This window comes from Melanostigma gelatinosum (assembly GCF_949748355.1).
Source record: "Melanostigma gelatinosum genome assembly, chromosome: 14".
Classification (NCBI taxonomy): Eukaryota; Metazoa; Chordata; class Actinopteri; order Perciformes; family Zoarcidae; genus Melanostigma; species Melanostigma gelatinosum.
The window spans coordinates 4,562,917-4,633,598 of record NC_136647.1 but is presented as its reverse complement, the minus strand read 5'-3'; the positions used below and the strand labels follow the sequence as shown (position 1 = coordinate 4,633,598).

The window sequence follows — 70,682 nt, the reverse complement described above, 5'->3', positions numbered from 1 at the left end:
TAAACGTTTCATAGCCATGATTTATGACACGAGATCATGGTGTGTGCAAGATGTAGCTTATGCTCTTGTTTTGGTTGATTCAAGTGCACAAGATATTAGGGGTGTAACGATACGCGTATTCGTATTGAACCGTTCGGTACGAGGCTCACGGTTCGGTACGCATGACGAACCGAATACGTTTGAATAAAAAAAAAAGATATATATATATATATATACGTCCCGTGTTTTGCGGCACATACTTTCATTTTTGTCAACAATTTTTACCAGACATGAATGTGCATGCATTGTTGTATTCAAACGTTGCATTGCGCACACAAGAGTAGAGGAAGAGAGGTGAAAAAGACTGAGAGGAATGCATGTGAGCGGAAGACGCAAAAGGGTGGAATAGAGGAGAGAAGGGAAGTTAGAAAAAGGATAAACTGAGAGGAAGAGAAAATGTATGAAACTAAAAAGGGAGATCGGGCCTGTGAGAAACATCTGCTGAGCTGCGGAGCAGAACATTTCATTTTGATCTTTAGATTCCTGCTGACTCCGTCGTGAGGGTTACATCTTGTCGTACTGTTTGCACGTGCGTCATGTTCCATTTTTAGCTCTGATGCTGTTTTTGATGAATTCAACTCTTTCCTTTTTACAGCTAGAGAATGAAAGGATAATGAAATGCTTCGGGGCTGTGTTTTCAGGCAGTGTGGGGTTATTCTTTTCTGATGGATGTCGGATGTTGTTCCACATGCAATCTGTCAATTATATGTGTGCAGTTAAGCGGCAGCAAGTTTAACGGGTTTGATACCAGTTGTATCAACCGTTGTTGTTGTTTTTCTGCCTGCTGAGCTAATTATGCGTCCACTGCCCGCAAATCAACTTTAAAACTGATGAAGGCCTGAATCTGGCCAACAAGTCTTTCAAACTAAATGATACACACACACACACACACACACACAGGAAGCCACCGGCATTTGGAGGTTAACAAGGGAAGTTCGCTCAAAGAAATGCAAAGTTTGATGCAGCCATTAATCCGTCAAGGACTATATAATTATACACCTATTCTTACCATAATTACCTACATAGCAGCAAAACACCATCAAGTTTGCTTTTACCTCCATTTATTTTGTGAAACATTCAAGATGTGCTATAGTTATGCAGGATGGGTGAGGAGTACAGCAATAACAAGGACATGTATTATGAAGTAGGGTGTTTTATAACATTGAGACCTTGATTGCTGAATTCCTCGGGGTAGACACTAGCGGGAGGTTTGAGTCTCTCTTGTCACCACAGGGAAAAGGAAAGTTTGTTGATTATTTTTGAGTCCGTGGGGGTCTGATAAACAACCCTTTAATCTCTTCAACAATTCTATCTGAACAGCGTCAGCAGCTGGGCCTCAGCTGGTTTACCTGCCTTGCTTTGTAATTTTATTCATGAAATTGTTCTCATCATGTGGAAACATTCAGCTGCAAACAGCAGGACTGTTAGCACTGCAGATTTTTAAACAGTGTTCTTTTTGATAATTATCACAGAAACCGAACAAATTGAATTGAAGCTTCCCTAAATAATCAGTTCCTTTCATGGGAATTAATGTGAATTGAATTATGTTGAGACCGCCATGCTTAGAGTGGCACTGAGGACCATCAATCTCACCGTAGTTATTTCCCTGCATGTTTAAGCAGATTTCTGTACATTATTGCCAACCATTTCAATGCATTTTACAATTTTTGTATATATATTTGTCTGTCAGAAAGAGTTTTAGTTTGTTCTTTGAAATTCAACTTGCAAGACTTGGAACTTGCTGAACTCTCCTTGACAGTGCATTCAAGTACACTGCAACATCCAATAATAAGCTTCTGAAAAGCATCGCCCTTCTGTCGTATACTGTCAGACATTTGGACCTTGAAGACAAGCAAGTAAACATGGACATTGTCAAAACAAAAAGAATAATGTGTTTATAATGTGAATTTCTTAAAAAAAGTTGTTGTAGCTGCTCAAATCCCATGAGTGTGCTTCAAAAATCAAAACTTTTATATGCTCTTTTAAATATTCACAACACATTTCAAGCTTTCGAGCACTTGGAATTGATTGACAAGTGAAGTGAAGCTCCATTCCTGAAAAAGTATGAAATTGCAGTTTTCCAGTATTTTTCTCTTCTTTAAAGAAGTTTTGAGTTTTCTTGACTTGAGCTAAATCAAGTTCCATGAAAAGAACAAGATCTAGTGCATGATGAAACCCGGAGACGACCCGAGACTCTCTGGGGTTTAAGTCTGCCACAGTGATGCTAATTGGACCCCGTCTCTCTCCCTCCCTCCATTAGTGTGTGTGTGGGATGATGAAGTGCACCATCACAACAGATTTGGGGGAGAACAGACCTTCTAATGAAGCTTCTTTCAGGGAGACAGACGGACGGACAGACAGTTCATGAGGGGGAGGAAGAGTGAAAAGAGCAGAAGTGAAAATTGGCAGAGATGTGAGCTGTGATTGTAGTGGCGTGCAGGTGCTAGAAAAGGGACTTTTTATGGGATTTATGAAGGTGAGAAGAGTTCTTTTTTCTAATGCAGCAGAGGCACATTGTAGGTCACACTTTGAAAGTTAAATTGAGGCTGCCTAGTTAAATGACTCTTTACTCTGTGAGATTCTCTTGAGGGGTAACGTTCCTGCATATGAGGTGATAAAGTGAATTACAGTGCAGGTAATGATTTACTACATTTCCTTTTGATCTAGCATGAAGCGGCTATCGCCATTTCAATAAAGCTAGCCTGCCACTGTGTTAGCCGTACCCTTACTGATCAGACTTGTGAGTTAAATGTCCGCTACGACCGCACTTTGGTGTGGAGGAACGTGACTTGCCTGAACAGAGCCCTGACTTCAACCCCATCCAACACCTTTACCTGGAACATCAACTGCCATCCGGGCCATATTGGCCATCATCAATGGAAATGCTCTTGCGGTTCAGTGGGAGCAAGTCCTTGCAGTTAGGTTCTGAAACCAGAAGAGTGAAGGCTATTATAGCTGCAGATTACTTGCAAAATCATTGGATGGATTACACAATCAGAATTTGGCCTCCCTTCTTACAGAGCATACAGAGTCGAAGGGCCCGTTTTGCCTGGTGACAGTAAAATACTGAGAATATTGGCTCGCTTTTAAGGTTCCATGATGTTTCTCTTTGTTGTGATGTGTTTGATATGAATCTGAAGGCACTTCCTTCAGTTTTTCAGAGGTCATTGTGACTGAACCTTGTGAAGTTTGGCTTCAGGCCATCCTGTCCTCTAAGGCCCTGAACAATATGGGAATACATTCATGGCCAAATCCAGGCAGGAATTTTTTGTTTTCTGTATACTTTTTAATTTCCAGTAAAGCCAAACTTTACGTCATGTGAGGACTTCCATTTCCCAGCAGCGTCCATCTGGACACACTGATTACATTAGTGTATTTCTGGAAAACAGTGCTGTAGTTTGACTGTAGCCTGGTTTCAGTCAGTGCAAGTTCACTAGATTAAAGCATATCTGCGTGTTTGTGACTGATTGATGTTAGAAAGCGCGGTGCGTCCCCAGGCGCCTGGCAGCTTTGTTTCAACGACACGTTGCATTGCAAATTCAATCAATTTCCAAGCCACCGTGAATAAGAGGCATCGTGGAAACAGCTGCCTTCACACATCACATGACCACATGTTGATATAACTTTCTTTCATCTCGTACAGATTACAGCCAAAGAGGTTCTGTGGAGCCTAATGAAACGCAGATGGCAAACTCGGTTGGTAATATAGATGAAAAAGCAGCAAAATTAGCTTCTGTCTCACAAGTTATTGATTCGGTATAATTCAAAACGGGGACCATTTGTCACTGGAAAGGGCTTTATTCTCAGCAGATTCTGCACATGTGAGAGAAGATTGTGTTGATTCAGGCTGCATATTTGCTGTGAGTTATTACGTTAGCCAAGCATAAGCACATTGTGTAAATAGTTTCCTCAGTCGTGCAGACTTGGAAGGTCCATTTGTTTTCTAGCTGCGGCTCTAAAGCAAACCTTCGTCTTCGCCATAATGACATTTCCAATGTGTCCTCTTCTTCCTCCCTCACTACCTCTTCCCTCCTTTGCAGTTCTCTCACTCGTCATGTGTTTACTTCGGCTGCTTGTTATTGTTCTGGATGACGCAGACTCCAGTCTGTGCTCTTCAAGAATCAGATTTACGGCTTCCTCTTGTCTCCTTTCAGAGCAACTAAAGGCCACGTAACACTGCTGTCTCATAAAAACTACATTCAAATTATTTTTCATTCTGTCGGTGATTCCCAATGTGTCTGTAAACATTTTTTAGAGTCAAAACAATGAAATATGTAATCGTCCGTATACTTCAGACCCTTTTAAGGGGATGCAAGGACATGCATTGTTGAATTTTCAATTTCGACATGCAACACGTTCAATATCAAAATTTCAAGATAACTGCAATGAGCACTTCTGGGCGCCAAACATTTGTCCAGCTCCTCATGAGCACGCCCTGAAAGGCCCCGAATGGGAACCGTACTATTCAAACCAAATCATTAAAAAGGGTATATAGCTTATTAGCAACCGCCTTGCTTTTTAGTAGGCTATGCCACACATTTCCAACTAAATTATATCCAGCACAAGTGTAACATCCTAATCTACAAAGGTATAGAAAATCTTTCAGTCGAAGTTCCAATAAGACCAACGAGGCCTTCAGAGGACATTTTAGGTCGTTTGTTATGAGGAGTCAAAGTTAATGTGTCGTCCTCCCTGCAACTTTTTATACCTCGCCTCTTTAATAACTTATTCAAATTGTAGTTTAATGACATCTCTTGTGACTTTTAAACCTGTTGTGAGAAACAGACGCTCATCAGTGTTGATAATACATTCTAATGTCAACCACTCAATGTGCTGATATAGTCCCCAAATGCCCTGGGATAATAGATTGAGCCCTTGTGTGTTCTTGTCAAAGATCGCTTGAAAAGTCTCATTAATTACCAGCAGTAAATTTTGTTCATAACTTTAATGATGACCTTGCTGACTGTCTTTGTCTTTCAAGGATCGGTGATCCTACTGATTACATATATTAAAAAGTAATATCGTACCAGCTCAGGTATTACAGGATCAGCTGAATGCTAATCGCTGCATTAATTCCAGAGCAACATGATACTATTTACTTTCAACACCTGATTTAATATTTCAAAAATATGATGAGGCTCTCATAACAAATAAAAAAATGTATTCAAAAAACCATCTGCTCTGCTTTTTATCCATCTGCCTGTGCTGGAGATGGGAAAAAACATTATTTTGTCATTTCCCCTTGAAGGAATGTTTTGATATGAACAATAACGGTGACAGTCCATGCAACACAATACATGTACCATGAAGGTTTGGCTACAAATTGCACAACTGTGCACTGTGACGGAGGCAACAGAGGATGTATGTACTCGTACCCTGAAGGGTTTGTTGTTCATCCTGCTTAACACTTTTATCAAAATAAATGAAAGAAGCATGCAGCCATTTGACCAGCAAATATCCACAAATAAAGATTTTTTAGATATTTAATGTGACTGCCAGCCATGACATACATGACAGCAGTATGCTGCAAGTGAAAGACAAAGTAAGTAGGAGGCATAGCCCAACAACAAGGCCAGATGGATGCCCACAGCAGAACTATTGATCCAGAGACGATATTTTAAACATCACAGTACTATTTCCGCTTTGAAATCACATTCCTTGGGACATTCGGTTTGTCTTGTCCCTCGATGGAAAGACCACTAGAATACAGGTGTTGTGTTTATGTTGTTTACAAAATTAGATGCTAGCCAAGTGCCTCCACAAGAGAACATTAAATCACAGCGGCATTCATCACTAATGCGTAGCTGAGCTGGTTGAGATGCCCAGAATCAATCACCTAAATGGGACCATGAAAGCATTGAATGTGCTATTAGATGAGTTGTATCGGCAGGGCTCACTGCTCCCCTCAAAGTGTAGTCAGCATCACTGACGGAAAGGAGGAAAACGATTTAGCATACAACATTGGTTCAGGTGCTGATCTTTAAACTAGTTTTCAAACTACAAGTTGAAGTGATTTATCTTGTTTGTTTCTTTTTTACAGTGGTTATAATGGCTGCTAATAAATAATACGTGTTAAGCCTTTTATTCCATTAATAATCAACAGCAGCCCGATTAAAACAAGTCTTTTTTATTACTTTTTATTACTTTTTTATAAACTTCCTGTGAAGATGGAAGTTTATGTTGAATGGACGCATGTAACAAGCTTATGTTGACACTCCGTCCCTGAAAATTCCCTGAAGTTCAGTTGCATGTGCCACTAACGGCCGGCTACGGCTAAAGATTATGATTTGTATGAACTGGATAAAACACTCAGTTCATGCTCATCCTCCTTAACAACGGCAGATAGACTCACAGGTGTTGTACTGTTTTGGTCACTGACACCAAACTGGTGAAAAGATACAATTTGTCAGACGAAGAAGATGAAATAATTAAAAACCAATGAGCAGAACATACATCGATTGATAAACGATCCAGGAAACTCCAGGTGGTTCTGTGTTGAGGACCAATGAGGATTCCATTAAATGAAAACTTTCAAATGGGAAGTTATATTTTACTTCACAACTCTACAGTTTTATGTCCTCTGGTCATAAAAAGTTTTATACAACACGCTTCACTGCAGCCTGTAATTTACTCTCACTCCTTTCCTCTGTTCTATAGTGGCAGACGCTGGTGGTGGGAGGTGTCTCTGAGTCTCTTACTGTCGTCATAAGTGAGTGAAGGGTATTGGGAACGTGTGTGTGTGTGTGTGTGTGTGGTGGGAGATCAATCACATGCAGTCAAGTAAAACAAAGTGTCCCCCTGTTGCGGTGAGGCTGAGGTGATTGAATCTGACATGTTTTATTATCAAGACACAGCACTTTGCTCTGCACTTCACTGCCAATTAGGGGCGCTCACCTTTACAGTCTTGACCTCCACAGGACAAAGTGTCTCTCTCCGTGTACACTGATGAGATCTGAATCCGACCTGAACTGACCCGAATCCCCATACTGGAGCCTCAGGTCTGACACATCAGATTCCTGATGAGTTGTTAGCCCACATTGACCTTAACCTGAACACCAGCCAGGATCCCAGTTCAGTGTCCTTGTTGTCCCAGTGGAAGAAATTAGGTTTGCAAGACAAGCAATATTCAACCCATAAGAAGCACATGACAGCAAGGTAAATAGGAAGAATATACATACTCATTTTTCAGAAACATAGAAACACCTGAACATTTTAATGTCTGTTTAAACGATCAAAAAGTTTTTCATTCTCCTTTACGGAAATGTCTGAGACCTTTGGCAGTGCATTGAATTAAACTGCTTGGGGGAACTTTTTTCTGTAAACCTACCTCTATGGCCTCAAATAACAGATCGTTACCTTGAATAAATAATTAGTGCGCTAAATATGATTTTATTTCCTCAAAGTTATTTGTATCCTTGAATACAAATCTTGTCTCTAGGTGGAGGGAGGCCTTAGAACTCAGAGTAATTGGTGAATTGACACAATAATAATAATGATAATAGTAATGATTACACTGGTGATGTTATTAATAAAACAGGACACATTGAATTATAATAAAGCCTGTGAAGCCCTGAAGTAACAAACACTGTTTTTCAGAGTCAAGGTCTGGTCTGATTGGGAAACAGGTGCTGCTGTAATAAACACAATAAAGTAAAATAAAATAAAAAAATGCCTTCTTTAACTGGGTGATGGTGCAGAAACAGCCAATCCTCCCAGGTCCACAATCATCTATGTCTATCGAATAATAGTAATACTTATGATGCCTTTACTGTGTTCATTAAGTACACAATAAGGTGCATGTTGTCAGCCCTTAAGAGCTAAGAGATTTGTTTGTATGCATGCTCACTTAATGTGCTGAGGAACCTCTCTCTTCCCTGACACCCTGCTATTCCCCATTTGTCCTCCAGTCACCCATCTTGATTATTTCCATTCCTTCTAATCACCTGGCACTCTTACTCACTGCACACCTGACACTCGTTCCTTCACTAAGCCCCAGCTTATAATTACCAGCCACTATCTCACTCCCAGTTGCCTGATTGTGCGTGTTGCTCATCTACCATTGTGGTTAACTGTGTTTATCTGCTGCCTGTCCTTTCTGCGCTTGCAGAGTTGTTTCGATTTTTTCACTGAGTTTGAAAATGGTTTGAAAGTAAAGCGGCTTTTTATTTGTCTGCATTCGGTTCCTTTCCCCTATTTCTAGTTGTATCTTTGACACAACAGTGTACAACATACTGTGCTGTCAGTCAATCCTCTTCCACCACACCCACTTTTAACTGATTTGTGTGATATGCTTTTCTTTGGGCATTTTATCAGAAAATGATGAAGAAAAATCGATCTAAATAGTGTTTAGATGTAGCCCTACTTAAAAGTTTCTAACTTGACTTATTATAGCTGTTAGATTTGTGCAGTTATACCTGTATCACCAACTCCAGTATTAATCAACAGCCAGCCTTCACAGTGTTATACAGCTGCAGGTAGGTCCAGGTTAAATCCATCCGGCTCCTCCGATGAAGATCAGTTCCAGAAATAATTGTCTTTAGTCGCTAGAAGTCATGTCTGTGGTTATTTTTACCCACCGACAGTGTCTCTACTCCATCGGGGGCTGAATTCATCTGCTGCCTACACCTCATTAAGAGAACTTCATAAAGGGATCTAGTTGCCAAGGAATATCTCTTTATTTCTATCCAATCAGTAATCCTCATATTGTATATGAGTAAAGATATGATGAATTATTCTATGAAACCAAATATGCTATCAAAAACATAAAAACTATTTCCATTTCTCACCTATGACCAAACACATCCTGCTTATACGTGGAGTTATTAGTGAAGGTGAAGGGATAGCAAACCAGCGCGTAGCCCTTCTCAATACAAGTCATTTCATACCAATCTGGATTCAGCACACATCGAATCACAATGGCCTTCACATTGAAATCAGACACAGGTCTGTTCTCTTACCACCAATAATGTCTACATCTGGGGGAAAAACATCCTGTTCATGAATTGTAATGTAGCGTTCCACAGCAAATATTCTTAAAGGTTTTCAAGGTTTAGCAAAGCCAGACTTATACCTTTCACAGTCCCTCTGGGCAAATCTCCCTTCTATTCTGCTCCGTCTTCATTCTGCTTTTATTCAAGGACGCAACACATCTTTCATAGGCATTAATGTATGTTGTCATTTTTGTTTCGGACACTGCTGTTCTGATTCATTGCAAATCTGGAAAGCACTTTGTGCTTAAACTTGAAAAAGTGCTCTATAAATAAAATAACAGTTATTAAGTACGATGCTCCATCCTGTGTCTCTGTATCCGGGACGTCCTCTGATTTTTCTTGGAATGCTTTTACAGCTGCGCATGGTTCACTTCCTTCCCTCTGTGATATTATGGCTCTGTGGCACATCGCAAAGAATGGCATATCTGTCATAAGAAACTTTGAAAACTTCCTGTCTGTCTGACGTTGGGGAGCTGAGGTGCTTAATGTTTAATTAATGATGAAAGGTCTCTCTGTAAAAGGCAGGGGTTGTCTGCCATGCGGCTCCTGGAGAGAAACAAAGAGCGAGGGGGAAAAACCTGCAGCCTGGTTGTCATCTTGATCTCTGGAGTCTCTTTGCCTTTTATCTCGTGCCCCACTCTCTGACATCCATCACTGCTCTTAGCACCATGTGTGCATCTGGCTTTGTTTTCCCCTCCTGTTGATTTGGGTTTGGATGAAAACATAGCTCTCCTCCTTTTGCCTTTTCAAATGTCATAAAACGAGTGAGCTGATGCATATGATTGTGTTTAATTATTGGTGCAAATGTGACTGTGGGCATCCACACATGCGTGTAAATATCAATGCTTAGAGCTGAATGCATTTCCCGGCACATATGGCGTTGAAGTAAACAAAAGCTAGCAGGCCATATGTCTTCCTGCAGGTGCTGCAGTGCCCGAAATCCTCCAGAGGCCATTGCTACGAAGCACGTTCAACATACCCAGGATATTGTTTTGTTATATTTCAAACCATAATATCAGAAAAATATGTAGACGTTAAACACAAAATCCAGGCTTAAAGCGTCCGAGGTGCAGCTGCCAAATGCAGGAAGGACATCTGGCAACATATCAGGGACAGTATGAATGTGTAAATGATTTAGTTTTGAATATCACTGCCCCAATTATGGCATGATTAGATCTGACTATAATTACATTTCTGTGTTTCAATAAATTATTGTTAATATACTATATATTTAAGTTTAACTCACAAAAACACACACTGTACTTTCAAAGAGTTTGTGAGCAATTTCTGCCTTAATGCTGCCCTCTGTTTTTCATCAGTCTAGACACATGGCTTTGCCTCTCCTCCAGCACAATCACACCCAGAACTCAGATTCACCAAGCTGTCCGGTAATCAGTTCTCATCTTGCTGTACTGGTTGGCCTCCTTTGACACGGTGAAGCATCAAATTCTGTCCACCCTGTCCTAACTGGGTGTCTCTGGTTCAGCACTCCATTGCTTTGAGTCCAACCCCACAGGGCGATTGCTTACGTGGCAAAGGAATGACGGCTGTCTAAGCGGCATTACCTCTCCACGGGTGGAACCTCAAAGATCGGTGCTTAGACCCCTTCCATCTTAACACAAACCACCTACATTGCTATGCTGATGATACCCAGCTCTATCTGTGCTTACTGGCAGACGATACTACTGCCTTGCCACACATTTCATCCTGCCTCACTGACGGATCAAAGTGGATGAAACGCAACCATCAACTCAATCTGACCGAGCTCCTGGTGGTCCCAGTCAGTCCTTCTAATCAGCACATCATTGGTATCCAGCTGTGCTCCACCTTTTCCTCTCCGACAAAGTCTGCAAAAAATCTGGGCATCATGTTTGATGACGACTAACTTACATTTAGCATGTTGCACCTTATTTTGCTTTTCACTCATAGTCTCCACTGGCTCCCGGCCGCTGCTCGCATCATGTCGTTATTGCTTCCCTATACAGCCGCCACTGGCTCAGAACCCTATACCTGAACTCCAATATCTCATTCGCTATGATCAACCAACAACAACGACTAGTCCTATCTCATCGCAAGGCAAGGAATCTCAATCAAAACTCTTCTGAGCGAATCCCTCTCTGTCTTCAAAAATCACCTGAATACCCACCTGTACGGTCTTTTTCTAGGCTCGAACAAAGTTTTACAAACACTAAATCTGCATGGCTTCTTTCCATGACTGCAGGTCCCTTTTGGAATCCATTGTAATGCTCACCATAGCTGCCATCCTCCAAAAAGGAGCAAACTACTAATCCATTTGTTCAGGGCTTCAGGCAGGAAGTAGTTTATCAATTAGAATTTTGATAATGAATCAATAATTTCTCATTCATCAAAAGTGCCACACACATCTGGCCAGTTGGGTGATTGGAAGGTTACACACAAATGTTCAATGTGAGGCTAGTGGTGCATTGTAGCTATTTTCCAATCAAATATTTACAGGAGGAAAATGGCTACTTCAAGAAGACTCGTCCTGCCTTTTAAAGACGAGACAGACTTTTCAGAGGGCCGTCAAAGGGAGTTTTGCACAAACAAATGTTTGCCATGTCAATGTGCAAAAAGTTTTTATAACATCAAACGATTCTGTCCAATTGTTTAGAGTGTCGCTCTGTTCATTACTGTCCGAATGCTGTTAAAATGACCACATCTGGTATGGATCTAAAAAGAAAAACCACATGCTCTGATCAAAGGAGAACTCACTTCCTTTGATTACATCAGAATCAAACAATAAGCCAGAACTGCAGTCCGTTCACCAGTGGGTTAGTGACAATCTTTTGATGCACAGGCTTTAGTGGGGGCTTTATCATTTATGTATGGAGAGCTTCTGTTTACATATTTTGCAATTGAGTAAATGTAGGGCACACAACTTCATGAAGGACATTTGTATTAATGACAGTCATTGGATTCACTTTCATGAAGAGGCATGTCTCCAAAGAACAAAGAAAATTGCTCTCTACAGTCCTGTCATTAATGGATTCCATTCAGATTCATATGTTATGTACTTACCTTAAAATAAGTACTATTATGTACTATAAATACTATAAGGACACATCCTGCCTTCAGTGTTGTTCAAAAGGTTATATTTTTGACATGGCAACACTTAATTATTGCTTAATTGCAGCCAGTTAGTTGCTGCAACCATCTTGCCAGCGCTAATGCACCTTTCTGGACTCAGGATCTGAACATGTTGTCATGTGATTGCTGAGAGGGTCCAAAGTGCTTTAATATGAGTGCAGTTTTTAAGGGCTTAATCAAAGAGCTTTTATAAGAGATGTAGAAAAAATACGACTGTTTTTAGAATAAAATACATTGCCGTCTAGCTGTTGCCGTGTATGAAGTCCTATGTTATGATTGTCTGATACCGCATTTTCCAATTAAGAGGTGTGGGATAAGCCTATAATATTCTGGTTTTAGGAGCTTTCTTTGGACATATACAGTATATGTCTACAGCGCATTCGGAATATGCATCTCAAAGGTTGTTTTTTTTACCACAGTTTGTGGCCTCTTGCCTGTTTACGGTCATCTCTGTGCGTTGTACAGTAGTTACACACAAACCAACTACCAACAGTTTGTGGAGATTCATGCCCAAAAGAAAAGCCCACATTTTCTGGTCGGAGAGAGAAACGCACTACTTTCCAACATAACGAAAGACGGGATATCAACAGGATTTTGGGTGTGCACACGTAAAGCAACACCGACTTTTTCAAGAAGGCGGTTGCAGGAATGATGGAGAGAGGCTGCGGTTCACACGTTCAAACATCCTGCCACCTGGTATGTTCATCGGAATATCCACGGCTGCATGTAAACGGGAATATTAGTGGAATATTCATTTTCATTCACAATGTCAACGGCTTCGTAGGTATATTGTCTTTTTTTCGGAATAAGGGCAGAAACACTCAATATTTGGTGCATGTAAACATAGCCAATGGTTAACAGAAGCTATTTTGCTGAGATAGATTGCACAAGATCAGGTGTACCATTACCGACAGCTGCACTCAAGCAAGCAGCAAAGAGCAATAAAATACAATACAGCTCAGGACTGCTCAGATCCATGGCACCAAAAAACTTGACCCCTCAACCCGACATACAGGGCCTTGCCGATGGGCTGTTTCTCTACCTGATAGGACTCTTGTCAGGTTTGGCAACTTCTTCGGGAAACTTGTGGAAAAAGTGCATAAGTGATAAAGACGTCACACCTGAACATCACATCAGCATTCAGAGCACACGCCTCCCTCAGGCCGCATGTATAAATATGTTATGGGCACGGCGTGCCGTTACTGTACAGTCTGGCAGTAATGGGTATTCAGGGTGAAGGGGCTCTTGTGGGAGCAGCATGTAAAGGATGACTGGGCGGGAGTTAGTAACGCACCATTAACTGACTTCTCAGGATGCTCACAGACAGGGAAGAGAAGGAAACCCGGCCAGTCAAGAAATCAATACAAAGCACATCAGTATGTGAGTCTGTGAGAGAGGGGGAGGATGATGTTTGCCATATCAGGATCACTTTAAACACAGGGTGCAATAAACACGCGGGGATGCTCTCGTAGATGCTTGTACTTAACAAGTTTGACGGTGCATGCTGACACGAGGCGCAGAGACCACAGAATCTTCCATTCTGCGGGTAAACAGACCCCGAGAAGCTGCATACTTGATACCTGCATTTCTGTCAGTGCAACAGATACCTTTTTTTTGTTGCTTTTCTATTTCGAGGCTCTGCACTTGAATTTCAAATCTTGCAACAGAAAATTCAGATTTATAACAAATATAATTGCAGAGTCAAAAAGGATAATGGCAACATAATTACAAAGTTGAATTTATATATTGTGTTTGAAAAGGGTGTTTCTGAAAATTGCTTTTATAATTGCAAAGTAATGACATGTACAATCCATCAGTGAAAAGCTTAGATTGCCTTGGACAAAAGCAGACTAATGCACATGACGACAGGTCCGGACCACTCGTAAATTCAAAATACGAGAAAATCTGTGAAAGTTACACAAGCTGTTGCCCCCATGTGGTGTTTCTCCTTGTGTAAAAGCTTTCTGAAGAACTCAACGTGTTAAAAGTGCTGCCAAATGAGCAATCACACACTGACGGCGTTTGTCTGCGGCGGCGTTCAGCTGCAGGACTCAAAGCGATAAAACAAAGCCCTTAACGGCGGACGACTCCTCATCCTCACCTTGATCCAATTGAGTTTTGAGGGTGTGATTTTTCTCATTCATGGGGGTCACTGGAGCTCTGAGGCAGATGAAAACCTTGAGTAAAAATAATGTCCTAACGGCTAGAGATCCAACGTCTAATCTGGGAGAAAAATGAACTGATTCGCTTCTGCACAAGCGACTGGTTTTAGTCTTTTTGTGGTCAGGGTATTGCCACGTAAATGAATTGACACTAACAAAGAGAGGCCTCCCAGGTTTTCAGTACGGTTTGACATGAAATAAGACGTCAGATAGATTGTCAATGTCATACAAGAGCAGCCACTTGGAGGAGCTTAACGAGAACATCAGAGAAATGAACCCAAGGCTGTAGACGGTGGAGAAATGAAGCATTAAAATGGTAGGACGTCTCACGGGTGCGGAGAGAAAAAGACAACTTTTTTTTTCAGCTTTCTGAGTAAAACAAGGACATTCCTTTAATCTTAAAACCCAAGCTTCATATCTTTCTCATCTGCAGCCATCTTCGCTGCATGAGTCATCCCAAATAGACTTGCCATGTTGAAAAGGGCAGCCAGTTTTAGAATTTTCTTCAGATCAAACTTCAATAGAATTTCGAGCGCTGAATTCTGTTTCACAGGAGATGAGCTGGTGTTACTTTTCCATTTGCCATGTTTTACTCCATGTACTGCAGATCACCTGTCTAGATATAGAACATGTCACTGCAGACCGTTTTCTAAGGCAAAACCAACTATTTTTGTTTTTATAAAAAAACATTTTGTGTCATGGGACATTCTAAGTTTCCACCACGAGCCTCCACAACAGCTTCAATAATTCTTAGATGTAGACAACAAGTGTCATAACTCTCGTGGAGGGATGGACACCATTCTTTGGAAAGATATTCCCTCATTTGGGGTTTTGATGCTGGTGGAGAGTGCTGTCTGACAGAAAATGACTGGAAAAATGAAAATAAACTTAAATAAAGTCGTCATTTTAAACAGTTGGTTTCAGATCCTCTGCAGTCTGTGGCTGAAGTCTCACAGACATCAACAGACAAGTCCTTGCAGTTGTTGCATGTCAGGTCTGTACTGCAGCCATATTCGCTTTTTTGCCTTCAGTCTGGTCATGATCAGTTGGATGCATTCAGGTAAAATAAATTAAAACTGGGGGACCGTGTGTAAAAATGCCCACAAGTCACTACATTGTTCATCCAATATGGATGTGAATAACCTCAAATTAAAAACAGCAGTTTCACGCGACAGCCTTTGTTTCATTTTAAACCCTATACTTGCTGTGACCAAGAGACAGGACAATACAAATCTATCACAGTCCTAAAACTTCACGGACTTTCAGCTTCCCTAAAGCCTCCGTCAATCCTGAAAGATTGTAGATGCAAAAAAAAGTATTCACACACATTCACACATAGTAAACTTCTTTGCAGTGTGTCATGTGTTTGAAGATGTAGCCCAGACTGTGTAATTGACTTGCCAGTTGCCATGACCTACATATGACAGAATGTTATTGCTATGCAGCTCGTATGGAGCCCATGTCGGATGTTGGCAAGTCCTAAAATAATGCTGTGTAGCCTGGGACTGCCTCTGACAGCTTGTCATAGACCGATTTATGTAAATATAACCAGAGCTGAAATTCCTCCTTTTGAACAGTGGCTTGAATCGTAACTTGCAGTCATTAGAGTAATGTCATCCAGTAACTCCCAGTCTTATCTCACAGAGGAGCACATCCCACCTGTCTGTAAAAAGATGGAGGAAGAAGCTGGTCAATAAATATTTCATGAGTTTCATTGCTGCATATTTATAGTGTGTCTGCCACTCAGTAAATCTGTCTGAGTCCATGCCGTGAAACAATTGTTGAACCCAACAGCCACAAAGTCGGGCCATGCAGGCAAGGCCGAGTCATCTAAATTAACCGTCCTGCCAAGTGATGCCCACGGAGTCGTTACCGCTGTGACAACAAGGGCACAATCTTCTTATTTGATCTACTATGGTGAATTCTGTCAAGCGCAACAGAAAAAAACCACTGCTAATGAGAGGAGAAATGAACTGAATTCTGATGGGTTTGGGATTGTTGTTGCTGCTGCTTTATGCAGTGAGTGTCTAATTACTCACCAGGAGAGCGAGGCAGACGTGATATAAGGCAATAGACGTGTCGATTGAAGGTTCGAGGAAAGGCCTTTTGTAAGCCTTAATTGGCTGAGCAAAAAATGTAAAACTCTACTCCATACTACACACATAAATAAGCATCACCAACTAAATGAAAAGACATTCAAGACAGAACTAGGTGTTAAGAACATTTGTTTTAGTTTAAGTGTGATGATATGTGGAGGATATGGCTCAGTTGGCAGCTCAGGAGCCCAGGATGCAACCCATTCATAGGATAGGATGGGTGGATGGATGGATGGATGGATGGATGGATGGATGGATGGGTGAGTGAATGGATGGTAGCTAAGGTCAGACATTAATTGTAGGATTAGTTGTTTGATCCCCAGTTCAGACAGTCAAACCCAATTGCTTTGGGGTAAAAGTAAGTTGCTAAATCAATTGTAATGTAATTTAAAAGTAGATTTTAAAAAAAGAACACAACCATAAATGGCACAGTATCTTGTGTGTTTGATTAAAAGAAAGGGTGTTTGACAAAGATCTCCAACAACCTAAGACTTTCCATTGGTTAAACAATGTGGCTAGATTAGTTCTCTTCCAGTGGTTCTTTGCGGAGAGGGTTGGGTGGTTGGATTAACAAACATTGACTTAATATGCAAAACAATCACATCCTGGCTCCCACCAAGAGTCAGTCTTTGTTTTCATGACCGCAATCTTCTCCCAACCACTTTTTTATGATTATGTTTATGCACTTACAACACTTGGTTGAGTATCGGGAAAGATGGTTGTCTTGGTGTAGTACAGAAAAAGTCCATAAATGTAGCGCCTCATTTACTCAAACAATAATTGCCTGTGAAGATAATCCAGGCAGTGTTTGTGTGTGACACCATAACGTGTTGAGAACATAATTAAATTCTACATTAATAGAGATTCACACTAAAGACTTCAGCACAGACTAATATCAAATCAACACACGACAACATAACTTATTCTCTTATTTCCTGACTAAATGTTGTTAACAGTCCTGTATTCATTGTTCTCGACTTCCTTGTGTTCTATTTTGTCTTGCAGTAAAAAATAAAGGATAAAAATGGAAACAATATCCCGGTCGCTCCTAAATAATCTAAAAGCTTTAATTAATTGGTATCATTGTCACCAAAGAAATAGGCTCAGTAATAAATTCAAATTTATATTCTGTTTTCTATTCAAACAAGCACATGAGGAAACTTAACAGAGAAAAAAGCAGTGAACGCTTGATAACCAGCTGTTTCAACCTTGGCTGGATGAATGAAAAATTAAATAAAATTGCCACATGACATGCACAGTAACTGAGTTGGAACATTTTAAATTGCAGACTGGAACAGAGGACAAGCTTCACATCACAAAAAAATCACGATTGGCTTTGTTGGTTTGAAGAATGATAATGGAAGTGGAGGGACCGCTCTGGCCCCAGAACCCAGAGCCTTGATTAGAGGTGCTTAATCATGGTCGTATTCAGACTCTCATAATGCAACAAATTATAGCTGGCAGCGGGCTCTGTTTGATTCTCTAGGACTGAAATTCCTCTAAGTGCAAAGACCACACCTGGACTCCAGAGTGGATGCTATTTCCAGCTTCAGTTTTGATGCCTTAAAGTATTGATTGTGACTTTAAACAAACAGCTTACGGGGTGCTCAGAATATGAAGCTATCGCCGCGTTTTACAGAAGGAAGCGAGCCACACATAATGTTTCAAATTGAGCAAGAATTGACCTGATCATTTCTTTAGCAGCAACCATGATCTTGAACTTGTGATCAAAAATCTGGGTGAAAAAAGTTTGAACTGAAAAATCTGAAAGAAATCAGTTTGTTATTCAGTGAAAAATAGGAACAGCCTGCTAGCTGAATGTTGTTGCCATGCAGCTGATGCAGGAGTGATGCTGCTGATATCATTGGAAGTGTATTTGTCTCTCTGAATCAATCAATTCACTGTTATGCCAATTACTCCCAACGGATGCTGATGACCTGAACCCTTCATAGAGACTGTCCAACACTTACAAATAATTAATTCCAATTAATTGCTACTGTGACCAAGTCTGTTTACAGTTTGCTGTACATTTATATAATAGAAAATGAAAAGTCAACAGACTACACAATTCAGTATGTATGGAGAGTAATGGATTTGGGTTTAAAATGAAGCTCTCATTTCAAAAAACGTTCCGACTTAATACCAAATTGCATAAAACTGCCTGGACAATTTGTAATGATTGACCCGTAAAATAAATTGACATCTATCCTTGACCCCATGAGGATTCCCATCAAGGAGGACAAGACCCCCACCCCCAAACCCTGGAGACCGATCTTCAACTTCCCCCAAAGCTTCACACACTCAGCCCGCCCGACTTCCTCCGAGTCACAACCTTTCCGCGCGACCTCATTTGGCCGACGTCATTGCTCGCCGTGTTCCCTCCAGATGTGTTCTCCCTGTGCAGTATGTAGCTGTCCGAGGATGCAAGGAGCCGTCGGAAGATGTGACCCCAATACCTTCACCCCCAGTCCCCAGCGAGCGCAGCCCGCCGCTGCGATGCTGCTGCAGACATTATTTTCCATTAGTGCTTGACAGCGGGCCGTTTGGAGCAGCGAGACCCTGCCGAGAATCAGGTCAGCCACCGTGGCCCCATCCCTTTGTTGGCACATGTGCTGTTCGACCCCGCGTGGACCGTTGACGGGTCCGCATCTTTGGTGGAGGTTATCTGGAAATAAGGACAAACAAGCTTGTAACCTACATTCGCTGTAAATAGGTTGCTTTGAATGAATGCTACCGAGTACATTTGAATTTAAAGCCAAAACAAAAAGTAAGACTGTAAAGTTTAGACTATCAGTCCATAGCCATGGTAGCTGTTGAAATATTTCGGTGAATAAGATCATTTTGAAACACATTTGAGAAACTCAATTTCCTTGTGAATGCGGGAGGTTAGAGTTGAAATGTGCACCAACTCCAATCATCAGTGAGGAAGATATTACCTGGCTAAAACCATGTGCTTTGGGCCCCTTAGATCAAACAAAGGTGAACTCTTAGTGCTACAGCATGCAATGACATTCCAACTTTGTGTCAACAGTTTGCGCTTGACCCTTTCCTGTTTCAACATGACTATGCCCCCCGTGTACAAAGCCAGCTCCATCAAGAAATGGTTTGTTGTGTGAGAACTTGACTGGCCTACACAGAGCCCTGAGAACCATCCACATCTACCACCTTTGGAAATGAAGTGGAACGCGACTGAAGGCCAGCCCTCACCCTCCGCCTATTCGGGGGCCTCAAAGTCAGATCATGGTTGTACTCTGCAGGTGTCTACAGATTTTTAGCCAGGTATTGTATCTGTCTATAAGGTTAGTGTGAAGTTGTGCTTTTGAGTGTGTGTGGGGAAAAAAATAAGATTTGGATGGACAAATCCCCTCCAACAGCAGAGAAAACAAAGTTTGGAGTGTAAATGGTCCTTCAGTATACAAGACAATCCAGCTCAAAGCAAAGAGGTCAACACTGTGTTTGGCATCATGCCAGTGAATCATGAAAGTAAACACGCACACAGAGCCGGCACAGCAGATCGAATCACGATTGCGGCTGCATCTGCGCCGAGTCCTCTCGTCTAATGAACAGATATGACAAGCACTTCTCTCATCGCATCATCTCATTCATCATCGACTGTCCTCTACTTTATTTATTTTTTTTTCTGTCTTGTTCCTTCCGGCTGATTGGAAATAAAATGCAATTAGCAACAGTTTTCTTCTGACCCGATTTTATGAGCAATTTAAATTCAAGAGGCCCAAATTTACTGCATTATACTTCATTAATTTATAAGTATGCATAATAACACACACACACACACAGTCACACAAAGTCTGTGACAGGCTTTTACTGCCGTGTTGTTATCGAGGCTATTCATAAATGTCACAATATCAATTGAAGGTTAGGTTAGCACTGTTGGAATATCAGCTGAACATATTATGGACTGACAAATCACAGTTTAAACCAATCAAACCACTGAGTAGAGGGGCAAAGAAAAATGGCTACCCGAAATATTTAAAGCCCAAATTCAAGCACTGTTGTGGTTCAAGAATGATCGAGGGTCAGTGAAGTTTTTCTGGAATGGAAAATAAATTAAAAAACCGATCGGTATTTTAGGAGAAACAAATGGTGACAACAGAATTCAGAAAACAGTATTTCTTCTTCTTTTGGGGCCAAAACGATTTCAACTGTAAATAATACATTTGGTGTCTAAATTTTAGTCAATCCATCTCCGTTAAATAGTTATTCAAGGAAAGAAGCAAAACGTCAATGTAACAGATGACTCCAAACTTTTGAGCTTGAGTCTTTCCTCCGCTCACACACACACACACACACGCACGCAGTGTTCGTCCTTTGCAGCCTGAATTTGTTTAGTTTACCTCGATGACACAGAGGGCACGCTAGAAATATCCTATCCTTAAAATCTCCCTTCCCCTTCTCCTTAAACGTCTGCTTTGGCTCGGCATGATGAATGATCGCTCGGACTAATCAATTCTATTTAGATAAGCTTGCCTCCAGAGAGGACAGGAGAGGGAAGAAGGATGGATTTTTTGAGTTGCAACACAGAGGCCCAAGGTTATTGTTATTTGGGCTGCTCTCCAACCTGATATTCTTCAGGTATCTAACACTTTGACAGCTGTATTCTGAGATATGAACCTCCGGGAAAGTTATGTTTTGATACATTTCTTTTTAATATCTTTTTAATATCGGGCTTGTGTACATATCGGCTTACACAGTTTACTCTCTTTACATTCATATGTCAATTTGTCTCAATTTCTTTTATTTTTAATTATTTTCTATTTTTTAATTATACATTCATAGTGACAGTTTTGTAGGAGTGGCTGTGGAGGGGTGGGACTATGAGTATTACGGAAAAACAAAAGACAATTTTTTTGAATTTTATTTTCATCTTTTTTGTTTATTTCTCTCAGAACAGAGTAAAGGACTTTCGTTGTTCGAAGTACTATTCAAAGATGAGGTGAGTAATTATGCACTGGTAGAAGTTGTGACACTGCGTACATCAATAATATAGTAAATATTCTAGCTTCACCCATATTATAACATTTGTCTAAAGTTACTGAGAAATGGTACACTGCAAACAAGTACAGCAACACATTTCCAAATTGTACTTCAACCAAGTAGCCTAAGTCCCAGAAATCTGAAGTTAAAGTGACGCTTCAGCTCACCTTGCTCTTCAACAATGATATCAAGTGTGTGTTATAGCCGATATGCAAAAGTGATGTTTTACCCAACAGCGCCCCCCAGTGGCTCATTAGCCAGTTTGCTAATATTTCCTGAAACGGCAGAAACCACCACCAGACAAGGTGTTGGCTTGTATTTATTTACTTATTGTCAATTGTAGGATGTTGCCTTCGGTCCTTTTCATGACTTTAAACACATTGATATGACAATATTTCACAGAGAAGATTCAGCAAAACTTTGTATCATTTACGACAAAACAAGTTCAACTAAAGTTGTCCAATTACCACAACTGATTCAGTTACATCTTGCATGATATATTTTCTTACACATCTCTCTGACTGAGTACAGAAGCGGTTTATCCATGTTTCTCAACATTTGGCATCGGACTTGGTTTTTAGGTTGTAAAAAACTCCCCATATAGCCACAGATACAAGTACTGTGATTGTAAGAGTGACTCTTTCATCCTTTACTTCATGAGCTTAAAAATATCTCAGGAAGTCAAACTCAAAACATTTAACAGATCTTTATACGTTCATCGGAATATGTTGAATCTTATTGTTAAGCCTAGTGACCCCATTTAGAGACACTGTTATGAGACACCTTCCCCTGTATATGGACGTACGAATGTAAATCATGACACACAAGAATAAATTACAAACTAGTCACTATAGTCACCATTTGCGTTCCACCCTCACAAACGTCACTAGAAACGCAGAGAGAAACCGCTGCATCACCTTCATAACAAAAAGTCCCAAACTTTTCCAGGCATGCACACATCAACATATGATAAACTACACCTGCATGTTTAGGAGCACAATTTCATGCATTTTCCATCACATTGGCGCTGTGAATAATCCCATTTATATTGCAGTTCCTTTGCTGCTCCTGAAAGGTAAAAGTAGCAGGAGGCTTGCTTCAACAATCCTCAAACATCATGGATTGCTAATATGTATATATTTTTTAATGTTTACCTCTTTCACTGAAAAAGTCCCTCTGGAGAAAAAGCTAACCTGTAATTATCTGCCGTCCTGACTAACATAAGTAAATAAAGAGACCTGCAGATATCAGTCTGAAGTGACATGTTTTTGAGGCATCATTTCAAAGTCTCCCACTTCTTCCTGTGAGTGACAGGAATCAGGGACATGACAACATGAAGACACAATGGAATGAGGCTATTTCATGAAAACACTTTAGTTCAGTGGAAGCTGACTGACTGTCAAAGTGAAAGGCATCAAATGGCGTCTAGGAACACCAGCTCTTATATCTGCAACAGTGAAACGTTGAGGGGATCCCACCACACAAGCATGGAAGCTAAAGAGCAAATGGATTTAAGGCAAGAGAAAGTAGAATTCTGAGCTCTGTTGACGGTCGGAAATTGCGATTTTGTTGCAATTTGATAAGAATTGACAGCCTTTTGATTCGTGAAAGCTAAATTGGACCGACTGCACTTCCTTCAAAGTCACATGGAAACACTCTAATGCAGGAAGGAGAAGGAGCATGACTCAGACCGCAAGTCATCCTGTCTGAGATCACCTGGAGCTAGGGTGCCCCATCTCTAGGAGGAAGTGGAAAACAGACAGAATCCAACTGTTACACGACAAGATAGCTGTTGTTTTGCTTTCTCCTCCTACGACGACAAGATTTCCTCTCAGGATTTGATAAGAGTGTGAACAAATATGTAGAACCTGAAACACAAAGATCTAGACGGTAACCAATCCCACAATTTGTATTTGTATATATTTGTATGGACTGTATTCTAAGCACTTGCAGTTAGACACTTCAGAGGGTGCCTATACGTTGCTTTCATAGGACACACTTGTCCGCGAGCCTGGCACATGGAGGCTCCTCCCAGCATCCAAATCCTCGTTGTCCATCTTCTCAGACACTGTGTGGACTGAAACTTTGACATCATTGTTCCTTCCGCTGGGCAGCAGCGCCCGACACACCTCCCCCCTTTCTTCGTCTCCCTTTCTGTCGGCGGAGGGAGGGCCTATAGCGTGTCTGTTCCTGGACACCGACGCACCGAACTGCTCTGCGTGGGGCCTCGCGCTCCCCGTCTCCACGACATCCTCCTCGGACGTGCGGCAGTTGAGGATGAGCGGCGGCAGAGGGACGCTCCGAGCCAGATCCTCCATGTGACGGGCGAACTCCATGGTCTTGAACTGCGTCACCTTGGCGAGCTCCAGCGTCTTGGCCGTCGTGATGATGGGAATGCGCTTGGCGACCTCCAGCGCCTTCTGCAGCTTCTCCGCGCCCTCGGTGCGGAAGAACTCATTGATGGCTCGCTCGGTCTTCTTGAGGTGGCTGCTGACCATGCAGAGGCGCGCCACGTTGAGGATCATGATGACGGTGAACGTCACCAGGCAGATGATGACGAAGTAGAGGCCCAGGCCACCGTCGATGTGGGAGACGCGGAGGGTGACGGCGTAGCTTTCGTTTCCGTCGGTGACGCAGGTGTAGCGGCCGCGGTCGTCAAAGGAGACCACGGTGATGTTCAGGACGCCCTTCTCCTGCATGTTCCACTTCCCACCTGAAGTCACAGCACATATATCAATGCTGCGAGTTAAGAAATGGGAAAGCAGGAACACTTTGTATTTGAATCATCTCCTCCGTTAAGTTTGGGATGCATCAAAAACATTTACACTGGCCAAAAAACACAGTTAGCTTCATTCAAAATGTACTTTGTCAATTGAATCAAACACTACCAGATGAGATAAAAGCAGTTTATATATCAGATTCATTAACACATTTAAGTCCAAGACTTATGGTCATTATTATGGCCATTATGGTCCCTGATGCCAAGCCATGTATGACTCTGGATTAAAACTATGTTTAAGTCACCTTTGTTTGAATACATGAATTGATTTTTGGACATATTTAAAATAAAATATAGTAACCTAGATGAGTTATTTTTACTTGAAATTCAGTTGCTGGGTGTTTAGATGCATGTTGTTGACTTATAGGGCATCCCTGTTTAAATACACCGGTATGTACACATGTCCTCCTACCTGTGTCAGCCAGCAGCGTTCCTTTAGAGTTGTACCACTTGATGTCATCGTATGCTGCGGTCACGTTACACTCAATCAACGTGCTGGATCCGTCCTTCGCCACGACGTTCCTGCTGGAGGGGACGCTGGGCAGCAGCACAGAGGACACCGCCTCCGACCCGTTCAGAGCTCCGGCTGCTGTCCGGCCACCGAGCAGCAGGACTGTGAGAAGCAGGTGGGACAGGTGGTGTTTCTGAGGCGAGAACATGTCGAAAGGAGTTGCCGCTTCAGCTCACATTCAGATGGGACAAACCTGCAGAACAGGAAAAGTCAACGCTTTTGGCTCATGCAGGAAAACAGGATTGTGGACACTTTCTTCAGGACTACTTTTATGGATTACTTTCTAATTAAATAGAGACATTCAAACCACATTTTCCATCTGCAAGTTCAACATTATTGTCTATTGATTTTTTTGCTTTTCCTTTTCCCCTTATCACATTGTTAAATTGGAATAATATGCATGATTAATTGTGTTGACTTTTATTGCCTATGTTTTCATTGTGCATTTGTTACTCTTGAAAAACATTTGTTTTAGCTGAAATAATATTTGATTTGTTCCCTTGACTTTAAGGCCAAATCATAAAATCAGTGTCAGTCTTGTCCCTCAAGAATGACGTAGCGTTACAAAAACAAAGCTGCAGATAACAGTTAATGGATTAGCCCTGTAGAAGAAATAAGAACGCATGTTATCATTGAATACATTACAAACTGTGGATTTATTTGGTAATATATAGTGCTTCTGTAGGAGATTTCATTAAATCAGTATTGTTAGGCTACATAAATAGCCGTCCAGTTGATTTATTAAGCACTGAGCTCAAAGCTCATCTGTGACAATGAAGGCCCATCGAGCACATTTTACAAAAGGAAGAAAGCCCACAAACAGCAAATTCACCAAAACCCCAAACACACCTGGAGCCTTTGATTCTCACGTGCTCGGACAGCGACACAAACAAATCCTAGACCAACAATGTTTGTAACCCCGCTGTTCGAATATATTCCGTTTAGACTTATTTTAGTCTGCTAACCAGCTGTAGCTCGCTTCAGCAAAGCTCCGCTTGGTCCGTTCACTTCCTGGTGGGTCAGGTGCGACTGAGTGGGCGTGGCTTCTTCTCAGGTGCAGGTGAGTGATTTCTGTATGTGTCAGCGCTGAATTAAATATCAATGATGATACTGAAAATGTATTTTCATCTCATTTTGACATCAAATATTTTCCTTTGTATATTTGCGTCCAGTTAAATGTATTGAGGACAATTCAAACTATTTTGTTTCTATATTTAATTGTCGACATAAAACATTTGGATTGATGGATGACATTAGACATTAAAAAATATATATATATCGGGTCAACATTTCTCTTTTTCTAACTGTGAGATGGACAAGATTTAGTCGTGTACATATTGTTAATAACAGTATTCATTGCCACTAAATTCACTGACTGACATATTTTGCTTAGCACTGATTGCTGAATAACATAAAAATGTTGCTAAAATGGGTTAAAATCATAGGAGAGCCGTGAACAAAATATTGTTTTTGTTTTACAATATTCATTTTTTTAATGGTTCAAATGTTATTTGTATTTTCTGGAACAAAGGAATTGATGAATTACTTAATTTATAAAAATAGACATGGAAGACGAACAAAAAACATAACGTTGCTGTCGTTTATTTATGTGATAACGAAAGTTGGCAGTGTTTTTTTTTATACCGGAAGTTTAAATTATTTAATTTCCACTGTTCCGGAAGTTGACAGGCAACGTGATTAATCCTTTTATCACGCTATCTTGCGAGAGATAGAGGGAGACCGGTAGTATGGCAGGCCTTCCTTCAAAATAAAATCGTATGCCTCGCACCCTTTGGAAAAGTCAAATAATACGCTAATCTAAAATGTACAGCTCACATTTCAAGTATCTATAAATATATAGATAAACATTAATACATGTTGCAGGTCGTGTTCGCACATATTATTACTTTTATAGATGTATTTTTGTGAAATCTCAATGTTCTAAACTGATACTTTTATTTTGAAGATCCTAACCGGAACCCATGTTTCTCAATGTGACTAATAGTTGAACCTGGTCAGGGAAAACACACTGTGACGTGGCTAATCTGTGGACAAAAATAACCAGACAACCTGAATCATTAAACTGTTTACTGGATAACTAAAAGGCGTTCAAGGTGGAGAGACATAGGTACAAACCGAACTAAAGAAGATAACCCATTCGTGTTGTTGATTTTGGGAAAGGAAACTGGTAGCAGGCTAGGATCACGTTAACTGTTAGCATCAAGACTGACAGGAGAGAAGGTGAGTTTGTTAACATTAAAGTGTAACATTGTGTTGTTTTCACCCGACTAACAAGAAGTGGTGTGTTGATAACAAAATAACAACTAACGCTCCTCCTAGCCATGTTGCCAAGTTGTCATAACGTTACCTTACTAAAAGTACTAGTAAGTCACATTAAGGCATGCACAGCAGTTAATTAAACTATTATTACTGTACAATGACACCAGTGATTTACAGATCTAAATGTATGGTTTAGCTATATGTTGTAATTCTCATAATATAAATCCTTGCTTGTATGCACAGAGATGCACAGTATTCATATTCTGCTCTTTTTGTGATTTGGACTGGACTTTAAACGAACACTCTCCAGCTGCACAAGATAAACAACAACTGATTCCTTAACTGCTCCTCTCCTGGGTGTTTTGAAATGCATTCTGGGAAATGTACGACACCACCGTTTGAAGAGAAGTCAACACCTGGAAAGAATGCGTTGGATATCAGAGAGTGTTTGTCTCTGACAGTTGAGGAATAATTGGACAGTTGGACAGCCTCCCTATGTTTATTTAGTGATTAGTTAGAAACCCCTCACATCAAACACTTCAAACGTCTTCAGTTAACTTCAATACAAAGCAGCTCTGCATTCACTTTGTTGCTTTTTGTTCCCAGCTCTGCTTGTAAGCATTCGATGCTCTCAATAGCAAAACCTTGCGCTGTATGCAGTACTGTGATTGGATAATTACCTGTATTATTTACATCTTTTTGTCATATTTTCACATTAAGGCATGCACTGAGACATTAAGATGTCAGACAGCGAAGCTACAGCCGCAGAGGGTGCCGAGGTGGCACCAGCGATTCAGAACGCCTCTCCTGCAGAGACGCCCGACGGCTCCTCGCCGTCCGCCCCCGACACCTCGACCGACGTGGCCCCGACGAGGAAAGCCAGGAGGAGGCCGGACGTCAAACCTGCACCCGAAGCTCAGGAGATGCCAAAAGTAGAGGAGCAGCCGGCAAAGGCACCGGTAAAGATAACCGTTGGTTATACGAGACCAAACCACAAATGATTTTAAAAAAAAAACCTTCTGTCCCTTTGGGCCTCTTTGATGTCTATGTATGATGTTCTTGAAATTAATTTACATTGTTGATATATTAAGGAATAATTATTGACTGATTCTTCACAACCATACGTTTCTTGCTCTCCCTCTGTCTTTTCATTCCCTCCTCTTTCCTTCCGTCCTCATCCTCGTCTCCTTGTGTCCTCTCTCCTAGACACAGAGTGAGTCCACTGTGTCTCAGGGTGGTTGGGGATACTGGGGCAGCTGGGGCAAATCCATCATCTCCACTGCAACAGCTACTGTGGCCACCGTGGGTGAGTACAGACCACCGAACTGACCCAATCTCTCAGTTTTATCTTCAGACGCTTCCGCTTAGTCTCGCCTCGGTTCTGCATCTTCACTTGAAACAAAGCAGCATGCCATGTGACATTATACGTGTTGAAGTAAAGCTTTAATAGTTCAGAATGCAGACTTGAAGTTGTGTGAGAGACCTGATGGTGAAATGTAATATATATTAACCTTTAATTTAGCATTTTCAAGGTAAATGTAGTTGTGTGTGCTGGTCAAGTGATCAAAGAATAGTCCAAGAAATAATTAGAATGTACTTCTCATTCTCTCTTGTCCTTACATTTTGTGTTGCCTGTTATAATACACTTGTCCCACCTCGCTGTAAAAACGTCCTCTACACTCTGTACGTGCTTCCTGTCTCCTCCGTCCGGCCGTCCAGGCCAAGGGCTCACTCAGGTGATCGAGAAGGCAGAGACGTCGCTGGGGATCCCCAGTCCCACCGAGCTCTCGGCACAAGTCGAGGAAGAGCAGAACGAGCACGGTAAAGCATGGCTCCAACCACCATGGCTCTACTCCTCTTGTACACAGATGTGTATATATATAGATATATATGAACATCAGTCGATACATCACACATTTTGTCCATATCGCGTTGACCTATAACAGTACGTGGTGTGTTTTGTTTCTCGTCCTGCAGGTGAATCCAGCAGCGAGACGGACAGAGCGGCGGGGGAGGGATCGGCGGCGGTGGGCGGTGCGATGGGAATGCTGTCGTCGCTCACCAGCGTCGTCCAGAGCACAGTAAGCAGAAAACGATCTCATGTGGAGCAATGGGACTGAAAACGTACAGCGCTTGAGAAATGGTGGCAATGCAACGCTGTTTTTCACGCTACACTGTTGTGCATTATCTCAAGCCTATTTGCTATTGGTTCATCTTTTAAAAGCAGGAGAGTTCATATGAGAAAAGGAGGGTGTGGTTAATGCCAACAAAACCAGGCTGTATTTCCAAAGCTGACATTTTAAAAACACGTAGTTTTCACTCGATATCGGCAACAAATTATGACATGAGGTCAGGTCGTTTTGAATTCTTGAGTTCACACGGTGCAGCAACTTTGCTCAAACACCATCCCTGTTCCATTGCGTCCTCACCAGAAGATAATTACCCATGTATCGTCTTTTAATAACACTAATAATATCGATATATCTTTATTCGCCCAGTTTGATGCAGCTAGCAACAGAGACAGCAGAAGTTCGTGGTAGCTTAAGCTTCGTAATAACTCAACACATGAAACCGTTCATGGTAGTCGTCCGCTAACAGCAGCTGTTCCTGTTGTTTACAAAGTACCAAGACACGTCGTATGTCCGTCTCCTCACAGGGGAAGACGGTGCTATCGGGCGGTCTGGATGCTCTGGAGTTCATCGGGAAGAAGACGATGGATGTGATCGCAGAAGGCGACCCCGGCTTCAAGAAGACCAAAGGACTGATGAACAGGAACTCCACTCTGTCTCAGGTAGGCCGACCAAGGGCCACCGCGTAAACCGGGAGCTCCTTTTCAAACTGCCACATATTTATATTTCATGATGGACTCCGAAAGATGAGAGGGCGGTGGAGACGAGATGAGACTTCATACCGTCTCAATAAACTTTGGCTGTCTCACGCCGGGCTTTGCTGCCGGTTGTCTTGACAGCTAGCTGACGTTTTCTCCCCTCTCTTTCAACTCCCCCCGTCTCCTAGGTGTTGAGGGAGGCGAAGGAGCGGGAGGAGCTGCAGACAGCGGAAAAGGAGTTCTCAGATTCCGAGAAGAAGGTGGTGGCTCACTACGGCATGCTGTTTGATGAGTTTCAGGGTCTGTCACACCTCGAGGCGCTGGAGATTCTGTCTCGAGAGAGTGATTCTAAGGTACGGTGACACATACTGTGTCTAAAAAAAAAGACTGAATCATTGCGGCTACGTCTCATCAATCAATTTGATCTGATAAAACCCTCAAATGTGACTGTGTGTGTGTTTTTTCTTACGGTAGGTGAGGTCGGTGCTGACCACTCTGTCAGGAGATGAGCTGGTGCAGCTCAGAGAGCAGCTGGATCGAATCAAGGACTCTTTCTCCCTGGTGGAGTTTGATGACGAGGACGTGGACGAGAAGAAAGGTGACATCTCTGTGACCATGAACATCACAAGGGATGCAAACGCCTGAAATAATGGATCTTACGTTTCCAATTCCAGACGAAGAAGGCTCAGAGTTTGAGAGGGACTTAGCGGAGGCCTTGGAAGGTCTCAGTATCACTGCCACAGCCGACAAACTCAGCAAGGTACCGACTACACAGCTCTGTGTTCTGTGAGGTGGCAATTTATAGTAAAATAACCGTCGCCCAGTCCTATATGTGGCATTACAATTCAATCGCTTCAGCCGTCCAGTGTGAACAGAGCGGCGGTGATGTTCATCCCATGATCTGTAACCTGCAACAGGCCTGCAAGAGCACTCGCAGCCGGATCGCTGACATGAGCAAACCAGAGACGGAAGAGGAAGAGGAAGAGGAAGATGGAAAGAAAACACCGTCTGTAGAGGTATGCTGCTGACATTATTTCACGTTACGACGGAGCGACCCATTTCAAGTTGCTATCAGACTGACGGGTTAAGCTCAGCTTGGGAGTTGTGCTAATGCTGTCTGGAAGAAAGGCAGTCCAACGTTGTCCTCGTATCACGTAAGACAACAAGTCGCTGAGGAATTTCAGCTGCGTGTGTGTGTGTGTGTTTCGTCAGGAGGTTCACGCTGCAGCCATCAGGAGTCTGGCGGAGCTGACGGCTCGATCCATCGAGCTGTTCCACAAACTGGCTGAGATGATCCTCTCCTCCAGCGGCAGCACCGAGGCCAGCGTTCTATCGCAGTAAGACACCGTGGACGTTCTGCTCGGAGACGCTGCTGAAGTTGCACTTCATGAATTCAGTTTTATCCGTACTTGAATGAAACATCTGTGCTTTTCCCGTTGGCTGTCCTCAGGTTAACTGTTCTTCTGTGTAAAGAGCTCTCTCTGCTCTCCAAGATGTTCACCTCCTGCCTCACGACAGCGGGGGTGAGTGTGGTTATTCTCACTTAACTTCTACATCAAACAGTTTGTTTTTTATTTATTGATGATGTGAAAGTATAACTGGAATATGAATGCATTAGAAATCCCTGAAGGCCATTGTTTATCAACCAAATTACAGAATGTGTGCGCTCCAGTGTTTTCAGAGCTTGACCCAATACACCCGCCTTTCTCTTAAATGTTAATCTTATTTTAGCAAAAGTCTTAACACGTGCTGCTCTTTGCACCTTATCTTTTGACACATTATCAGCGCCGCTGCTTATTCATCTGAGAGTGTGATCTGAACGTTGTGTTTTTCCAGTCAAACGAGAAGGGAGAAGTCCTCAACCCGCTGATAACAGGAGTCTTCTTAGAGGTCTGTGTCACAGCACTACACCACAGTGATGAAGTCACACTGTTCCAGTTTTATCTGTTCATTATCGATGCTGCATGAGTAGAATATAAATCTATACATTGTATAGAATCATTTATAGATATTTACGCAATTATTAAGTCATTAAACCTTATAGTGAATGATAAGTTAAAAGCAACAACTAAATGTTTCATACTGTCCCACCTGTTGCAGTGCTATATTTGTGTCATAAAGCATTACAGGCACAGACATATGAGCCTTTCAGAATGATATTGAACTGTGTTATGAATCCTCTTTCCTCGCAGGCGTCCAACAGCGCGTCGTACATCCAGGATGCCTTCCAGCTGCTGAAGCCCATCGTGGAGATCTGCCACATCCAGAGGAGAGCTGAATCCACAGAGCAGCTGCCACGATGAGCCGACACTCTGTTGGTCTGCGTCAGCTCTTACTATGTCTGCTGTTCAGCTCAGGAGATCTTACTCCTGGGAGGAAAAGTGTGTTTTTGTCAAACAGTGTTCACTTTTCTTGCAGTACTTGTTAAGCACAGGAGAGGGTCTCATTTCAAGTCGAGGATTGAAGAGGTCCGGATCTACCAGCTAAGTAAAACAAATGCATTTGTGTTAAACAGGGAGCAACCTGTTCCTCCTTTTTATTCTAGCATGTACACTATTTTTGTTTTTAAAAGAAAGGTGTGTCTCATGATAAATAGTAAGATATGTTGACGATTTCATTATTTTTCTCTTTACTGCAGAATTGAAGACTAAAGACTTGGGCTCAATTTGAAACTTACAAAACTAATTAAAATAAATTCAAGTGTCAAGTTTTGACCTCATTGAAATGAAGAGCACAAAAATAATAATCAGACTGCAACAGTCAGGCCTTGTTTGGCCACACGGCTTCTATTTTTGATAATAAGGCCTGAACGACTTACAACATTCTGCCAATCAGACGGCTCTGTTTTCTCTCTATTGACCACACTTGTAATGTCCAGTTAGAGAAATATGCAAATATACTCGTCGTAGATTTCAGCAATTTTAAGCTCCCTCTTTATTGTCATCAACTTCATTATTCATGAGACTTCAGGTGTTTATTAATCAAAGGAGCGTCTAATCGTCTTTATTAATGAGCTTCAGTTTTATGACGGGGAACCGCTGACAGCTTTACTGTACATCAGGTATTTGAGATGTTTTCAAATAAATTGGCTTTCATATAGGCCTGTCATTTGTGTGTGTGAGTGAGTGTAAATTACAGATTTAGTTGACTAGTTTTAGTTTGTATTAGAAATACATTTATAATCAATTTGGTATGATAATAGTTAAAATTCTGTGTTTTGATGGTTGCAGGGCAGATACCTTTGTGTACTTTTGATCTCAGTGGTTTCAAGGTTTGGACCCAGTTGTTCAATTGAATTCAAATTTGTGAAAACAGTTTGTTTAAACTTTTCCTGTTGGACATGACAATGGACTCCCAATCCAGCACCGACTACGAGCCAGGTTTTGTTGGTTGAATGGGAGCAGATCTTTCCAGCCAGGTTCCAAAATCTGGTTAAGAGTCTGAAACCAGAAGACTAGAGGCTTTTTACATTCACATTTGGGCATAATGTCCACTTAATGGTGTAAGTGCTGAAGTCGAAGTGTACTCAAAGTGTCAAAAGTAAAAGCACTAATATGATAAAAAAAATACAACTAAAAAGTCATATTGTTGTATTATTGATGCATTAATCTGTAAATAGCAATTTGTTCCAATTCCTCATGTTTTGTACTTGTATGTTTTCAATTTAAAATCTTTATTTTTACAACAATTTGCAAAAAACAAGTAACTATGGTCCTCAAATAAATGTAGTCGAATAAAAAGTTAATTTGCCTCTGAAATGTAGTTGTATTGTTTTGTATTTGCCCGTTGTCTCATTTCACGTCGTTACACAACCCATACAGTAGACGGCGGTGTGCGCATGTACCGTCTAGTTGTGATCTGCCAACACACACGAAGAAGAAAATGTAGAATAGGGAGAAAACGAAGAAGAAGAACAACAGAAGCGCTATCAACTGGCTAGCTTGTCAGGTTACGTCGAGAAAATTCTGAGGTAAACCTGTCTTTTTTATACTTTAATACTTCACACAGTGATACGATCCAACGTCCACAGTGTGCGTAGCAGTGGTGACACGTCGATAAGTGTGACAGCAGAGCCGTTTCATGTATTCTTTGCTCCGGTGTTGTTAGCTTTCTCTGCAGCGCGAGGGATTAGCTTGTAAACGTTAGCCGTTCATGCTAAGTACGTAGCCAGTGCTTTGGTCCCTCGCTGCAGCGTTTCTATCAATATTGCTTCAAACTGTTGTAACCAAAACCTCTCGAGTTGTTAAACACTATTAATGTTATGCATTTCAAAAGACTAAGTTAAAATAGACGCTTTTCATTTCTGGTGTTATTTTGTTGGATATCTGATATAAACAACTAATAGCTAACTTATATAAGGTTGAGTCAACGTAATGGTATGTTAACATACAGGCAGGAAGTCCTATTTCATAACTATTCGTAAGGAGTTGCATCAAAATAATGTAGTCATTGCGATGAATGAAGAAGAAAAATCCCGCTAAAATCCGTTACTGTACCGTTAGTGTAACTCGATACAATGACTAAGTATTTAAATCATGACTTCTCTTACACGGTTTCAACTGAAGATAATCATTATAACCTCCTTATAGTATGTTTAATTGCACTGTAAGCTGCTGTATCAGAGTGCATTAGCTTTAACCAGTTGTACTAAACTGGCTTAAGCGAGAGTGTAGTAATGCAACTTGCGATACATTTGCTGACTCCAGTCTTTAACAGTTTGGTTTTATATCAGTTTCGATGAACATCGCTTAGTGAGAGTAAGAAAATACAAGCTTAATAAGTAAATTAAAACATTACGATCTTATTTAAAAGGATGTGAAGTGTGGACTTGCGTCAAAAAGTATCAATTGATAATGAATATATTGATCTCTCAGTTGTTTCTTTTCTTGTTCTGTATTTGTTCATCTTTGTGCTCTGTGCTTTAGCGTATGCATCATTCACAATCGTAACAGCAGTAGTGGTACAAACATGCTCCTTGTTAATCTGATGTTCTAATACCTGTGTTGATCCCCTCCCAGAGGTGTCTGCCTTCATCACGCTGACCCCTTCACACGGTTGCAGGATTGTTGGGGTTTTAGCTCTTTTCCTGACCTGCCAACATGCCAGCCGCACTTACAGATTCCAGTCAGATAATCTGTGAGGTCTGGGCGAGCAATGTGGAGGAGGAAATGAGGAAGATCCGACAAATTATTCAAAGCTACAATTTCATTGCCATGGTAAGAGACATTGTATTACCTTTTATAGATCATGCAAAGTGCAGTAGTTACACGTTTTGTGTTGTTTTTCAGTATGAGAAATATTACCGTGTGGGATTTTCTGTTCATGTCTTTATATTTCATTAGGACACAGAATTCCCTGGGGTGGTTGTCCGGCCGATCGGCGAGTTTCGCAGCACAGTAGACTACCAGTACCAGCTGCTGAGGTGCAACGTGGACCTCCTGAAGATCATCCAGCTGGGCCTCACGTTCATGAACGAGGATGGAGACTACCCGCCCGGCACCACGACGTGGCAGTTCAACTTCAAGTTCAACCTCACGTATGCGGACCGTCTTCTATCACTTCATAATCTGATCTATGCTTACTTATGGTTGCAGTTCAACCTCACGTATGCGGGCCGTCTTCTATCACTTTCTAATCTGATCTATGCTTACTTATGGTTGAGCTTGATGGTAGCCCTCTCTAAACGGTTGTCTGTTGTTGTTTTGCTCCTCGCAGAGAAGACATGTACTCACAGGACTCCATAGACCTACTCCAGAACTCGGGCCTCCAGTTTAAAAAACACGAGGAAGAAGGAATTGAAACACTCTACTTTGCTGAGCTCCTCATGACGTCCGGTCTGGTGCTGTGTGAAAACACCAAGTGGCTCTCCTTCCACAGGTCAGTCGGTCACAGAGGACTGTTAATCCTACAGTTTCTTTAATGTGAAGGGACTTTTATGTGTTCTTCAGTTTCTAGCAAGAAATCTATTTAGGCTCTGTTCAAAGAGACATCGTTCTTGTCTTCATTGAAAAATAACAACACCTGCATCCTTGAAGATCCTCATTTTTACACCAAGGACCACATGTCTCGTGGTTATTTCTGTTACTTAAAACAAAATGAGTTTGTCACACCACTTCATTTATACTCGAGCCAAAAAGAAAATTGGATGTTGCCGAATCTGGCAACATGAAGGAGATCATATTTTATTTCAGTCGTGGGGAGAAGATTCTCACGGCCCACGTTGTTTGTTTATTTATTATTAACAACAAGGCATGGCAGCGTTATTCTCAAAATACTAAAGCTGTGCCACTATGGCCACATTTTGGATTTGAAGCTAACTGAAGAGGTGAGCGTAAAAAAATATGTGGAATTATGTTCCACTCAGGACCGGCTGCTGGGTCAACAAACTGCAGTGGTAAAGTCCAGTATACTCGTTTAGCTTAATATCAAACCGGTTTGAAAATGTTCACACTGGCCCAACCCTAACATCAGTTTGATCCGGTCCATCCTTAACACTGTACACCCTGTGTTCCTCAGTGGCTATGACTTTGGCTACCTGGTGAAGCTCCTGACGGACACACGGCTCCCCGAGGAGGAACATGACTTCTTCCAGATCCTCAACCTCTTCTTCCCCGCAATCTACGACGTCAAATACTTGATGAAGAGCTGCAAGAACCTAAAGGTATTCTACACTGAATGCAGACATACAGGGGGGGGGGCACAGAGTAGTTTTGTAGAATGAAACCATATCAGAGGCATGTATCCAGCTCAACAGTCTGAGACCATAGCTGAGGATGGGGCTCGTGTTGTTTTATCCTGCACTTGTACATAGGAGTCTAGATTCATCACATCATGTCAGAACGAGTCTATAGCCGTCTCACTTATGTGTTTTTGGACTTGTGTGTTTGCAGGGAGGGCTACAGGAAGTAGCGGACCAGCTGGAGCTGAAGAGGATCGGGCGGCAGCATCAGGCTGGATCCGACTCGCTTCTCACCGGCATGGCTTTCTTCAGGATGAAAGAGGTACACAAATATCCAGAGGTGGAGCTGTTGGTGTTTTTACGTTGTAGCTGATTTGTAGGATTTTCAGCCAATTTTTCTTTAAACTTTTTATTACCAGAAAACGTTTCACTGCCCTCACTTCCCGGGGACTTTGTTTACTGTAAACTGTGCTGAAGGATGCCCTCTGGAAGTATTTATTAATAATGAATATCTTTACAGATATCAGGTGTCATTTGTTACTATGCCGGTTTTTTCCCATCCCGATCACAGTTAATTTAGTACCGCACTTTTCGGTCTATAGGCCGCACCCGCTAATTCTTAGAAGAATACAGAATTGTTCCCAATATAAGCCGCACCGACATATAAGCCGCAGGTGCCCCCGTTGAACGACAAGATGCTTTTAACAGTACTGAAGTTGTACCGGTACTCATAACATGTCCGACTCGCTAGCTTCTAAGCTAATTTTAACATTACCGCCAATTGGGGAAATGCTAACCGCGATTGGCATTAGTGAATATACCGTAATATATCTTCATACATTTTTTCATGCTTCATACAGACATACCGGTACTTACAGACTACGGTCTCTCAAGGCTACCAAACGGAAGAAGTAAAAAGTCTGCATTTCTGTGGAGGAATCAGCTGTTATTGGAGTGCTAATGCTGTGACCAGGTCTGTCAAGGCTACATGATGTGGTGTGTTCAAGGACCCAAATGCAGACTCAGGACAGCAGAGTTATATTGACTCGCAGTGTGTTGACTCGCTAGCTTCGAAGCTAATTTTAAAATTACCGCCAATGGGGAAATGCTAACCGCAATTAGCATTAGCGATCTTTTCATGCTTCATACAGACATACTGCATGACATACAGGCATTCTTACATTACAGACTAAGGTCTCTCAAGGCTACCAAACGGAAGAAGTAAAACGAAGCAGTTGCTGCTAGCACAACAGCTAGCAGCATGTTAAAATGTTAAAAGCATCTTGCCGTTCAACCTTTTTTGTTAACAGTCCTAGTGAGAGGTAGGTCAAAGGTACTTCATCCATATTTATGTTAAATGTGTTGGCGGCGCAAAGCTACGGAAAAATCCGCATATATGCTGCACCGGTGTATAAGCCGCAGTCTCAAAGCGTGGGGAAAAAAGTAGCGGTTTATAGTCCGAAAAGTACGGTAGATCTTTCCTCTGGGCATTACTGGCCATCCTGTCACGTTTGAGATTCACTGTGTCTCACACAATAAATGGCAGCGAGCTGCTTTGCTCGGCTCGCTGCCTCCCGTGTGTTTTTACCCAAACTGTTAATGTCCCACTCTAACTTCCTGCTTTGAAAGCAAATACACCGAAGAATCTGTGGCGCTTGTAAATGTACAACATGTAAGAATAGAAGGTGTTAATTGACATCTGTTTTTTGTTTTATTCAGCTGTTCTTCGAAGACAACATTGATGACGCAAAGTATTGTGGGAGATTGTACGGCCTGGGCTCGGGCTCCACCCAGCCCCAGAACGGCATCTCCAGCTCGGGCCAGGAGGAGACCAACAACAAGCACTGACTGAGCGCTCGCGTCTTCAAGTGGAATACACACTTGTTTTAAAACCCAACCAGCAGATTTCCCCTCTGATCTCCCTCAACACTCGAGCCCCGAACGAGACGAAACAAAATCTATTTCTTTAAATGTTCCTCCCGAGTGACTGTAGAATGGACTCACAGTGACATAGGATCCCTCACTGGCTCAGTCGTTTTTTTTAAAGGCGCTTTTACTGAGTATAAGGTCATATATCCAGAACACTTTTAAAAATGTTTTTTTTTTTTTCCTTTTCAGCAGCATTATAGTGACACCCTTCTTTAACAGCGTGGGACCAGCCCCTGTATCATACTGTGACTTCAGACCAAACTTTGCCAAAAAACTGTCCGACTCTTCAGTTCAGACTCCTCCTCCTCAGCGGGATTCGTCTCTTGTTGCAGGGAGTTCATTTTTTAAGTTAATGTTGGAAGGGCCTGTAAATTACAATGTATAATTTTGATGAAAATAAAAATGTTTTAGCTCTTTTCCAATTTCAGAAACTTTTAACAGCGGGCGTCAAAGTGTATAACTGTGCTTGGTTATGCATGTGTTTCAATGGGCAAACTACTGTCGTTCTGTACATCCACCCACCAAACCAAACTGTCCACAGTCAGGTTTACAGATGTTGTGGTTACTGTTGTTTTTACATTCTACATTGTTTTAAACAGTTGTATATTAAATTGTTTTGTATTTTCAATGTAAACCTTAAGTATTTCATCTTTTTTACCAGCTCCACACTGACGCACAGCGGTAACCGTTCTGTTTGAAAGGGTTTCTCTCAAGTCATTAGAAAGTCTTTATATTTTGTGTCGCAGCAGATGAGACAGGAGGTAAAACAACTACAATCATGTGTTCTCATGTGGAGCGTTGCCTGAAAATATACACGATAACGGGTGTTTGTCAAATGGCATCTCCTCCTCCTCCAGGCCATGCAGCTCTGAACAGTTCTTTAGGCTTACCTGGAGGTAGACTCAAACATTAACATGTTTGAACAGCATTTTGTAATTCAAGTATTTATGAAAAATAGCTGTATAGCTTCTTTCAGTCTACTGATGAACGCTTTAGTTGGGAGTCTTTGAGGACAGATGTATTTGTTCTGTATTTTTGGCATCTTGTTGGAGTGACTCAAACATGAAGATGACTAGCTGAGGTACCAGGCAGCATTCAACAAAGTCTGGGTGAGAATACATCAGAGAGAACAGACTAACTTAGCATTGACAAGTAGGTGAAATCTGTAAGGTTGTTTCTGGCAGCAGCGTGGGGAAAGCACTTCAAAGCTTTATCACATCAAACTGTCTTCAAACCCTTAATAGTGGGGCTGCCCTGCTCTTTATTCTGTGATGGAAGCACCAACATTGGGACATATAAAGCTTATATTAAAAAGAAATCATTTTGGTCCATTCTGATGACCATGGCAGCCATTTTCCAAAATGGAGGTGATCGGTCGGGAAAGGGCGCAGACTACGGTGGCCGGTTGAAACTCCCCTTTCACCAGTGGGGTTCCACAAAAAAGTAGCTTTGATCTCTTAGAGCTGCAGGGCGCATACATTTGAGCATCCTTCAGGCTTTTCTGGACTGTGGACTCAAACGAAATTAGGATGCTTGAACAGCATTTGGTATTTAAAGATGTATTTATTCAACAAAAAGCTGTACAGTGGAAGTGTTTCTCTCAGTCACCCGACGACAGATTCAGGTGAGGAATTGCTGGGAGGCTTTAAAGACCGAGGCATCGGTTCCGTATTTGCGGAGCAGATCTTTGGCTTTTTGTTGGAGCGTCTCCGACACGGACGGTGAAGACTTACTGAGGTGCAGGAGAACCAGGCAGCATTCAACAACGTCTGGGTGAGGATACATCTGAGAGGACACAAAGACCTTATTGTTCACCAGCAGTGAGGACGAGGTGAAATCTGTATGCATGTTTTTGGCACTTCTTTAACACCACTTTAACACTTCAAAAAAGAACGTTAAATCCGCAGGGAGTTTATTGCAAGCACAAATTAAACCCTTCCTAGATAATTTGAGTAATAATGTCTGATTTCTGTCCTCGTCATTCGAGGAGCAAACGGGTGAGAATTTGTCATCCTCAAATATCTGAGCGTGGCAAACAAGATATCAGATGTTGAAAAGTATGTGTGGGATCGAGTTTGTAAAAATATAATTTCAGTCAAAACCGACAGAGAAACTTGTATTTGCAGACAAGAATGCACTCTGAGGAGGTTGCCCCTCCTTCCTTGTCTAATCTCGTCCTGTATGTGTTGCGTGGGGAGCTGTACCTTGATGGTGTCCGGTAGGTCGACCAGCCGTTTCTGGTGTTCTGACATCTTGGTGGACAAAGAGAGCAGAGTCTCCTGCTCCTCGGGGCTGAGGGACAGAAAACAGACCAGCTTAATTGAAGCTACCAAGCAGAATGTCGGGGGCGGGACCACATCCCAAACAAGCCACATTCTGCATTTCCAATGAATAGAGTTGTACTGTGGTTTTTGTACAGTATAACCATTTTTAAGTCATTATTTTTCCTTTCTGCTACTGCTGGTAATGCTAATTACATCTGCATAAGATCAACTGATCTGCTGCGTAAGCTTCCTTCATAGTTTTAAATCTGAAAAGTACAACGAATGAGTCATCATCCCTCACCGTTGGCCAGCATCACCGGACCCCTGGCTCTCCGACGGCTCTGCGCTGGTGGAGCTCTGCGTGGGCGCGTCCGCCTCTTTCTCCCCAGAGTCGAGTTGCCCTCCCTGGGCTCTGCTGTGCTTCAGCACCATGGCCGCCAGCCGCTCCTGGATCTCGCTCACCGACCTCTGAGTGGCCTGACAGGCAGCGTGATGCTCAGACAGAAGCACGGACGCATCAAAGTCCAGTTTGTCACGACTCTGGGTCTCCGGGCTGACGCTCTCTTCTGTTGCATCTCCGTTCGGCGCTTCACCCTCCACCTCGTCCCCGGGACCGGAGTCAGCTGCTGGGGGGGGGGACCTGCTCTGGATGGAGTTGCTCCACCAGTGTTCATACAGGTGGTGGTAATCGACAAACGCCTGCAGACTCTTCGCAGCAGCTTCGGGTTCCTCTTCTGTGTGATTAAGCACTTTGGAGTGTTTCCTGGAACAAACACTGACGTCATCTGATAAAAAAAAATAAAAAAAAGAGAGCGAAAGAGAATTACAGACGGTTGTGCGACAGCTTACAAAACCAAATAAATGCATTATGGCTACATGATTATTTATATTATGAATTAATCTATTGATTAATCAAACTGCTTCATCTTAAAAATGCTAGAAATTAGCCATCACAAGTTCATACGACTTGTGGTGCATTTGTGGTTACAAAATAAATTCTGGCATCTAAATTATGATCAGTCACCACAGGGTGTCGCCATACCAACCAGACCTGCTTTTCCTTCAGATTGATACTTAACCTTAATAAAGACTGTGCACTTAAATGGTGACATGCAAATATGTCTCTCCCTGAGAATAAAATGAAGAAGGATTTTGTGTTGCACCGAATCAGAACATGATGCTTGAGGAGACAGACGGACGTACTGTCAGGGAACAGTAGCCTGCAGAGCTCTGCGGAGACACCGAAGTGTCCGGCATCTCTGAGCCAGGCCACCGCCTGCCACAACTCCTTTATCAGCTGTCCGTCATCGCCCAATAACCAGCTCAACACGGCACGGGTCAGATGGAGGGACGAGTACAGCTGCACCTGAGGACACGTGGGACACGAGACCCAACAAAAACAGGACGACAACAAGACCGAGTCAGATGAAAGGTTGGAATCACGAAGGTCAATTTATCCGACTTGCTTCGTCTCTAAACTCACTTGTAAAACGCTTCGTGTAAATATTGAAATGAAAAGACGTGTGAAATCAATGACAGTTTGGGGACCCCGCACCTGTCTGAGAGGAATGTTGGCGGTGGGTGTGGGACTCTCCGCAGACTTCAGCTCCTGCAGAAGAGCTCCGGCGCTGCGGTGTCCCGCGGAATCTGGTGAAACGCGAAACTGCTTCTCCCACGCGTCTCTCACTTGGTCCTGGAGGCTGACGTGGTGACTGGCGGCGCGGGGCTGAGCAGCAGCTTCAGAGTCTGCCAGCATCGCAGTCATCAGCGCAGCGACGCAGAGGTGCAGCCTGTGAACCTGCAGAAGGTTGAGACAATTCTTCACTTCCATGAAGGCAAAATGTATTTTCAGATCCTACCTCAAAAGGTCTTTTTATAATTCCCAAGATTTGTTTTGCTTGCCTTAGGTTGAGTGTTATGTTGTAGACTTTGGTGTTGCATTAAAGTTTTACTGACCAGCAGGCTCTCCTGTGAGCTCAGGACCTCCTGGGCTCCGATCCAGTCCTGAGCAGCAGCCAGGTCTTTAGCACACCTCAGCGCCAGCGACTGAGCCAGAGCGACCTCTCCCGAGATCCTCGCTAGACCGGCCGCCGTCCTCAGCGAGGGGACGTCGTTCTTCCTGGCGATGACTTTAACGGCGTCGAAACTGGCCCCAGCAGCCAGGTAACTGAAAGACACCGTGAACGGAAAAAAGGACAAGTTTAAACAATTCAATGTAAACCAGAGGGAACGGCACGAGGAGGCAACGATAGCATACACATTTCCAGTTCTCACCATTTAGCGGCTGCGGAGAAATGTCCGTCCTTCTCCAGCGTGGCGGCCCAGCAGGTGTACAGCTCCTTCAGGACGGGCTCGTCTGCTGGCAGCCTGGCTTTGACCAGAGCTATGGCCTCCCTGACATTCAACACACACACACACAGATCTCTTCTGTTAGCATACAAACAAACATCAGCTGCAAACAAGAGACGCGTCGAGATCGGCATTACAGTTCAACATGAAAAGAATGAAACACTGCAAAGCTGAAATAGACGAGGACTTTCATTTTCCTTTTTGTAGCTCAACAAAGCAGACAAACGTTGCGTACCACTCTGCAAGTATACAACCAAAAGAATATTACAAAAAAAAGCAAATAGTCCCTTATTGTTATTGAAAACTAAAAGATGAACCTGTAGAGCTTGTGGGAGCGCAGCAGGTCGACGGCCTCGTACAGCTTGTTGATGGACAGCAGGTGGGACGCTGCCTTCAGGTACTGCTGCTGCAGACACAGCTGCTTGACGAAGGCCTCCACGGTGCGGCTCCACACCTCGAACCCGGCTGGAGGAGGAACAAGAATTGTTACAAGCCTCCCGATGTTGTCTTCCACCAGCTCCGAACATTAATGCAATGTCACGTTATCGTCATACGACTCCTGATTCTATGTGTAATGTCTCAGGCTTGCACAGCCAACTTTCCTCCGTTTGACAACCTCCCTGAATCCGGACTGTTTGTTAGGTTTAGGTTTCTCTGTGTCACCAGCCTCTGAGGCGCTTTTCTTAAACAACACGTAAGCTTAAAGATCAATGTCAAATGAATTCAACACGAGCCTGTACCCATGGGAGCGATGGACAGCAGGTGGTCACTCAGCTCTCCTTTCTCTGTGGCGAGCTGCAGCGCCCCCTCCAGGTCTCCGCTCCACAGCCGCAGATACACCACCGAGTCGTGGTGCCCCGCCTCCACGTGGCCCTCCTCTGGAGAACAAGAGACAGACGACTTCACCGACAACATCGGACATCTTCGCCCCATTTAAGGCTTCTTCTAATACTCCAATCCCTGACATGAATGAGCCACCGTGAGCACGCCCAAAGCATCTAAAGGGCATCTGTTACTTTGAAACTATAAATGGGCAGATTAACACAGTAAGGAAAGTAAATCCCTGAAGGACATGTTTTATTAAACTGCTCTGTGATTTTAAAGAGTAGACATGCATCACAATCTTAAAGGCTAATAAAACACCATACCTTCTGCCTCAAACATGCGATACAGAGCCTGTCGGTCAGAGAAGAGGCCCAGATGGATGTGGTCTCCTTGGCCTAGGACGCACCCTGCAGGGGGAGCTGGGAACCACACACACACACACACACACACACACACACACACACACACACACACACACACACACACACAGTCCAGTTAATACATGTCTAAACCATCTCTCTCTGTACTAGAATCACTGTGAGAACCAATGAACTGAAGCAAGCGTCTCCACAGCAGGCGGAGTTTTACCACTGCAGTGTCTGACGGAGGCCAGAGTGATGCAGTCCTGCAGCAGATCCTCTTTGGGCCGATGGTCCATGGAGGTGCTGAGGGGCAGCATGGAGCGAGGCTTCTTCTTCTTCAGCAAGTTTAGGTCTGGAGACGCACCCTTACAGTTACATGCATACACCCAATGTAAAGAAACACATGCAGCTGAAGCTCTTTACAGGATCGAAGTACGTACCTGGTTTGTCTTTGCTTTTTACGGCAGTGAAAGGTTTCCTCTGCATCTCAAAAGTGACTGAAACTTAAATTTCAGAATTACGTTAGCGATACACTTAAGAAGTCTCAACAATCTTTCTTTTCCAATCCGTAACAGCTACTCTCTTACCTGACGGAGGTACAGGACTGTTCGTTGAGCTGACCTCATCTTCCTCATCCTCACCAGACAGCTCCTGCCCCGTCGTCACCTTCTCTCCTCCGGCGACCGGCTCTCCGTTCGTCTCTGGCGGCACGGCTCCTCCGGCCCCCGGCGCCTTCTTGTTCTTCCTCTTCTGCTTGGGATTGGTCTTCATCTTCTCCCTCAGGTCGACCATCTTTTTCCCTGAGAGGAGAAGCGTGTGAACGTTACGGTCCGCTGGTTACACCAAGAGGCAGAAAGAAACCTTGTGTTGAGGGTTCGGGGTTCTGGGTGTTTTCAAGACAGGCATTTACCTTTGGGTGGCTTTGTAAACTCTTGTTTGGAGACTTTCCACTCCTGCAGGGTGAAGTCCTTCCCTCCAGTCCAGATCACATCCGGATCGTCGGGCGACCAGTCCACGCACAGCAGATACCCAAGATGACCCCGGTAGTTGGAGACAGCCGCCTCCTGCAGCACGTCCCACACCTGAACAGTAAAACATTCAGAATCACGATGCCGGTGCATCTGACAGGATCGTCCACCCATGATGCTGGCCTGGTACTGACCTGAGCTGTGCCATCGTACGAGACGGTGACCAGCCGGGCTTCGTGGTGTGGACTCCAGGCCATGCCGGTGATTTTAGCTGTGTGACCGCACAGCCTGCGATACGGCTCCGTCAACACCACGGGGCTTTCTGGAGGATTCTCTGCGGCCGGGAGAAACACAAATGTCAACACCTACCGAGCTTTCATCATGCTACATATCGAAGATGTGAGTCTACTCCTCGGGTTCACGGAAAAAATGCAAGCTCTCAACAAACAGCGCGGACTGGATAATACAATGCGTTAGAGGTCGCCCCCCCCACCTATGATGGAGCGGAGATCGTGCACGTAGACGGTGGCGTTGCTGGAGCCCGATGCCAGGAGGCAGTGCAGCTCTGGCGGGGAGTCGTGGTCGTGATGCCACTGCAACGTGTTGATGATCTTGTGGTGCTGCTGGACGCTGCACAGCAGCTTCAGACCGGGAGCCTCGTACACTTCAATGCACCTGAGGTCAGACAAAGGAAGGAAGGAAGGAAGGAAGGAAGGAAGGAAGGAAATCATCGTACCAGAGAGCTGCGTCTTTTAGGTTTTACTGTGAATGAGTCTGGTTCAGGATGTTTAAGTGTTGTGATGAGTCCTCGTGACTTTCAATCGTTAGCAGAGTACAATCTTTCACACAGAAACAACTCCATTGTCCTGTAGCCTAAAGACTACAGACTAGACAGTTGGTCCCTCACAGGACTCCACAGGCTGGTGGTCTATGACGGGTCAGGCCCGTTCCGTCACTCACCCGTCCTCATTGCCGATGGCGACCACTTTCCCATCCGGCTTCCAGCTGAAGTCGGTGTGTGGAGACAGCTTGTGCTGTTGGGAAGCAGAGCTCACCTTCATAACCGATTCAAATCACCTCCATTTACATTCAGCAGAAAAAACATGAAACAAACTGTCGCAGTCGACGAGATCGGCTCCATGAAAGCTTTGACAGGTCTGAACTTCTCATGGGACTTTTACTGAGTTTCTTCCCGACCTAGAGGATGTGTGTATCAGGTGGTTCACTAAAGGGTTTCTGAAGTCTGTGCGTGGATGTAAGAGGACACAGAGAAGATAAATGTGAAAGGTCCTCAATTAAAAGACAACAGGAACACTGACACCAATTCAATTCTCTTAACATGCATATACTTATTGTTTTATCCTAAGAGCTCAGTGCTGGGTGTCACAACTGACTACTGCTGCCATCTTGTTCATCCTTAACATTTTTAAAAGCTACTTGTATCCATTTGAAAATAGATTGGTCCCTTGTGTGCACAGACCAGCCAGTGGTTTGCTTTCTGCAGGATTTAGAACAAACCTAAAACGATCATCTTCCCTGCATGGACCCAAACAGCTCGACCTACTTTGCTGTTGCATGAAGTTATTTAATGAGAGCATCTAACACTATGCTGTGTGGTTCAATGAGCAGATCATGGCACTAACCCGCATTGAAAAAGCATGAAGTTAACCACCGATGCGGCGACCATGTCAGAGAATGACATGGTCGCCACATCAACAGCCCTCCCACCTTGATGTCGTTGGTGTCTCGGATCAGTTTGTCGATGTCGGAGGCCTCTCCGCTCAGCTTGGACGGATCGTGCTGCAGGATGATGCCTTCGCCGGCGCAGCTGTACAGGCTGAGGGACGGCTTTCCCCCTGCTGCCCCTGAACATCACGCACAGAAAACAAACACACAGCTATTGCTATGAACCCTTTAACACCTACGCACCCTTCAATGTAGTCCAGACGTGAGCCTGTACAAGTTGGAAATATACTCTGGGCACCCCGCTGAAAAATATGTTACAAGTAGCGCTCAGTGTGCAGAGAATGTGAAGGTAAAAAACAATAAGTGATGAAGCAGCTGGACCTAATTTTCCTCTGCACACCCCAACGACCTGAACCAATGAGATCACAGAACTCAGAAACATGTCGTGATCTGAGCCGGTGTCAAGTTAAACAAAGAAGTGGCTTCTTCTGTTCGTTTTGGAAGCTTTCAGCAGATTGTTGGCACGGCAACAATCGTGTTTGCGGCTTGGAAGCCGAGCGACTGATGTGGTAATCAAAATGGCATCTGCCGACAGCTGGTGAAATTAACTTCCCAGGTCTAGATTTGCCCACGAGCGACCGAAGAGGGAGGGAGGTGAGCGGTAAGCGTTATCTCAGCTCATTCAATTACAGAGTCAATTACAAAAAGGGCGTGCGGAGATGTTGGGGCCTTTTCACTGACTCTGCGTTTTTTTCCGGCGTCCCACCGCCAGCGTTTTTGCTGGGTCGGGGCGTTTGGAGAAAACAGCAGCAGTTGCTAAGAGTTCATTAGGAACTTACCAAACGACATCGGGGGGACTGCGGGTCCCCAGGCCAGTGTGTACACCGTTTTCCTGTGATAGGAGCTCGATATCTGAGGAGGCCTGGGAGGAGATGAAGCAGAACAAACGCCCAGTCAGGAATGCATGACATGGATCGCTGCAGGACAACGGCACTCGGGGGAATCACGGCATTGTGTGAAAAATCCACCAAAAAAACAAGCAATAATTTGACTTCATGGCAGTTAAAGATAATTCACATGATGATTTTTAAAAGGCACCCTTTGGGTTGTTATTGTAGAAGAAACAAAAGTTATGTTTATTTTCACGAAGCAGATTTCTGAATATATTAAACAATGCATTCTTTATGATTGTATGCTACCGGTCTTATTTACTGCCTCTGTAGGCACTTTGTACTTCCTTCAAAAACCAAAAGGAAAATTTAAATAACGACTTCACCTGTTTGAGAAGACTTCGAAGATTCCAACTTTGCCGTCGTCTGTTCCAAAAGACAAGGATCCTTCTTTTGTAGGGTGCCACGCCAGCTGCAGCAAAAGAACAAGTTTATAGATAACCTTTATCTTAGATCTGTCATTTCTGAAATGAGGCAAAAAAAGAAAATTGTTACGAGGACAATGAAACTAAGCCAAAACATCTTACCGCCGTGACCTTTGACTTGATGCCCTGCCAGAAGCACCTGGTGTCGTACTGCTTTTGGGTGGTCAGTGTGTTCCACACCCGGATCATGCTGTCACCGACGCCCAGCGCCAGACACCCTGCACCCACGGGGGAGAAGGTCAGGGCGTAGACGAAGCCGCCCAGGGTGGGCAGAGTCCAGCAGCAGTCCAGAGAGGCCAGGTCCCAGCATCTAATCTGGAACACAAGTTAAAGTCAGACGCTACACTCCTCCGGTAAGTCAAAGGCCTCTTTGGAAACAATAACAGAGTGGTCAACTTTGCATGAAGCTCATTATTAAATAGGAGGTGACCCACCTCTCTGTCCATGGAGGTGCTGATGAGCAGCTCTCTGTCGTCCTGCAGGCGGACTGAACTCATGTTGAAGACGATCCTGTTGTGGTTCTGTCCCTCTGAAGACGTCCCAAACAGAGTCCACCTCTGCTTCCCTGTCCTGGCCAAGTCCCACATCACCAACTCACCGCTGGGAATGTCATTAATTAAGGGTTTGTAAAGGCAAAACTACTGCTCACACGTCTGTTTTAAAACAAACGCTGCTGGAGATACTACAGACGGACGACTGAGCTCTGCTGTCATGTTTCATCAGGCTCCCTCTGATGTTTCCGTTGATAAGTGTGTGTGTGTGTGTGTGTGTGTGTGTACGTACCCGAAGCAGCTGGACACAAGTTGTGTTGGTCGTCCCTTCGGCCAGTGGACGTGGAGCCAGAGTCTCTCTCTGACACCGGGGTCGACTGCAGAGCCTCTTTTCTTCAGATACGGAAGCTTCAGAGTCATCACACCTGCAGGGGGCAGAAGATGAGAGGATTCAGAGAGGATCAGCGATTTCACTCGCTGAGCGGTGGCATTTTAGTTCGATTTGAGCTGCTTGTCTTCCATTCATTTTTCTTCATTGGGGAAATAAAGCGAACATTTAGCTTTTGTTTGACACTGAAATAATACACTCAGAAATACTTTTCCGTTTGTTTTCCTGAACATTGACAGGATGAAAATGAATAAACATTTTTCTTTATTATAAATGAACAATTGAATTAGTATGTTTTCAGCTTTCTTTTGACTTTTTCACTTAGCCACGAATAGTCATCAGGATGTATTAATGAATGAGCACAACATCCGGGCCATTTGCAGCTCAAACCTCCTCGTAGGAATCTTACTTTTTCCCTTCGCTGAGCTCCAGATCCTCATCGTCTGGTCTTTGCTCCCAGACGCAAGAAAGCAGCCCTTCTCGTCTCCTGCCGGCCCTCCACTGGTTGCTGTAGGATGGAAAAGATGCGTGACAAAATTGAATAACCTTTTTTTTTTCCAGTCAAAATGTAGTTATTTTTGCAGAACTAACATTAAAAAAGAGGAAATAGGACTGGTGTTATTTTTTTATTTTAATGACTGCACACCGCTACCTTCCATGTCCTCAGGTCTGCTGAAAAGGGCATCTTCGCTGGCCATCGGCGACCACGCCAGCGAGTGGATCTCATCTTCATGTCCACGGAGACGGTGCATCACCTCGCCTTTCTTACTCACATCAATCAGCACGATCATCCCATCTTTGTACCTTCGACAGACCGACGACAGCACCGTCACAATCACCGACACTTATATTCTATTTTTGCAGCTAAAGGGTTGAATTTGACTAAACTTTAGACATGTTTTTCTACTTTCATCTGGGTATCATAACCAAACTAAGCCCCATTGAAACATGATTTAATTTTGGGTCAGATTATAATTTCTGGACTTTGTTTGAAGAAAACAAATGATAGAGTGGTGATCCCGCAGAGTGGACTGTGCTCTTCTTACCCCACAGCCACAGAGCTCCAGGTGTGAGGGGAGCAGGTGAGGCAGAAGATGGTCCTGGGCTCTGGGAAGAAGCTGGCGGTGTCTCCTGTGTTGTACCAGTGACAGACCACAATGCCCTTCTCGTCCCCTGACACCACCAGGTTTTTGTCCACCGGCGACCAGTGCACCGCTGCGACCGGGCTCTGTGTGTGTGGAAAAAACAACAACTGGGGTCACATCCTGTGGAAACGATATGTCAAATGTACTTTACTAATCAGGCTCCGCTACAGTTTCTTATGGTGGTCAGACTACTGTTTCCAAGGGTGTTCTAAATGAAGGGGGAATTAACTGGAACGAAACATACTTTGTTCATTGAAATTGTAACATTTACAAACACTTTATTATTCTCCTGAACACCTGATTAGTAATTTAGTCTTTTGCCTTTCTGAATGGATTTACAGTAATCACTTTTACAGTTGGGCTTGTTCATGAATAGATATTCAGAGCTATTGAGGCACTGAATGGGTTGGAAGCATAACCGTCCTGTCCGTCTGTGGCTTTCATTGTTCAGATCAAGCCAGACGACAGAGAAATTATCCCTCGAAGGCATAACTTGAAGCAAACAATGGAAACCAAATAAGCAATGCCCTTCCTAACCTCGACAAATGCCCCCGAGAGAGACTGAGCTGCTGTAGAGGAGCAGCTAGAAATCAGTGCCGGCTGTCTCCCTCTACATCCTGTCGAGCTCAGACGGTTAGCTTTCTCTCTCCAGACCGGGTCAGCAGCCCACTCTCGCCACGACAGCACAAAACATGTGAAAGCACATTTGTGTGTCAGCATAGCTGACAGGCTCCTCTATCTGAATCATCACCTCTAAAAAAAACCTGAAGAGAAAGACTGCTTCAGACACTGCCTCCTGGTTACCTCTGCTACTGCAGAGCTGACTGCGGCCTGCAGGGGGCGCTGGCGCACTGTTTCTTGTTGCAATGACACAACAGAACAGGACAGTCGACTCTCACCTGATGAGCTGCATGCTCCCTTATTAAAGCCTTGCTGTCCGAGTCCCAGAAGCGAACGACCCCGTCACTGGAGGAGCTGACGCAGATGTGACTCTGTCCTGCATGCTGGCAGAATGAAAAGCCCGACACCAAGTCTTTATGGCCGACGAGCTCACCTGAAAAACACAGGGATGTCAGCGTCTTATGGTGAAGATAGAATATGATGGATTAGAAAAAGGCCACAATACACCAAAAACAAGGAATGGTCCTCTGACGACTCTGCTTGATTGAGTCACAAGAAAGAGATTATAATCTCAAATCACACAGGCAAACTGAAGACATGTAGCTTAAGACAGTTTTCAATAAAGTAGCACTGATATTTCATATGAAATAAAAGTATACGGTCCACTGTTGCTCTGGAAAAGCCTCCCAAAGTCTGAGAAAATAACTGATGTTCTCATCGTGACGTCATCACTGTTAGCTGGGTTTGGGGATTGTGACTTCAGATATAAAACATGCATTAAAAAGTGGAGGTGTGTGGAGTCTCGTGAAAGCTGCTATTGAGTTGCACTGTGGGAATTAGAGGATTGAGTGTTTTTTATTTGTTTGTCCTGAAACAAATGAACTTGTCTTGAACTATAACTTTACTGCTTTGATTTTGGCAATTCTATATTTATTTCTATTAAATCTGTCTCTCGCAGGTCCCCAGACTTCATTTAAGCGCAATGATGCATCACCATAGAACCCCTTTAGTTGATGAGCTATGTATTCTAAAAACAGTGAACAATGCCCATCACAATGTTCCAGTGTCCAAGAGGACGTCTTTAAGTTGCTTATTGTGTCTGACCAGCAGCTCAAAAAGATCTGTTAGTCGAACTTAAGTACATCTGTAAAGCCAAATATCTAATAGGCTTTTTTTGTGATTGACTGACTTATTAATCACCCAATAATGTCAGCAGCTAGACTGTGCATGTTGCTCAACCAGCCAGGTGATCAGATGTCTGTTTCCCTTCCATTACTCGACCCCACGAGCTGAAATCAACGCACTTGAGGTGATCTGATCACCTGCAAGTTAACGCGTAGCCTTATAGAGGCTGGAGGATCAGTACCAGAGTCACCGTGTCTGTGTGTATGTGATGTACAGCACCAGCAGTCTCACCTGTAACCCTGCAGGAAGATGCAGATACGTCAATCAAAAAGATGACGTTTTTGGCTCCGACGCCCAACAAACCGCTGCTGTTGACGTCGCTGCTGCGGGAGCAGTACCAGTTGGGGGAGGCGGGGAGCGACCTTTCGTGCATGGCGGCTCGGGTAGTTTAACGTTCACTAATTCTCGAATAAAGTCTGATAAAGCCAAACCAAACTTCTCACATGTTAGCTGCACTGTCGTAGCAACTACATTACCGGCCGTACGGACAGCGTGGTGTCGTAAATTCTGCAAGTGCCGGGTACGGAATCCTAGTTGGGACAAACCATGTCAAATTTGCGGTTTTAAAGATACGGTGTAGTGTTTAAACCACGATTACAGCTGTTTCACTACCGCCTTCACACATTACGATTAAGACAACTTCAATCTTTAGGCAAACTTTATAGGTTTATAATGGCAAAACTGATTTCGCTGTTGAGGCTGTAACATTACTACCGTCAAGCGGACACTGTAGTGTCGTAAAAATGCAAGATGGCGACTGCAATGACAGGACGTGGTAAGAGAAATGCAGCCTAATTTGTTCACAAATGTACCATGCTATGACATGTTTTGTGTCTGCTGGCGATGTCTTAACGGTTTTGTACTTGTTTTCAGGTATGGCTTTTATTAGGAATTTATCCGGGGTGTTGTATTCAAGGTAAGTACATCGATAGCGACCCTCAGAGGGCAGATCTTAGCAGGCTGAGATTAGATACATATGATTGTACATATATGCAATTAAATGTTTCCCTCCCCCCCTTTTCCCGGATGTCTCTCCAGGTTACAGGTTCTAGGTCCTCAGCAGCTCTCATGTCTCCACACCAGCACTTCACTGGAATCAAAGAACTGGGAGAGGAGCAACCGGAAGGTGTATCCGCCTCAGCAACCAAATGATGATCGCAGACCAGCAGTAAGTCTTTCCGTCTGCTTGTAGTATGAAGTGCAGAGTGAGAGGATGACCCGGGCAGGTGTCACCTGCAGGAAACCGAGTGGATGAAAGTTACAGAGTACTTCAGAGTTTCCTTGGATTGTTAATCACAAAGTTGTGGTCCTATGTATTTGCAAAGTGTAGATATATATGAGTACGTTGTGCAATCATTTCCATATCCCTCAAGCTGTGCATAAATTGTCTCTTGTCTCTCCAAATATCTCAATACTTGTGGTGGTTTCCTTCTTCAGGAGATCCACCACAGCAGGAGGCAGATCAAGTACAGCAAAGACAAGATGTGGTACCTGGCCAAAATGGTGAGACCCACAGCGGAGAATTACCTCATCGATAGCGTATCTTCAAGTAAAGTCAAGGACATCATATCTCCACTTTGTTTGCCACAGACTTTAATTTCTGCAATAATCCAAAATCCAATGGATCAATCCCATTGGCTTGTCGAGTGAGCTAGTGCTTCCCTGCAGTACTCTATTGTGTGGCCCTTTGGTCCAGAATTTCCTACTTTTCATTATTAGAAACAACAGAAAAGTCATACGTCTCTATACAAACCCTTTAGTCCTCACGAGTTTTAATTTGATCTTACGTAAACATGGTGCTAAAAACACAGCGTGCAGGCCTAACAGCTGTGGAACAAACGGTGAAGTTATTGTTTGGTCTCACCGTTGGTTCTCCTTCACAGATCCGAGGGATGAGCATCGACGAGGCCATTGCACAGCTGGCGTTCAACGACAAGAAAGGCGCAAAGGTCATGAAAGAGGTTAGTAGCTGCATGTTCACCTTTCATCATTGTGTGTTTAATGTAATTAGACAGCACAGTCACAGATACTACTTCATTAAATTCCTGTATGATTACAATGTTTCCAATTTCACTGCTCTTATTTAGTTATTTATTGAGTTGTTGTATGTGTTCATGCATTATTTTGACAGCGTCCCCCATCACACCTGTGCACCAGAAGTGTATTTGCAGATGTCACAGCTCTTTGTTTGTTCGTTCAGGTTCTTGAGGAAGCTCAAGAGATGGCGGTCAAAAATCACCACGTAGAGTACAAATCCAACCTGTATGTAGGTAAGTGTCGACAGCACTGATGGGATACACTCCTGCACATTATGAACAAAACAGAACCTCCGGTAGCTCGATGGCTAAAATTACAAACAAGTGGAGTCCGCTGTGTAAATGTCGGCTTTGTGGTTGTTAATCAACATCGTGTGGCTCATGTGAGAGGCGACAGAAAGACAAAAACTGAACCTTTGTTGGTAAAGGGAAAAGGATACAGTATTCATTCACATATTCAGACATACATTTTTACTTCTAATAAACATTTCAGTGTATGTATTTATTTGTTACATTATGTTTTGCAAAGTGAGTAAAGCAATGTTGAAGTCGAGCCTAATGTTGCACATAGTTGCAAGTAAAAGAATGATCCCAGTCACTCCCACACAGTGAGGCATACGACTGGTGAGTGAAACACTGGTATCGGATCGCTGCCCAGATATCTGGAATGGTGTCGGGACTGAAACAGTGGGATCAGTGCATCTCGAGTTCAGAACGGGGGAAATAACCTTCAGTAGGAATGTAAGCAGGTAATGAATTAAAAAAGCAAAAAAAAAAAGCAGATGATTACTTTTGAGTTCAGACGGTGTGCAGAGTGGGTAATTTATGTTATCACAGATAAGCCTGAACTCTTTTGTTATTTTGACGAGTTTTCATTCAAAGGCACCTCTACAAATTCAATCTTATCGCTCTCTCTGTTTATCTCATCCCCTCTTTAATAACCCTCCCTCCTGTCTCCCATCCTGCAGCTGAGTCCTACTCCGGTAAAGGGAAGTACCTGAAGCGGATCCGTTACCACGGCAGGGGGATGTTTGGCATCATGGACAAAGTTAACTGTCACTACTTTGTGAAGTTGGTGGAGGGCTCGCCGCCCAAAACCGAGGAGAAGACGAGCTTTGACCAGGCCAAAGAGTACGTCCAGAGCCTCAAGAACCGGACAATCATCCACAGCCTGTAGACCACCTGATCCTATTGAACATCTTTTACTGTGTGTGTGTGTGTGTGTCTTTGTAAATAAACAAATTAAAGAATGAGTTCTTATCGCATCACTTATTTTCTTAAGTGTTATTTTGAAATACTACTGACTGCAGACCGCCATGCAGTTTTAAATACAGTGATGACGACTTCAGACAGAGATCATAAAGCACACCAATGTTTAGGAATGGGCAGATATTTGTCATTTTCTACATATGTAATCACAGTTTATCTGACATATGATAAATGTATGCCTCACATAAAGTAACAGTTGGCATCAATCTAATCTACATGTGCTCGGTGCAATAGTTGGAAGATCGCAATAAGGATGCAATTATGTTGGTGTCTTTCATGTCCTCACCTATTTATTATTTGCAGTCTCTTTTGAATGTCACATCATTGTCTGCTATGCTGACAAATTGAATTTAGAAGCAAAACATCCTCAGAAGACCAAACTGGGGAGGAGATAAAAGAGAAAAAGCATTCTTTGGGAATTTGTATTTTCTAAAGGTCACAGTGTCTGTGTTGTCGAGGCCCAGAGCTTTGGTCTCTGCTGTTTCTAATTGGCCTTTAGTTTCCTGTTGCTGATGTGAGAGATTCAGCTCGTGTCTGCCGTCAGCTCTGAGCAGCTTTGAGTGTATTTTCAAATAAAATGACATCTGCTGGCCCCAATTTCAGCAGACAGGTGCCCTCAATCTCAGGTTGGAGGCCGGCTCGGTCCCTCAGCACAAAGCAGCATGGACTGCTGAAAAGACCAAAAGGTTTCCATCTTCTTCCTGTTTTCTTTGTCCTTTCTCTCCGCTACTCTTTCACTGCCTGACTGTTTCTCTTTACTCCTAACCTCCCTCCGCCTCTCTGAGCGCAAACACAAACATGCAAAAAAAGACGGGATGGGGTCTCTAATGCAAGCGTTGCCTTAAGGCTTTATTACTTCAGGCTTTATTACTGCAGAATGTATTAACAAACTTGCAATGAATTGAATTATCACAACCTACTACAAGGTGAGCCTGGAGCCTTGGGGCCCCCAGAGGGTTTGGGGCCCCATGACAGTTGTCGGCTGTACCCAGCTGGAAATCCAGCCTTGGATAAAGTTAAGTTTTATTCTTTACAAACTAAGACATGAACTTATTTTAATCCTTTGTTTCATTTCACTTTCTAATAAGACATACGGTCTGCAGATGTACATATTGTGATGACCCCTCCCCTCCATTAGGGGTCTTGCAAGATCTGGGTTCTTGCAAGACAATCCAGATCCTGGAGAACCATTTGTTTGATGTGACTCTCATTGGACGGCTCTGGTAAAGTCCAAGCACAGAGTTCGACGGCTCTGTTGAGGTGGAGTTAAAACTTCCACAAAAGTCCATGGATGATTGGTTAGCTTCCCTTTAGTTGACATGCACAGAGACTAGGGATGACTGAATGCATCCAAGAAGTCAGTAAACTGAGCAATGATGCATTCAGGAGCATCGCAAAGTGTTCCTACCACAGATAACAACACAATGCTGCTTTTACTTTTGTTTTCCACAAACCACTTTCCTTCTCCCAACTGCAATCATGCAAAGACAGGCTACAACACACACACACGCACACACACACACACACACACACACACACACACACACACACACACACGCACACACACACACACACACACACCCACACACACACAGATACGACTTGTGTAATATCACAATAATCTTTGGCACAACAAAATGAGTTGGCATTGTACAGATGACTGCCTCTGCCATGACTGCCTCGGCTACGAATGCACAGATTCACACTGAGACTGGAGAGGAAACAGCTTGGCAAAGCTTCGGCCAATAAACCCGAGAGGCTGAGAGGAACATGTTTCTGTGAGTCGTGCTGGCGAAGCAGCAATACTGCTGATGAATGGATGTGTGAACACTGTGCTGTGTGTGTCAGTGGGCATAAGAGGGGAAGAGCAATCCCTCGAGAGAATGTAAAACTTTATCGCTCAGCTACATTATTGGTGACTTTTTCATGAAACCACCTTGGTGGATAGCACAAGTCAAGTGCGTTTTAAGACGACTTAAAGATTTTTACACTTCATATAAAGCATGGGAAGTCAATGGATGCCTGGAATGGTCGGAAAAACACATCCATAAACCGAAAACTGCACAGACTGCATTTGCGAATAGAATAAATGTAATTAAGGAGTAAAAATTTGCAATCACACTGATCAACATTTATCACGAAAACAACATAGGATTGTATCAGTCAACATCATGGCATCATGGCATTTGAAGAAGATAATAACACAATGCTTTACTCATGTTAAAGGAGCAATATACGACATTCAGAGCATTAATACAGCAGTAAACAACTATTTTTCTACAACAAGATTAATGTCTACCTTAACAGAGAATGAAGTCGCTTTCCCTCTGTGTTTTCACTATTTGACTCTTTGTTTTTTTTGGGGACAAAATACCAAATCAAGGTCCATTTACTACGTTTTTCTCCAGGGCTTTCAACCATCACATGGTCTTCATCAGCAGATTGAGTCTGCTCAGTTGTATTTTGTGTGACACACCCCTCTCATCTCTCATCGGCTGACCAATACAAACTCATCATTCCTGATACAATAACCGCACACATACTTGCATGCAAACATGCACAACTAACACGCCGTTTCTGGAATCCAAATTACCTTTTGTCAGGAGGCACTGGTGTGGGGAACCATTTATTTTCCTTGGCGTGGATTTCAGAAGAAGTCAAATTAATAATTGATAAGAAACTATAAGCTCTTATCCGCAGAGGTTGCCCCCGACTACCCCTCCCTGTTGTTCGGTGCGTACATGAAGTGAATTATGTATCGTCTCATTCCAAGCATGAGCTCATCAAGCAACACGACACGGAAACGTGTTTGCAGCGTTGGGAATCAACTGGAGGAGAGATTCAAGCAGGCTGGGCTGTATTATTCATGACGGGTGAGAATGTGCATTTCAAATATTCTTTACACAAGCGCGTATGCGCTACACAACCCGGGCTGCCAGACACACACACACACACACACACACACACACACACACATACACACACACACACACACACACACACACACACACCTACACACACACACACCTACACACACACACACACACACACACACACACACACACCTGGATGAAAGAATGGGATGTCATGATGCTTCCTTTCATTTGTTTTTAATGTTGGTTGTCGGTCAATGTGCCGGGGCGGCACAGCGGAGGCTCAGATTGAGAAACAAATAGAAATCAGAAGCCAGTTGTGTGGGGAGCGCCTCAGGGTGTTATTCATTTCCTCTTAACTTTTCCCTTTTTTTTCTCTCTCTCACTCTCCCTGTCCCTCTGCTGCGGCGGTGTGCAGAGAACAACAGCGGCAAAATGGTGTTAGCTCCCAAATGAAATCTTCGGCACAAACACCACAGAGCAGGCTGCCCGCTGGGTGCTTTGCCCTTGAGAAACAAATTTAGACACAAACCACTTTGTTAGCTCTCTGGACAGCCTCCAATAACGCCTCTTCTTCGCTGGAAAAAAAGAAAGCTCACAGTCGTTATCTCTGACAGGGACGCATCTGTTTTCAAAAGAAAAGAAAGGATGAAACAAAAGTACTCAAGCGCTTGTCTGTTCTTGTTGCAGGTCAATATTTCAGTTGATTTGTTTTTGTGAGGCTTTTTTTTTCATGTTCAGCTTCATCATCACGCGGTTCAACCCATTCCACCGAAACGTGTTTTAATCTTTTTGATGTTTTGAGTGTCTGTGGCTGTAAAAGGTTTACAGTTTCCCTCTTGTTTGAAGCGAGCATGCGGTCACCTTGACTTCATGTCGGCTACAATGTATTCTAATGGCTTTCACAGTGGAAAGAAACATTTGAAACCTCTACTGAAGCATAATCTACCCTCTCCACTGTCCATCTGGATGTTCATCCATCAATCCAGCCATTTTCTGACATTTATCTGGGTTTGCAGTTGGCAAAAAGTTCCAACACCTGTTGTGCATGACAACTATCGAAGACGGGCCGAAAAGTCTGCTGAATGGAGCGAAACATAATGAATCACACGAATCGCGATAATGGCACACACTTTATGGACAGTCTCTCCTCAAAGGCCTTCATGGTGTTGTGCACCATCAAGCAAAGCAAAGCATTTCTCTCCCACTGCTACATCGTCCAGCTCCTCCTGGGTTCATCTGGGCCTTCTGTCAGATAAGAGGGAGAAATGGCCTGGGAATCATGATTCATAACACGTGATATTCAAATCAAGTGATTTGTATTGCTGATGACTGATCATTTTCATGTTGTCAGTATTTTCAATTTCCATGTTTTCATGACCCACCGCGGAGTAAATGCACGGCGATGTGAGCGCCCCTGCGTTTCAGCCGCACTGGGTGTCACTGTTGCACCACATCTGAGTCCTCCTGCTCCGCTCGACACATCAGGGGCTTCAGCGGCGGCTCATGGAGCGTCGCGTTTCACGGGACGCAGAGGACGCTTTCCCCTGACATGTCTACAGACTCCTCCAACGGATCGCATCCCGCATGAAAGCAGAGGCACAGAAACCCAATCTGGCACAATCCTGCTGGGTATGTGCGCTGCATGTCTTTCAATTCATCAAGATGAATTTCAATATTTCAATCTGTCACGCGTGCTGCAGCGCTCGGCTCAGAGTCGTGCAGGGACGACGTACAGCAGGCGGAGGGCGGGAAGTTATATTTAAGACTGTTCCAGTAAAACTGACTTTCTGTAATTCTGATACTGTGCGTGTGCATTCCCATATTTCATTACAGCTGTACAATAGTGAATCAAATGTCCAGGCACACAGCCTTGAATTACAAGCACCACTGCATTTGCATTGATGCTCTCCACACAAATCCATCGAAAGCTGAATCAAAGTAAAGTGCATTTTGCAGCATGACAGCACAACGAAACACACTTTGTTGTACAATGTAGTTTATTCCCTCTCCCTCGTAACCGTACGTTGAAAGACAGCTGTCTCACTCATTCACGATTCACTACTCACTCGGAATTATTGGACGACATAAAGTGGCAGATGGCAAAATACTGGTGTGCTACTTTTTATTGACCTCTTTTTTTATGCCCGTGTGTGCATGATGTGACCATTAGTTTTACTCAGTTTAACTTTTACATTACAGGTTGGGATTATTTGAGTCAACTCGACTGAGATAATGATGATAATAATAACAATGCTCACGATAATGTAAAGTGAATTTTTTGAAAAGAAGGGAATTCTGCCATCTCTACTGGAGGATCATGAAAATAAACAGGACGCAAAAGAAACATTTTGGCCATCCATGGATGTTGTGATTACACAATAGGCGTGTCGGGCCACTAGGTCAACAGGATTGGAATGTATTGTCTTAAATTATTTAGAATAGAGCGTTGAAATCATCCTGAAAAATAAAACTTTAATCAAGGTAATACTACACTAAGATTATATCAGTTTGAGTCGTGAGCGATCATTTCTGCTGCCAACCTTGCTTGCCTGATAACTTATTACCAAGGCAACATGCGATCCATTGACGCTGCCTTCACAAAACGCAAATACTGAATTCCACATATGTTATTCTGTTCAACAATTTTATCTAAAGTCAATGGACAAATGTGGAGTGTGAAGGAGCAGAGTATAAACCTGTCACTGAAATCAACTTTAATGTGTACATGTGACATTTAAAAGGTACAATCTGTGGATCAGATGTAATACATTCCAGGTCGAATTATAACAGGTCATCTTTCAGCTTGGGATATAAAATACAGAGGCTGATGAATCACAGATGTTAAGATGTTAAAATGATACGACCCCTCCGGCCAATCAGAGTTGAATGTTCACAGTGGTCATAAATCATGGTTGTAAATCTGCCCAACTACCTTCCTAAATGTAAATCAGCTCTTAAAATGTGATCCATGCAGTCTGCCTGTGAGCTAACTGTCCTGAATTCCACTCTGTATTTACACCTTCTCTCTCTCACTTGAATTAAGGCCAAAGTCAGAGCAGCTCATGTTTGTTTCTCGGCGTTGCCGCGGGGAAAGCGACGCTGGAGATATCAGGCTCTCCGCTCATAAAACGGCCCATAAACACAGAAACAATCAAGGGAGGACCAGACGTGTGTGTGTATGTGTGTGTTCAGAGAATATACTGAATGTTTGTATGTGTGTGTGAAGGCCAGGTGGAACATAATTGCCCACCTCCCTGCCTGAAATTCACAAAAGCTAAACGTTAACTCTGTGCTGAGCCAAACCTTCTTTATTTACGAGGAGCATTGCACCTCTATCCAGTTAATGAAATATTGATTTGGAAATTGTATTGTAAGCCGACGGAAAGCTTTTAAAGTCCTTAGTGCCTTTGCTCAGCGCCAACTTCATCAATTATTATTTTTTGAGAACGCTCCTAAAGAAGAGACCTTTTCCCCCCCGGGCTTGACGAGCACTGTGTCCATGATTAGCGTCATATTTCTGAAGCCCTGAATGGCTGCATGTTTTTTAATGAAAGATGTTTGCATCAAACTGAGTTTCATAATGACGACGACAGTGGGACATGGATGATTTACTGATGTGTTTGTTCGTATTCCAGTCAAGCTGTTAAAAAAAAGAGAAACAAAAAGAAGAAGAAGGGAATCAGTCACATTTCCAAATACTATAGTGCGATTGTGTGTCTCTGGTCTCTGAGTTGGGCCAATATTGAAAGCCTCATGACTCAAAAATCACAAAAATGTGAATGTGTCTGCACTGTAGTATCCATCTGTACAGTACAGATAAGAAACTAATCCAGACCAAATAGAAACCACTCGCTCCCTGAATTTGCTTATTTTAGTATCTGTGGTGAACAGCAGACTTTGTAGGACCTCATGACACAAACTGTGAGATAAAACCAACCATCACTGCAGTGGATAAAAAGCCAAAATTTTTACAACAACAAAAAACAACAGCAGCACATACTGGTTCAGTACTGTCCAAAAAAAAAGCCTGTCCATTCTAATCACCTCTGTTGTACTGGGGCGCAATGTCCCACAACCTCTCCACGTACAAACTATTAACACGTTGTCAATCCTAACTCGTCACATAACGACGCTCTAAGAACCCCTCTAGCGGACGTGGCATGGATGGAGTGTCAGTTTGCAGAATGTCCTGTGTTTCTTTGACGAAACCACCTCAGCCACCACTTGCCCCGTGCTCTTTGTGCACATCAGTTGCTCTGAGAGTCTAATTTTCACGCAGGTTGGTTTAAATTGGGGTTAGTTGAAAGCTCACTATTCGACTTTCAGTCGGCGATATCTTTTTGTAAAGATGTAGCTGCATTTGGCAATGTATGTGACCAAAGCAGGTACAGCGTGTCAACTGGGCATCGCTCCATTCATTGGCTGTGCTTTGGGCCGCATGTGTGGATTAGCAGGAGGTCATCATGGTTTATTACACACAGTCCGTCAGAGCCGTTTCCATTCTGCCGAGCCGCAACACACGTCCAGACTAATCAGCACCACGGACAGCACCTCTCGCACTTCACTCAGCTCGACCACCGCTTCACCCGATTCAAATTCACAGCGCCATTCACACTCCAGTACACTGAGTCCAGCCTTTGTTTTCACTTCATGCCCCAGCAGCCACCATTTATTTACCATTGCAATGCAAGCTTCGATCAAACTCTATCCACACAGAGCAATTCATTTCTTTGCAGGGACAAACAACATGCTAAAGACAGCAGCAAAAACCTCAGCCAGCAAATATTTTGGCATTGAAAACCTATTGATCATGTAACAATGTAATATCTTGACCTCGCATCAATTCAAAATGTACAAAACTGCTTCAGTGTACATTTTGAATGTGACATGTGATCTCTCAGATGACATTTCACGTTGCACTAGGTATAGATCAGTGTGTATAGATGGGCCGACTGCAGGATTCATGTCTGTTGCACTGATTTTCAGTGGCCAACGTATTTATTTAATGGTTTTCTTTTTCCATCAGTCTTTTTGAAAAGCTAAAACATGTTCCACGATCTAATACACATGAGTATCTATACCTTTACTGGAGAGCAACGTTGAACATCATCAAACAAGATAAAAGAATGATTCATTTTTTAGCATTCAAGAAAGACAGCTAGCAGGATAAGACTCACGGGATATGTTGTACTAATGGATAGTTTAATTAGCTTCTTCTCTGTCTCAGTGTCTAAGAACGTAATGTGATTATTCTGATGGGGGCTATAATAATAATTTCTTTTTACCTCGAGGAATGATGCATTAGCCTGTATTATTAGGGGAGTATGCCAGGTTTTATGTGTCTGAGTCCAACGTCTAGTCATACAATTATAAATCACGTGTTTGTTTAATTAAATTTCCTCCCTTTTGTTCCTCATTTTAGTATAAAGGTCAACTTGCAGAGACTCCAAACTGCTTTCTAACAGCCGTGTCTATCTGTAGTCCAGAACAAAAAGTAAAGTTCTTGCCTTTTTCCACTCCCGCTGCCATTGTGGGTGGCCAGGGAATTGGTGAGAAATTCTCCTCTAATTCCCACAACTTTCTCCAACACCGCAGGCTGTGTGTGTGTGTGTGTGTCTGTGCTCACCTACAGGACCACTACAGATATATTGGATGTCCACGAGGGCCCGTTGCAGGACCAGATGTTGTTGTTGTGTTGAATCGCTCGCATTTCTATGAATCATTATCTCAACACCTCTCCTCCACTCCTCCTAAACAATCGAACATATAGGCTGCCTTGTCTGCCACTGTGCCCACAACAAATGCAGCGCCCGGCCCGTGATTCATCAAGGTCGAACATGATGGAACAGCTCGAGCCGCTGATCTCCCTCTAATTTAATGATAACTATCACCTGTTCTCCGAGTGCGGCGCCACACTCTATGGTGTGTGAGTAATTGGCCTGTGCCTTTTGCTTGATTCATTTGATTGCTGCATTTTTCACTGTCCCCTCTCTGGTGATTGCTCTGGCACTACAGGTGCTGGGTTTCATTAATTATGTCCCTAATTGGTTTGGAAATGTTGCAGGCAAGTTTGTTTTGGGGGTGGGCTGCGCTTTGTTGGGGGCGGCATAACACCTCAGCATGTTTCTCCCACTTAAAAAGATAAATGAACCTCATCTTTTCGGCAGATTGTGGCGAAGATTCCAGGAGGCCTCGGAACTCAAGGACGACAAGCTGCTGGGACTTGGACGTAAGATGGAGAAGCCTGGAAACTAATATGCATTATTGTCCGCTCTTGTCCTCCGTGCTGTGTTTGATGTCTTATCTGAAGAATGAATTATGACTCAAAAATAACAGAAACAGAAGACCACAGACGTTAACCATCCGAGTGAGGATGCAGTGATGGTGATTGATCGATTGATTGACTGACTGCAACTTCAGCATGTATTCCAGAGGCAACAGAGATGAAACAGACCGAGTTGAGTGTTTAGGTTGATCATGTCACATCAAGTACAAATTGTGTCTTTATACAGTCGCCGATGCGTTTTTGCTTTCACTCGTGTTCGATATAGCAGTGGTGAAACAAAGGCGGGTCATGTTCAATTCTCAGATGGACAGATGCCTGCATGTCGGTATTTCTTGCTTTCCTGCGAGGTCCACTAGTGGCTCAATTGTGGGCAATAGTTCCCAACTTGGGGTTAGGTCCAGACCAGGGATGCTGCGATGCAACTTTTTCAGTCTCAATATTGATAGCTATACCTGGGCTCATTCTTTTATGGGTAAGGCAACATCAGACTTGACTTACACAATGCTTACCTAACTTTGACAAATAAATAAATAGATATGAATGTACTGTCATTTGTTAAAATAATGGTATCCGATACCAGATAAGCCTATTATCACTGATACCCGATCCAGCTATTTGAGTCTGTTTCAGAAAGATATCCGATATCAGTATTGGTATCTGTGCTTTTCCGGTCCATACGCTCGCAGTTGATCACAAAATGCACCACTGGGCATGTGCAACGACTTCTGCCGGCTCGGATTGAGATTGATCCTTCTGACAATCTGCTGGTGATCAATTTATAAGACATGCAGCGCCAACAGGGTCATAAACACAGAGCTTTGGTTATGTGGGGGAAGGTTTACTCTGAGGTATTTTTTAATGTCAAAGCATGAGAGTGATAAAGGTTTATGTGTGGTTTGATTGCCAGGCAGTATCTCTGTCATTATCTGAGCAGGCATGAGGAGCATCTGTACAAGGGAGTTTAGCTCAACCAAATCTCTTTACAGATATCGGCCTCTTCCCTCATTCTGTCCTTGTGTTCTCTCCTCTCTCTGAGGTTTCTCGAAATCTCTTCCTCTTTCAGTCTCCCTCCGTCCATACAGCTCCATAATTTTCTCTCATGTCTTCACGAAAGTGTGTACTCATTTTGAGTGATTCGAATATGTGCCAGATCTTCAGAGATGCATATTGCCCCCAATAAATCAAGCTTTAAACTGGTTGACAGCACCCAGGAAAACTTTGTGACAAGGCTTATGGATAAACTGCGGATGATGCTTTCATCTTTTCAAAAGACACACTCAACACAAACAAATCAATTTACATTCATTGGGATGGGTACTGTGATGGTAGCACAAATCTCAGAACTATCAACATGGCCAGATGGCATAAACTTGTAGGCACTACACTGCACCTACCTCATACTGGACCGCACACTTCCGCACATTTTATGCCTCATTTAATTCGGAATGTATTTGACAAGTCCACAAACACTGCAGAAGACACGTGCACGGATGCATCTTTACATCAATCAGTGACACCTAGATCATTTCTGTTTGTGTCCACTTGTGTCTTTCTATTGCTTTACTGCATCTCCACTGAAAGTCCCTTTGCGTTTAGTCTGAAAACTGCTGAGATGCATTTATAGTCTTCTTTAGATGAACCTAACATCACTTTATATTCATCGGAAGGGAAAACAATGGATGTAATATATGTGCAGTGAGTTTTTTTCTTTTGCAGGGTGGGTGAGGGGGGGGGGGGGGTTCTACCCCCACAGTCTAAATGGGACGGTCATGGATTGGTTCATCTTGGAGCTCAACGAGAGCTCTGTGCTGCTGAAGAAACCTGTATATGCAGCACACACACACACACACACACACACACACACACACACACACACACACACAGGTATGCACTTACACACTCACTTACTGTGCAGCATCTTGACTCCCCCTAATCATGTTCTGTGTCCAGATATCTGGATGCTCTACTGATCATTTGTCCAGCCTGCACTGTCTCCTTGCAACGTGACCCCATCCCTGCTCTTTATTGAGAGCTGAGCAGAAGCCCCCGGCGTCTACTTTTGCGTAGTATCTTGACGCAGAAGGTTTGGCGCATTGGTTAACCTTCATGAAAAAAATACTTTCTATTGGTGAAAAACAAGCTCACACACAGGAAAGTTCAAGTTACACCTCTCAGCTGTGAGAAGCGAAGTGTGTGAATGCAGCCACAGAGACAGGCAGAGGTTGGGACACAGTTTCTGTTGTCGAAATCACATTTTTTACGAAACAAATCAAACCAGCATACATTCCCACTCTAAAGTGTGCTTAGACGTTTTCGCTGCTGCCAGAAAGTTATTTTCTTGCTATGGCAGGTAACAACAACGATGAGGAAGAATACCTTTTCTTATCTTGCTACACACTCACAGACACCACCCGGTGGTGAAAACTGTGCAGCGTTTTTTCACCACCAAACATCAATAACACTACAGCTTCATTTTTTTTTTTTTTTACCAATTTATTGTGGTACTTGATGTCACAGCATGGTTCTAAAACTGTGACAAAAACAGGAGACAGAAGGGTATACTTAGCATATAAAGTGATTTATTTTTTACAAAGAAAATAACTCAAAGGCCACACCAGGGTTTTCAAATGAAAACGGAGAAGTGTGGATGCAGCCTCGGAATATTGTGGTCATTTTAGTCCCAGGACTACTTTTCAAGGAACTGAAAGGTTGTTTTAGCCCCAAGATTCGGCAAATTAGTCCTCTGATGTATGAAATAAGCAACATCACAGAGGACGACGGCTGCTGGTGGTCGCAGGGGTAAACACACTCTGCACCCTGCAGTTCAGTGTGCGCTTCCTTTTTAAATTTAAAATCATGTTGAAAAAATAAGATCCTTACGTCTTGCACTGCGAGGATTGATGCGTGTTGTAATGAAGGAAATGCAGAGGAGGAAAATGAAACGAAGGACGTCTGTCGCCACAGTAATTCGTGTGTTTTATGGTTTTGATTTATTTTTGCTTTAGAACATAACGCTGAAAATAACTCTTTTATTCTCTCATGTGCAGTGTCGCTGTGTCGTTCCTTTAAGCGTATGTTTGCGGGGTTGGGGTTGTGGCAGGGTTAATTGATTTAGACTGTGTGACCTCTTTTATTTGACGTTCAGAGTAAGGACTCTCCAGTTCTTCCACCAAAACATGTAAACAAGTTCTCTCTTAGTGTTACCTGTGGGGATAACACTTATCTGCATTGTACTTAATGTAATTATGGAGAGGTGCTATTCAGCTCAAATGAATGAAAACCAACCAAAACAAACAGGGGGCCCAGGCGTCCTTGGCCATGCTTGTAACACTGTTTGTAGATAACACTTCTCGCTGAAACACGTGCACAGACAAATGTAAAGGCTCATGCTGTTTTCACCTTCTGTTTACATAAATAAGTGTTACAATCATGAATAGTGCCAGTGACTCAGTGCATAACATATAATAGCAGAGAGAGAAAAAAATATATATATATGTTACGGCTCTATTTATCTTGCTGCAGTGCAAAGTATTTTACTTTCTTTGATGTGGCTGAAAGGTAAAGGTAAAATGTTATGTGCTTTCTCTTGAATATCAATATCGGCAATTAGTGTTCTTGGAGCTGGAGGAACATAAAAAAATGTCAAAAAGTAAAAGGCCTCGTAAACGTATCTTGTTTGCTCGGAATAACAATGTTTTCTTCTCTGATTCTGTGAAATTACCTGGTATTCATTTTGTGTTGTACCGAGCAAAGTCATTATGTTCACTCCTTGTTCTGAGTTTACTGTTGCATGGAGCCGTTGAGGTTGCTGTTTGTGGGTCTGCCATGCAACAATGCAGATAGTCCTTTTAAAGTGTCAAAACAACGTTGTGGGGAGCTGGTTTTTATATTCACCTGCTTCTGTCTTCCAAACCCAGCAGCGAACAACGATCAGATCAGCTTTCAGACAGCAGCTAACCAGCATGCATCACAACAGCAGCAACCAACCAGAACTGTGACGCTGCTGCTGCTGCTGCTGCTGCTGCGGAGCATCCATCGATTTCTGATGGTTTTGTCCTTCCTTCCGCAAAGCTGCTCCTGTCCCACTCAGTCTAAGCAGCGATGGCACCTACAGTCTCCAGCAGGAGTCTCCGTGGAGCCCGCCGGACCCCAGCCTGTCACAAGCTGTTTAGGAGGCGGCAGACGGTGCCAGCCTTTAATCAGCTTCAGGGTCTCCATCGTGCGGCTCTCTGGCTGCCGACACGCTAATACAGACAATCCAATCACCCACAATGCCCATCAAATGACGAGGGTCTGGTGCCGCTGCTGATTTTTTGTTGTTGTTGTTTTTCTGAGATGCTCCTGGGAATAATGCCGTGGATTCGATCAACATCAGAGTCAGTGGAAATTAAAAGTAAAGAAAACGTACCGGTAGATGTTTATCACATTGAAAGACGAAATGCTCTTTAACACTGAGTAACAAAAGAAGTTGAAAGACATGCCAATCCACGTTCGACATGTTCAACTGTCACAAGGAAAACATTTGCTGCACAAATAGTCGGTTTGAGATTCAATTTCAGTGCCATGATCTTTAAAAGGTTGAGATTCTTACAACTGACTGACTTTTTAATGTTATTTTTCTAGCTTAACTATATAAACAGTGTAAAGCAATGACTGTTTCACCAAAGAACTCGGAGAAAGAAGAGTCAAACACCCAAACAAAAACAATACAGCTGCAAATACTATATGGAAAAAAACAACCAGACATGAGCAAAGATCAGGCAAATCAAACTAAAGCTGTCAAAAACTGAAGCACATGAAATTCCACAAATAGGCTTCAACTACAATATCTCCACAAGGTTACAGTCAATCGAACGAGGGCAGGAGGGGTTGATAAAACACAAAGTACAAAGATGAGGAGCCTGCTGCTTCTTTAAATCCCACTTGGTCGTCCAGATTGCGAACACCGAGAGCATGAAGCGTTCACGAGCCCCAGCAGTGAAGTGGAATCAAAGCAGTGCACTGTCATCTGCTCCGGTTCTAGTTTGATGGTGAAATCATGTTCAAAGTCCCGATTAAGCTTCTTCTTTTTGTTAACGAAGGACAAAACTAAAAGCTTGACTTCGATTTTGTGTTTTCTTTGGTCTACATTGACATCTGCTGCCTGGTATCACGATGCAGCCAATCACCCAATTGTGTATCAATTGTTACTGTGACGACTTTTCATAGCTGTGGAATCCGGTTTCATAGTATTTTAAACCGCGGTGTAGTGTTTTGTTGATAAGCTTAGAAATCAAAGATATTTTTCTCAAACCAGCCTTCCTGGAAGCAGTTTTATTGTCACCAACGCCAACGCAGCCTCTCATACTTTCAACACAGCACTGTAATACAAGCAGCTGAGGGTACTGAGATACTTCTCTGGTCCTGAGGCTTTTGTTGCATGACTTCTCACTTGCAGTTTAAGTGTTTCCTGTCCGCCTCTTATTTTCTTCAGCAGAGTAGTTCCAGGGGCTGCCATGGTCACACGGTAAGCTACAGCATATGTAACTTAAGTTGAGCCAAGGCTGCACAGTGTTTCAGGAGACTGGGTTCATTTGCACATTGGTCTCATATTAATAAGTGCACATCTTACACGAGGCATGTAAAAAATGTCTGACAGGATGATCTAGTTCTTGCTGGATTACGGATATTAACCCAAAACCTATCAAGCACATACACTCGGACTCACTTTCCAAAGGGCCGCCCTGGAGAGGAAGAAGGGTGACTTCTCTTATACATAGTCGTATGTACCGTATGTTCAGGCATTAAAAGGGGGTATACGTTATGGTGAGAGAGATCAGGAGATAAAAAGAAAGAAGACTGAGTGAGACAGAAGGTTAAAGCAAATGCAAGGAAAGATAGACTTTAATCAGAGACCCAGAAGAAACCAGAGAAAGAAATAATGAAGAAATTAAAAAAGAAGGAGGAGGAAGACACAAGTAGCTCTCTATCACATCCTCCATTATTTCATCCAGCGAGAGGAGAAAGTCCTCTGATTGAAATAATACATTTGGAGTGTTAGTAACGCAAGCCTTAAGTGCTGCTGGAGGAGTAGGGAGAATTAATTGCCTCCCTGACTCGATCTCAGCCAATCACATTACCCGCTGATTTATGAAACACAGGCCTGAACGCCACCAAGACCT

The 70,682-nt window shown here is 43.1% G+C and overlaps 5 protein-coding genes across 6 annotated transcripts; 3 read left to right on the top strand and 2 right to left on the bottom strand.

Annotated features, from left to right (window-relative positions):
• Positions 1–21,355: 21,355 nt before the first annotated feature.
• On the bottom strand, positions 21,356–25,665 carry LOC306787829 (microfibrillar-associated protein 3-like). The gene is made up of 3 exons (XM_079283121.1): positions 25,530–25,665; positions 24,582–24,873; positions 21,356–24,103 (listed from the first exon to the last, which is right to left on the bottom strand). The coding sequence occupies exons 2-3, from the start codon at positions 24,826–24,828 to the stop codon at positions 23,364–23,366; spliced, it is 987 nt and encodes a 328-aa protein (XP_079139247.1). The 5' UTR covers positions 24,829–24,873; positions 25,530–25,665; the 3' UTR covers positions 21,356–23,363.
• A 1,046-nt stretch (positions 25,666–26,711) lies between these two features.
• fam114a2 (family with sequence similarity 114 member A2) lies at positions 26,712–33,535 on the top strand. Its single transcript, XM_079283790.1, has 14 exons — positions 26,712–26,921; positions 27,681–27,919; positions 28,167–28,266; positions 28,680–28,781; positions 28,938–29,041; positions 29,617–29,751; positions 29,976–30,140; positions 30,262–30,385; positions 30,462–30,547; positions 30,705–30,803; positions 31,000–31,124; positions 31,238–31,310; positions 31,624–31,677; positions 31,980–33,535. The coding sequence occupies exons 2-14, from the start codon at positions 27,701–27,703 to the stop codon at positions 32,088–32,090; spliced, it is 1,497 nt and encodes a 498-aa protein (XP_079139916.1). The 5' UTR covers positions 26,712–26,921; positions 27,681–27,700; the 3' UTR covers positions 32,091–33,535.
• A 144-nt stretch (positions 33,536–33,679) lies between these two features.
• On the top strand, positions 33,680–38,996 carry cnot8 (CCR4-NOT transcription complex, subunit 8). Of its 2 annotated transcripts, XM_079283008.1 has the most exons (7): positions 33,680–33,757; positions 34,806–35,003; positions 35,130–35,323; positions 35,503–35,664; positions 36,304–36,448; positions 36,678–36,788; positions 38,186–38,994. In XM_079283008.1, exons 2-7 carry the CDS (start codon positions 34,887–34,889, stop codon positions 38,312–38,314), a joined length of 858 nt encoding a protein of 285 aa, XP_079139134.1. In that variant the 5' UTR covers positions 33,680–33,757; positions 34,806–34,886; the 3' UTR covers positions 38,315–38,994. The 2 variants fall into 2 exon arrangements, with proteins under 2 accessions (XP_079139134.1, XP_079139135.1); XM_079283009.1 differs by lacking the exon at positions 33,680–33,757 and having other exon boundaries at positions 34,849–35,003; positions 38,186–38,996.
• Positions 38,997–39,938: 942 nt separating this feature from the next.
• gemin5 (gem (nuclear organelle) associated protein 5) lies at positions 39,939–52,490 on the bottom strand. Its single transcript, XM_079283205.1, has 28 exons — positions 52,286–52,490; positions 51,148–51,302; positions 50,150–50,331; positions 49,756–49,907; positions 49,513–49,611; positions 49,008–49,140; positions 48,659–48,824; positions 48,327–48,539; positions 48,126–48,211; positions 47,689–47,771; positions 46,892–47,028; positions 46,124–46,197; positions 45,657–45,838; positions 45,358–45,497; positions 45,106–45,277; positions 44,783–44,995; positions 44,636–44,698; positions 44,422–44,547; positions 44,157–44,252; positions 43,749–43,886; positions 43,326–43,473; positions 42,934–43,053; positions 42,616–42,826; positions 42,215–42,457; positions 41,863–42,025; positions 40,961–41,444; positions 40,600–40,687; positions 39,939–40,180 (listed from the first exon to the last, which is right to left on the bottom strand). The coding sequence occupies exons 1-28, from the start codon at positions 52,425–52,427 to the stop codon at positions 40,016–40,018; spliced, it is 4,374 nt and encodes a 1,457-aa protein (XP_079139331.1). The 5' UTR covers positions 52,428–52,490; the 3' UTR covers positions 39,939–40,015.
• A 308-nt stretch (positions 52,491–52,798) lies between these two features.
• mrpl22 (mitochondrial ribosomal protein L22) lies at positions 52,799–55,307 on the top strand. Its single transcript, XM_079282884.1, has 7 exons — positions 52,799–52,829; positions 52,928–52,970; positions 53,093–53,222; positions 53,492–53,557; positions 53,938–54,015; positions 54,255–54,324; positions 55,059–55,307. The coding sequence occupies exons 1-7, from the start codon at positions 52,805–52,807 to the stop codon at positions 55,265–55,267; spliced, it is 621 nt and encodes a 206-aa protein (XP_079139010.1). The 5' UTR covers positions 52,799–52,804; the 3' UTR covers positions 55,268–55,307.
• Positions 55,308–70,682: the final 15,375 nt, after the last annotated feature.

Bases quoted from the DNA above. Each gene is read 5' to 3' on its own strand.
- cnot8 (XM_079283009.1), top strand. From the start codon at position 34,887: ATGCCAGCCGCACTTACAGATTCCAGTCAGATAATCTGTGAGGTCTGG. The intron at 35,004-35,129 runs GTAAGAGACATT...ATATTTCATTAG, and splicing joins GCTACAATTTCATTGCCATG to GACACAGAATTCCCTGGGGT. The intron at 35,324-35,502 runs GTATGCGGACCG...TGCTCCTCGCAG, and splicing joins AACTTCAAGTTCAACCTCAC to AGAAGACATGTACTCACAGG.
- fam114a2 (XM_079283790.1), top strand. From the start codon at position 27,701: ATGTCAGACAGCGAAGCTACAGCCGCAGAGGGTGCCGAGGTGGCACCA. The intron at 30,141-30,261 runs GTACGGTGACAC...TTCTTACGGTAG, and splicing joins CTCGAGAGAGTGATTCTAAG to GTGAGGTCGGTGCTGACCAC. The intron at 30,804-30,999 runs GTATGCTGCTGA...GTGTTTCGTCAG, and splicing joins AGAAAACACCGTCTGTAGAG to GAGGTTCACGCTGCAGCCAT.
- mrpl22 (XM_079282884.1), top strand. From the start codon at position 52,805: ATGGCGACTGCAATGACAGGACGTG. The intron at 52,971-53,092 runs GTAAGTACATCG...ATGTCTCTCCAG, and splicing joins TCCGGGGTGTTGTATTCAAG to GTTACAGGTTCTAGGTCCTC. The intron at 53,558-53,937 runs GTGAGACCCACA...TCTCCTTCACAG, and splicing joins TGTGGTACCTGGCCAAAATG to ATCCGAGGGATGAGCATCGA.
- gemin5 (XM_079283205.1), bottom strand. From the start codon at position 52,427: ATGCACGAAAGGTCGCTCCCCGCCTCCCCCAACTGGTACTGCTCCCGC. The intron at 48,540-48,658 runs GTGGGTCACCTC...CTTGTGTTCCAG, and splicing joins GCACCTCCATGGACAGAGAG to ATTAGATGCTGGGACCTGGC. The intron at 44,699-44,782 runs GTAAGAGAGTAG...CTGAAATTTAAG, and splicing joins CAGTCCTGTACCTCCGTCAG to TTTCAGTCACTTTTGAGATG.
- LOC306787829 (XM_079283121.1), bottom strand. From the start codon at position 24,828: ATGTTCTCGCCTCAGAAACACCACCTGTCCCACCTGCTTCTCACAGTC. The intron at 24,104-24,581 runs GTAGGAGGACAT...CTGTGACTTCAG, and splicing joins AACGCTGCTGGCTGACACAG to GTGGGAAGTGGAACATGCAG.